The sequence below is a fragment of the Enhydra lutris genome, unplaced genomic scaffold, assembly GCF_002288905.1.
Source record: "Enhydra lutris kenyoni isolate GAN:26980312 unplaced genomic scaffold, ASM228890v2 scaffoldscaffold17, whole genome shotgun sequence".
In the NCBI taxonomy this organism is placed as follows: Eukaryota; Metazoa; Chordata; class Mammalia; order Carnivora; family Mustelidae; genus Enhydra; species Enhydra lutris.
In genome coordinates this window covers 9,085,241-9,143,235 of record NW_019154101.1, presented here as the reverse complement: position 1 = coordinate 9,143,235, position 57,995 = coordinate 9,085,241, and the positions used below count along the sequence as shown (strand labels likewise).

The 57,995-nt window shown below is 53.0% G+C and overlaps 2 protein-coding genes across 2 annotated transcripts; both read right to left on the bottom strand.

The window, feature by feature from the left end:
* Positions 1-29,747: 29,747 nt before the first annotated feature.
* Positions 29,748-43,371, bottom strand: LOC111147861 (potassium two pore domain channel subfamily K member 17). The gene is made up of 8 exons (XM_022504127.1): positions 43,099-43,371; positions 40,051-40,165; positions 35,212-35,372; positions 34,690-34,864; positions 32,279-32,281; positions 30,942-31,001; positions 30,830-30,901; positions 29,748-30,058 (listed from the first exon to the last, which is right to left on the bottom strand). Exons 1-8 carry the CDS (start codon positions 43,369-43,371, stop codon positions 29,748-29,750), a joined length of 1,170 nt encoding a protein of 389 aa, XP_022359835.1.
* A 1,848-nt stretch (positions 43,372-45,219) lies between these two features.
* LOC111147891 (potassium two pore domain channel subfamily K member 16) lies at positions 45,220-51,620 on the bottom strand. Its single transcript, XM_022504155.1, has 5 exons — positions 51,408-51,620; positions 48,223-48,337; positions 46,785-46,951; positions 45,756-45,921; positions 45,220-45,443 (listed from the first exon to the last, which is right to left on the bottom strand). Exons 1-5 carry the CDS (start codon positions 51,618-51,620, stop codon positions 45,220-45,222), a joined length of 885 nt encoding a protein of 294 aa, XP_022359863.1.
* Between the last annotated feature and the right edge of the window lie 6,375 nt (positions 51,621-57,995).

The window sequence follows — 57,995 nt, the reverse complement described above, 5'->3', positions numbered from 1 at the left end:
TTTTGAGGTTTTCCAAGGTAAGTGAGCTTACCACTTAAGGAAAAGCATGCTTTGTCAGACAAATTCAAAATGACAAGTTATAGTGTGTGTCCATTAGGGACTGAATGTATTTAAAAATGACTTTGATAGTATTTTCAATTGCAGAAAACTGTTTTCAGGACATAACGTGTGGAATTCTTGTATTTCACATCATGAAGAATCATCTGGCTCCTCATCATATGTTTCAAGTCTTGGTTTGCACATGATAGATGGGAGAGAAGGTTTCAGGTCACTCCCCCCCCTTTTTTTTAAAGGATTTTGCCTATTTATTTGAGAGAGAGAGAACACAAGCAGGGAGAGTGGCAGAGGGAGAAGCAAGCTCCTGCTGAGCAGAGAGCCGGAGACCTGGGGCTCAATCCCAGGACCCCTGGATCATGACCTGAGCCAAAGGCAGATGATCAACCACCTGAGCCACACAGGCGTCCCTCAGACTGCTTTTCCTAAGTGTGTCTGCACACATAACACAGGGAGGCTATACATAGCCTCCATTTCCAATAAAAACACAGCCAGGTTGGAAAGAATCAGCCCTTTTTTGTTTCATTTTAATATTGTTCAATAATAAGAGCCCAGGACAGCTTGTTGTGCTTTAAAAATAATTTTGATCAGATGAGTGCAAATTACAGATCTGCTGATGAACACTGGGAGGCAAATTGCCAAAGCCCATATTGGGTGCTTATACTCTAGAATCAGTAATTTTTTCTCCTTCCCCTTCCTAACCAACCAGCTGTCTTAGATAGACATAAAAACAATAAACGACAGTATCTGAAAACAGTTTAAGTTTGTTTAATGGTCAAAAAGCAGACATCAACTATCTCCCGTAGCTGAGTAAGAGGCTTCATCCCCACTGAGCCACAAAGACTGTGGGCTCCCCTAGTAGGCTCTCATACCTCCCTAGGGAGAAGTTTTTAATTTGTTCCAATTTACTTTCAAACAGTTAATATGGTCAGGTGGTTTCAAATGCAAAAACTACAAAAGCAAAGTGGAATGGCTGAGTCAAATGAATGTGCATTTATAATTTTGAGGGCTGTAGCCAAATTGTTCTCCAGTGGATTTGTTCCAATTTACATGCTCAGCAGAAAGATCTGAGTGCTGTTTCTACATATCTTTGCCAAATCAGCATACGGACAAATGTTTGATGTTTGTAGGTAGGAACCATATGTTGGTGCTTGTTTAAATATGCAGTTCCCTCATTGCAGGTGAAACTGGGCATCTTTTCAAATGTTTGAGCCATTCAAACTTTTTCTCCCTATGGATTGTCTGTGGATGTCCTTTGCTTACTCTTTTTTTCTATTGAAGATTGTTGGGCTTTTTTCTTATTGATTTGTAGGTGCTCTTTGTATATATTAGGGAAATTAACTATCTGTTTATGATGTTAACCACAAATACTTTTCCAAGTTTGTTGCTTGTCCTTTGGTTTTGTTTATGATAGCATCTGCAACGCAGAAACTTGAAAATAAAACATTTTTGGGGAAGTAAATTTATCAAGCTTCTATTTTATAGTTTTTGTGTCATAATTAGAAAGCCTCAGGGTAAGAAAAGTGATTACTTAATTTGTTGAAGTAATAAGGCACTGACATGGAAAGAGACACCATCATCTCCTTTGACTAGAAGTTCCTGGTTAAGAAGACTTTGGGACACCCTGGGCTTCCATAAGCCTTCGTTGGTATAAGTTGATTTATTCCAACGTCTGCACTGGAAAAGAGTGAAGATGGAAACCCGGAGCAGGAAAGTCCACACAGGGTTGGTATAGAATGAGTCTGCTCACTCTCCCCTTCCTGGGACCTTGCTCTCTCTTCATAAGGCACCTCAGGTGGAGGGAAGCTCCACCCTGTTCCTGACTGCTGGGAAAGCTGGTTGGGGGGGGGGTGCGGGGGCGGGGTGCTCCTGTTGGCTCCAAAGAGGGAGGCAGATTCACTGTGAGCAATGACATCTGTGCTCTAAAGGGTGGGGTGTCTGCCAGGTGGGGGAGGAGCCTTAGCTACCTTCTCTTACCACCATCTTCCCTGGTCCTCCCCCTCCTGGACCCCCACCCCTTTCTTGTCAGAATGCCCATCCTCAGTGCCCAGCACCCTTCCCTTGAGCCATATCCTGAGGACTGGTTCCCTTCATTAATATCTGCACTTCTAAGAGGCAGTGCCTTAGGGGGGCACCTGGGTGGCTCAGTTGGTTAAGCATCTGCCTTCGTCCCAGGTCATCTGGTTCTTGTGCTCTCTCTCACTTTCCCTCAAATAAATAAATAAAATCTTAAAAAAAGAAAGAAAGAAAGGAAGGAAGGAAGGAAGAGGCAGTGCCTTAGCTTACAGTGAGTTGGGTTTACTGAGAGGAGAAGCTCATGGAGCTCAAGCTGCAGGGTCTGTGTTTCACTTTCCAGGCCCCGTGATGGGCCCCAGCAATGTGTTCCCACCAGCACAGGTTTCTGTAAAATTTGTCATTTAGAGGGAAAGCATTATTTAGGGGGGTCCCTCCTGCCCTCTCTAAAATCACGTGGAATCACAGAGCACTGTGTCTTCTTCACCCCTGGGTCCCCAGTCCCTCGTGCCGAACCTGAATCTGGCCCGTAGCATGGAATGAGCCAGCGAGCAAGTGAGGGAAGAAGGTGCCCCACACATGTGCTGGTCACCTTCCCTAGTCAGCCCTTCTCAGAGAAGCAGATGCAGCCAGAGGCCCTGACTCCTTCCCCTAGGCCCGGCTCAGCAGCCACTTCCTCCAGGCTGTGGTCAGAGGTGCAGGTGGGACCTTGATTGAGGGGTGGGAAGAAGGTGGTGTCCTTGGGTGAGGAGTGCTCAGTGTTCTCCGGGTTGGGGTGGAGTGTGAGTTAAAGTGTGAGTGGAAGCTTCTGAGTGGGAAGGGGGAGGGGAGCAATGCCCCACAGTCCACATATGTGCACCTCCCACCTCCTCCCACACTTTTGGGTGGTGTTCCCTTTCTTCCCTTTCCCTTTGTCGCCCTGCCTTTGGAACCCTTCTTAACTGGCAAGTCTTTCCAGATCATCTCCAACCCAGACCACACCTCCCTTCGGTGTCTCCTTGGGAATTTTGGGTGTGATTAGCTCTGTTTGTTCATCCACTTGTATTGTTTGGCCTCCTCTGTCCTCTCCTGGGCTCTGCAATTCCTGCTCCTTATAGCCTGTTGGGTCCTCCTTCCTGGTGGAGATAGCCTCCCTCCTCAGGCTAGGTGCTCTGTTTCCCGGTAGCTCGCCATATTAAGAACAGAGGCATGGGGTAGGGAGGGTCACTTTTAGATGGGGATATAGAGTTGAGTGGAGACCAAGGGGTCTATTACGAAGACCCCAAGAAGGTATTTGAAAAGCACATGGACTTTTTTCCCCTTCCTTGTTCTTTCTTAATTAAAAAAAAAAAATTGGCACTAAGTTTGACTTTAGCTTCAAAATTCCAACTATATAAGGAGTGCTGAGTGAAACTTAAGTATCTTCTATCCACATCTTTTAAACACCCCCTTCCCCTACTTGCAGTCAAATACTATTACCAGCCACCACCGTGTATGAAAGATGTTTATGTAAGCTTAGACTTTCTCTTTAATTAAAAGAAAATGGTTTGCCACCACGTTGGACAACTGGCAATATCTTTAAAGCTGACCACTCGCTTTCCCTAGGACGCGGCAATGCCTTTCGTAGGTTTCTCCCCAAAGAAATGCATGTGTCTGCGCACCATGAGACTTCAAAATATCCATAACAGCCTCATGTATAAAAATCAAACAGCAGAAACCTCCAAAAGGCCCATCAAAGGTAGAATGGGTAAACAGATTATGGACTATTCTTCTAATGGAATATTAGGCAGCAATGAACATGAAGACAGGGTTGTTCCATGTGACAACATGAATTGGTCTCATAAACATGATGTTGAGTGAAAGAAGCCAGATTCAGAAAGGGGTGTGTTGTGTGATTCTGCTTATAGAAACACTGCAACAATACATCGATAGTGTTAGGTGTCAGGCTAGTGGTTACATTTGAGGGAAGAGAGGACAGGTGACAGGGACCTGGGGAGACAGGTAACTAGAGCACTCTGGGTCCCTGCTTGGGCTCAGGACCCGAAGACCATTTTCTGGTCCAGGGGCCATGGCACACTGGAGTTGAGAACCCACAAGAAAGTAAGGATGGGTGTGACATCATGACAGAGGAAAGGCATCCCAGCTTGGGAAATGTGGTGAGCCCCACAAGGGCTGGGCGGACCGGACGACCAGCCCTGCACTTGGTCTTGGCAGCATGTCAGCCTGAGCAGGGCTCGGAGACAAATGAGGTGGTGAGTAAGGCCCAGGATTGGAATCAAAAACCTTCCCATTCAGTTCAGCAGACGCTGAAGCACCCGTCCTCGGCCAGACTCAGGTCTAGGCTCTCTAGGGATCCGAGATAAAGAAGACTTGGTCTCTCCTCTCGTGGAGCTCACAGTCCGGTGGGAGAATGAGGTGGCAGAGAGATGACTAGTTAGCATATCATGTGACACACACAAGGGAGGTATGTGCTACGTCCCAGGGGCCCAGAGAAGGAAGTATGAAACTTGAACCAGGAGATGACACACGAGAGCTGAGTTGTGAAGGGCAAGCAGGAACCGTGAGGCCAGCAAAGGCAATTTTGAAGGGGCACAGCGCGTGTGAAAGCTCAGAGGTAGGGAAGATCATGGTGTGTTGGGAAACTGCACTTTCTCTGGAGTACAAAATCTGTGCAGTGAAGTGAAAAGAGATGAGGAAGCTTCTGGAACAGGGCAGGACCCGGAACTGTGAAGAGCTTGGCTTACCTCACTCAGAAGTTTGGACAGGAATCCACCTTTCATCCATCTTACCGTTCCTCCCTCCCTCCTTCCCTTCCTTTCTCTCTTTCTCTTTCTCCACCCTTCCTGGCTCCCTCCCTCTTTTGCTTCCCTTTCCTTTTCCCAAGATACAACTAACAGTGTCCCCTGGTAACTCTGGGACATGCAAAAACCAGGAGTGGAAGTTCAGTGAAGACAAGAACTTTGCTAATTCCTCATCATTTCCCCAGGGTCTATTGGTGGCACCTGACATTTTGCAGACGCTCGAAAAAATATTTGCTGGTGACACGGGTGCTGGAAGGCACCCTGCAGGCACAGTCCGCGCAAGACAGACAGGGGAACTGTCCCCATTGGAGTTGCTATAATTCGCCAGTAACAGTAACCTGGCAAGTGCCGTGGCAGGGAATTGGGGCAGAAATCCCTAACCCTGGGGTGTGGTAGGGAATCCGGGGAAGGCTTCCTGGAGTGAGCAGTGCAGAAGCTGAGAACTGAAGGTCTGGGCGGGAATTAGTCCGAGGGCGCGTGTTCCAGGCAGAGGGAAGAGCATTTGAGGAAGCCCAGAGGCCAGAAAGCACTGGTCGGGGTGTGTGGGAGGGGGTGTTGACTTTAAGGATGAAAGGGCTACAGTGTAGAGCTATAGGAGGGGAGCAGAAGTGAGGACAAAGTTGAGTGGTGGTCATATCTTGAAGGTCAAAGTAAGAACATGGGGCTTTGTCTTGACGATAACCAGGTTTAAGGAAAAGAGTCCTGTGGTATATTTCATAGCAAAGAGAATAGATCTGAGGGAGCAAGGAGATGGGAGGCAGGCAGACAAGAGACTGTTAACAGCAGGGGACAGTGGTCCTGGTGAGGCCAGAGGCCCTGGCAAGGATAGACCGAAGAGCAGGATTCCAGAAGTCCTTCAAAGGTAGACTGGTCTCAGGGCACCTGGCTGGCTCAGCCGGTGGTGCTTGGTGCTCTTGACCTTGGGGTTGTGAGTTTGAGCCCCACATTGGGTGTAGAGATTACTTGAAAATAAAATCTTTAAAAAAAGAAGAAGAAGAAGAAGAAGGTAGACTGGTGTTGGGGACTGAAGGGCAGAGGGGGCAAAGGCGAGAGGAGTCTCCCATGACACCAGGTTCCTGCTGGGACACTGCACTCAATTCCGGGAGGAGGAGCCCTGATATTATGCAAACGCTAGACAAAGTTCCTGCCACTTCTCCTTCTCATTCAAATGCAGTTTGCTTGTGGTTCTGTGGATGATGACTGACAGAAGTGATGGATGGGCTGCCCTGGAGCTCTGCTGGCTCTCATCCCCCTGCCCTCTTCTTGCCAGGAGGCTCCTCCCTGTCTCCAGGGCTCACCCTGGCTCTGGGTCTCGGTCTTTGGACTTTCTTCAAGGTCCCTTCTCCTCCCTCCACTCCCTAGCTCTTAAGAAAGCAGACATTTTTCCTCCTTGGCGCTGTGCCCAGCTGCTGGCTCAGGAGTGCATGAGCCCTCCCTGCTGTCACCTGCTTCTTGCTCATTCCTACGTGGAAATGCCCCACCAGGGACAGGCTCTGCCACCCCGACTCGCTTTCCCTTTCTTCCGCGGTTTCCAGCTAGCCCGTCAGGCTGACCCTTCCTCCACCTTTGGTGTGCTCTCTCATCCTTCCAGTGAAGCCGCTGCTTCTCTGCAAAATCTTCACCCTTCGAGGACCCCCTTGATTGTGTGTGAGTGTGTGTTCCTCGAGCGTGCACGCACACAGAGCGAAAGGTCTGCTCCAGCACAGGCATGGGCCCAATCTGACCCTGACGCACAGATATGGAGGCCCAGACCTGGGTATGTGCAGGGAGACAGGACAGACTGGAAGCTCTCCAGGGCAGAAACTGGTCTGATTTGTTCATTTCACATCCCCGGAGCCTGGCACCTGGCAGGTGCTCGATAAGCATGTGTCCAATGGAAGAATGTGGCAAATTTGGACATGAGCTGTTGCAGACTTCCTTTTAACTGACTGCCCAATTGCAGCGAGTGTGGTGAGCTGAAGGGTTCTAGGTTTTAGAGTCTTTCAGAAGCCTGGGTCTGGGGCTATAGGATAGGGAGAGGGGGCACCCAGGACACAAAATGTGAGGACATGCTGGCCGTCAAGGTCATGTGAGCACCTCCTGTCAGCGTGTGCTTTAGGCACTGCCTCACCTCTCCGGTTTTGACCTTGAGGACCACTGGCTGAGTATAGCCGTGGTTCTAGGGCCTGGTCATTTTGCCCAATGCCATCAGGGCTCCTCTGCTGGGCAATCTTTGCTCTGCAGTTCCCTGGATGGGCTGGTAGAGAATGGTCAGATCTGCCCAATCCCGCCCTTCACAGAAGTCACTCCCCGGTGACCCTTTCCCATGCCCACCTCCATCTCAGCAGCTGCTTTCTAGAGAAAACGGACTGCTGAACAAGTCCATCCAGGTGACAAAGAAATAGACACCCACACACATACCCATGGGAGTACCTCTCGCTCAGTCCTGAGCCCGGTGCTTGGCATACATTAGGTGCTCAATAAATCACCAGAGAATGGCTGAATGGGGAGGAGATCCCCAGGATGGTGGGAGGCCAGTGACCAGATATGTTGCCCCAGCTAGATGTCCTTAACTTGGGGTTCCCAAGGAAACTTGAAGACAACAGTGAAGGTGAAAGGATTCTTTCCATGGAATCCCAATCTCGTGGACTATGTGCTTCTAGATGAGATAAGGCCATTCGGGCTAACTAAAAGGCCCAACCTTCTGTTTTGGCAGGAATGATATCAGGGTAGTGTGGTAACATGGGGTTATCTTGGGGTGAGCAATAGTTCCCAGTGGCAACTCCATACAAACATGTTTTTCACTGGGCACAGTGGAGGCGGAAGTGAGGACTGGGAAGGCCGATGGCTCTGGAGGGTCATAGGAGGCATCCTCAGGCAAATAAATGATCCCACATCTCTTTCTGAGGCTCAGCATTCTTACCCTTAGAAACTAACAGGCCCCCCCCCCCCCAGTCCAGGGGTTTTGAAAGTCAGATCCCAAGATACTTTCCCCTCCATTATCTCCTTTGATTTTCACAGTAATCCCAGTGGCTCCCTGGACAGGAAGCCCTATTATTCCGATTTGCCTTTCAAAGCCAGCCTAGATAAGCCCTTCTCCAATAAATGCTTCTCCCCCTGCCCATCCCCCTTCCCCCCAACCCTGGGCCCCACCTCCGGGTTAATCATTGCATCTTGGGGGCTGGGCGGCCTCTGAATCTGGCACGGGCTCCGACCCTTCCACTCAAACCCCAACCTCGCGTCAAGGGCATTGACTGCTCATTGTCCCTTGATTTCCCAGGGCCTGGCACACAGTAGGGCCCAAAGGCTGTTGTAAGAACACCAAACGCATCATTCACAGGGCAGATCACCCTCTGGATTCTGTCTTCCACAGTGTTCCTAAGTCCACTCTGCACCAGCTCTCTCTAGAAGCTCAATAGGTGCACAGTTGTGTCTTCTTCCCAGTCGCTAGTAACGATACTGGCCAGGAAGGATCCAAGAGCGGATCCCTGGGCCCCCTCTGTAGAGGGTGTCACCCCCAGGAAACCAGTCTTACAAATAGCTGGTTCCAACACCAAAGAACTTGGAAATTACCGACCTGCCCTGGTCCCAATATCATCTTACAAGCGCCATGCTAAATGCTAGTTCCTGCCTCCTCCCTTCCCTAGTGGGTGAAGGTAGGCAAAAGGGAGACTCCCAATGGGTTTCCAGTTTACGCCTTTATTATGGCCCGAGTGCAGGGGTTCCCCCCACATTCCCCTTTGTACCCACAGCCACTTTGTAATTTATCCAGTCTGTCTCCTGCTCTCAGGGTTCTGGGTGGCCTTCTCCTTGGGAGGAATTTGAGGGGTGAGGCAGCAGCTGGGCCCTGGCCGTGTGGTGGTAAACAGTAAGAATTTGGAGCTGGGCAGCCCCAGCTGAGCTCCCCAGGCAAGTCACTGCCCTCTCTGGGCCCCAGGATCCTCATTCTGGGAAATGGGGCTAATCACAGTATCTTCTCATTGGGTGAGTAAGTGTTGTGGGTGAGAAGATATTTGTGAAGGGACGGGCAGAATAAGTGGGAGTAGTAATTTTTTTTTAAGATTTTATTTATTTTATTTGACAGGCAGAGATCACAAGTAGGCAGAGAGGCAGGCAGAGAGAGAGAGAGAGAGGTGGAAGCAGGCTCCCTGCTGAGCAGAGAGCCCGATGTGGGGTTCCATCCCAGGACCCTGGGATCACGACCTGAGAGGAAGGCAGAGGCTTTAACCCACGAGCCACCCAGGCGCTTCGGGAGTAGTGATTTTTATAATCATCTCCAAACTCAGTTGCCATTGAGGGGCAGTAGGAAAAGCTGGGTAGGAAAAGCTGAGCAGCCTATGCTGTAAACCCCCTAGCCTTGAGGGAGCCCAAGAGCTGACCCCAGGTGAAGGGTACCCGGGCAGCCCTTCACTCCCTGCCGCCAGGGCTGGGATGTCCTGGGTGCTTGCATCAAATTTGGGATGGGGGATCCAAATGGATCCTTGCTGGCAAAGCACTGCTCTCCCTGGGCGCAGAAGCTGCGAGCCTTAACCAGACTTTGCCGGTGATGAAATGTACCCACTGTGGGTGGGGCCCGTCAGCCGCTGGCATGGCCATGCCGCTCCACCCCACCCGGGCGAGGACAGATCAGCGTGTCTCCCTCTGGGTGTCAGCCTGACCCAGAGTCCCGGGTTCAGGTACAAGGGTGGAGAATCAGGCAGAGAGAGCGAGACAGTGGACCCTGGTTCAAGTCTTGGCTCTGTTTCTGGTAAACTGATGTGATTTGGGGTAGGCCCTTACCCTTGCTAAGCCTCAGTTTCAAGACAGTTCTAAAACCCTTTTCAGCTCAAGGAGGGTCTCCCTCCCACGCTCCCAGAGAAAGGCAGCGGGGGCTAGATGTCTCTTGCCCTCTTGCTTCTGTCAAGAAAACTGGGTTTGGGTTCTAGTTTCTTTTATTCATTCATTCATTCATTCATTCATTCACGTTTTCTTAAGGACTGGGCCCATTTGGCCCAACACCCATTATTTTTTTAAAGATTTTTATTTATTTATTTGAGAGAGAGAATGAGAGAGAGAGAGAGAGAAAGTGAGCATGGTGGGGGGTCAGAGGGAGAAGCAGGCTCCCCGCTGAGCAGGAAGCCCAGTGTGGGGCTCCATCCCAGGACCCTGGGATCATGACCTGAGCTGAAGGCAGACGCTTAACCGACTGAGCCACCCAAGTGCCCACCTATTCTTGAGGCTTAAGGTTGAGAGGAGAAGAAAGGTCACAAGCCCCTGTCTACCCCAAATCAGTCAGATGACAGCAGTATGGGCTCAGAGGGTGTGATGGCAGCTCTGACGGGTCAGGTGGGACTGAAGGAGAGTAGGATGGGGCACACCGGAGGGAAAGGGGGTGCATTCTGGCTGAGGGGCAGGGTATGCACCTGAAACGCCAGGAATCAAAGGCCTGGATGGTGAGCAACCTCCCTCAGACCACTCAGACCTTCACTTCTGTGCACTGGACCTAGGCCCAGTCCTGCTGTGAGGGATCCCTGGGGGCTAGGGGCAGCGTGTTGTGGGTCACGCTGGCTCTGTCAGCAGCTTCAGTGGCTGCTCTCGACTGGTCACCAGCAGCCACTGTAGGGACGAGATGGGCCTGCTGTGGAGGCTGTGTCACTAGCTGCCTCCCTCTCATCACTCTCCCTTCCAGTTTTCATTCTTGGTTCTCTGTCTCTCTCTCTCTCTCCCTCTCGGGAGCTGTGATTTTCCTACTGCTGAGTCACCCAGGGAAGGGCAATAAAGGAGGGTGATTAAAAGTGTTTCAGTTCCTGGGATTTCCCACTTCTGTTTACAGGAATTCAAAGCAAAGCCACAGTAGTACCTGTGGCCAGCTAGACAAAAGCCTCTGTGGGGGTACTCCAACCAGGCTGGGGCTCTCTTAGGGCACAGCCAGGGTCTTCTGACAGACCTAGGGCTCCCTGAGGACAGGGGCACTACCTTGTCTTAGATTGAGGCAGGGCTATGTCTCCCCTCAGACTGGGGTCCCTGAGGGCAGGGCTGGGTCTCCCCGCTCAGACTGAGGCTCTCTTGAGGGCAGGACTATGTCTCCCCTCAGACTAGGACTCCCTGAGGTCATGACTGTGTCTCCCCTCGTACTGGGGCTCCCAGAGGGCAAGGCTGTGTCTTTCCCTCAGACTGGGGCTCCCTGAGGCAGGGCTGTGTCTCCCCCGAGACTAGGACTCCCTGAGGGCATGACTATGTCTTCCCTCAGACTGGGGCTCCCTGAGGGCAGGGCTTTGTGTACCCCTCTATCAGGTATTTCCCAGGGGATATATTCAGTTCTCATTTGTCCATATCAAGCCTCCTGTAGCTGAGGGTCACTATGTACCTCTTCAGGGGAACTATTGGACCCACTGTCAGGAACAGACTAGGTGGCCTCCTGGGGAGGAAGATGCCAGGACATAAAGTCTCTCATTGCTCTTCCATGTTCCTTTTTCCTCTTGCCTTTACCCGCTCCCAATCAGACCACAAAGGGTTGTAACCCTTTCTTCATCTTCTCCCACCCATCCCACGTTGAATCTATTGCTACCCAGCCCTTTGGTCCCCTGTGCTAGCCTCGAACCACTCTGCTACTCATCGACCAGGGAGCAAAGGTGACAGAATTGGACACTGCAGGTGAAACCAGTGACCAAACAGACGGTGGAAGGACTGGCCGTCTTCCCTCTTGCCTCCTCCTGCCGATGGCTGACCGAAGTCCAGTTGGGCTCACTCTGGCTCTGTCTTCACTGGGAGCTGAGGGCCAGAGAACCGGCTTGCACTGTGCTCAGGGGGAGATAAGAGGAATGCTTTGCTGATAACTGGCTGGGACCAGGAGAAGCGAACGTCAGCTACCTGTGAGAGAGTCTGCCAACATCTGCCATGCCCTACATTGTTGGCGACTCTGACGTCACTGCCTTAGGGCAGCCCAGGGTGACTCCTGTTTGACCTGGCGGCCCCTTCTACACACAGCTGTCCCTGGAAGCAGCAGCTACTCTTTGCAGAGCCTGTCCTTTGGACCATGGCTGCTAAAGAATGCTGATTTTTCTCAAACTTTTCCACCAGAATGGTGTCCAAAAGGACCAGACCACATTCCCCCCAAGGGCCTTGGCTCAAAACAGCCAGCTCAAAGTCCTAATAGGATCTCAGGGCTTCTGTTTATCTAAAACCCACACATAAATTTTGCATTCTATTCCATCATAACTGTGTTTGATACAAAAATAATATTATTTTCCTCACATTCTTTGAGTCAAATGGATGTTGCAGGAAGATGGGGCACATTTATCCTTTAGCTTTGCGGCCAAAGCAAAATGGTGGCATAATGGTGCCAGTGGTGGGACCCTAGTGCAAGTGGCACAGGGCTCATGTGGCCTTAAATTTAGTCCTGGAGTAAACCTGCCACCCAACCTCAGCTGTGCAAGAAGGCCTCTGTCGGGGCACCCAGGTGGCTCAGTGGGTTAAGCATCTGCCTTCAGCTCAGGTTATGATCTTGGTGTCTTGGGATCAAGCCCCGCATTGGGCTCCCTGCTCAGTAGGGAGTCTGTTTCCTCCTCTTCCTCTGCCCCTCCCCAACTTGTGCACTCTTGCTCTTTCAAATAAAGAAATAAAATCTTAAAAAAAAAATAAAAGGTCTCTGACCTTCCTTACCTCCCTTACCCAGATATTCTAGTTGAAGGTCCACGGTCACTTAGCTACCTAAAGATGTGAACAGGGCTGGGTGACGGGTTGGGGATGTGCTTCCCTGCGTGTAGGGCTCTACGGCTCTTCCTTCCAGGGACGACTTGGCTCTGTTCCCTTGAAGAGACTTGAGAGGAACCCCATTAATGGATTTAGGCAGTTAGTGAATCCAGGGACAGTTGGGGATGTCTGCCATATCTGATTCCAGAAGGCCTTGTCATGCCCACAAGGCTGGCCACTTGACAGGCAGGCGTGTGACACACAGCAGCTCCTGGCGGGGTCTGGAGGTTTCATGCCCTGAGGAGGAGCTTCTTTGAGCTCAGGGAGCTTCCCCTTCTTGCTCCAAACCAGTCCCAAGACCCAAAGTTTCTGTCCTCCAAATGCTTCTCAAATCCATTTCACTTCATTTTCCCCCCAGTTTCATTGTGAAGTCATTGAGATACAGTACAGCGTAAGTTTTAGATGGACAGTATGACAACTGGACTTCTGCATATTGTGAAATGACTTTCACAGTAAGTTTAGTTAACATCCATCGTCTCATATGGATATATAAACAAAGAGAAAAAAGAATGTTTTTTCCTTGTGATGAGAATTTTTGGGATCTACTCTTTTAGGAACTTTCAAACACACCATATGGCAGTATTAACGATGGTCACTGTGCTACACCTTAACTCCCCAGGGCTTAGCTCGCCCCTAACCAGAAGTTTGTACCTTTCAACTACCTACATCTAATTTCCCCTCCCCGACCCCCTGCCTCTGGTAACCACAAATCCATTCTCTTTTTATGAGTTCTTTCCTTTCCTTCCCTCCTCCTTCCCACCCTCCCTCCTTCCTTCCTTCCCCCTTTTCTTCTTCTTCTTTTTTTTTAAGATTTCCAAATGTGAGATCACAGATTGTATCTTTTTGTCCGACTTATCTGACTTAGCATAATGCCCTCCAGCTTCATCTATGTGGTCACAAATGGTAGAATTCCTTTTTTATGGCTGAATAATGTTCCCTTGTATCCATACACCACATTTCCTTTACCCATTCAACTGTCAGTGGACTCTCAGGTTATATTCCATATCTTGGCTCCTGTAAATAATGCTGCAGTGAACATGGAGGTGCAGATATCTCATATGTTCAGATATATTCCCAGAAGTGGACTCGCTTGATCATATGATATTCCTATTTTTAATTTTTTGAGGACCTGTTATACTGTGGAAACAGTGTAGAAACATGGTGGCTGCCCCAGTTTACAATCCTACCATTAGTGGATAAGGGGTCCGGTATTTATCTCTTCCCTTTTCAGTGACAGCCCTTCCAACAGGTGTGACGTGATATCTCATGGTAGTTTTGATTTGCAGGTCCCTGGTGATTAATGACATTGAGTACCTTTTTATGGACCTGTTGGCCATTCATAGGTCTTCTTTGGAAAAATGTCTATTCAGGTCCTTTGCCCATTTTAATTAAAAAAATTATGTGTGCGGGTTTTGTTTTGTTTTTTTTTTTTTTTGCTATCGAAGCACTTGAATTCTTTATACATTTTCGATATTAGCCCACCATGGTCTGCAGGTATTCTTTCCTATTCCCATAGATTGTATTTTCATTTTGTTGACATTTTCTTCAAAATAATCTTTGACTCTTATCTCAAGATCTTATCTTATTTTTTGGTTTAAAACTCTTTAAATCCTCTCTCCCTAGAATCCAGACAAAGTCCAACTGGTCTGGCTATCTCTATCCTCATCTCTTTCCTCTTTCTAGACTCTGACATCCTTTTCTTTCTTCCGTCAGAAGCTTTGCACATGCTGTTCCTCTCAATATAGAACACTTTTCCCCTCATCTCAATCATGTGCCCCATTCTTCTCCCCCAACAGTCTGACTCTTAATCATACGTCCTCTTACTCATCCTGCATATTCCTGTCTCTCACGCTCCAGGCCTGGGGGGAAGTTCTTCCTCAGGCTCCCAGCGTACCTCTCCTCACAGCTGGGTGAGGAGCTTGTGTGGTGTGATGTGGTGTCCTCTTCTCTCAAGGGTGGGCCACAACAAATCAGGAAGCAGGAAAGACTCTGGCCTTTGTGTCTCAACCCCAAGCCCTTAGGGGAACTACAAGGATCGGGGAGTGAAAAATAGGGGAAACATTAAAAAAAAAAAAAGTAAGCCTATGAAAAGATGCTCAACAGCATTAATTATTAGAATCATTAGGGATATGCAAGCCAACACTACAATAAGATATGATTGCATACCCATTAGGATGACTACTATCCAAAACCAAACAAACAATACAAGTACTGACTTAGAGAAGCTGGAACCCTCGTCCACTGTTGGTGGGAGTTTAAAATGGTGTAGTAGTGGGTGGCTACTTTGGGTGGCTCAGTTGGTTAAGGGTCTGCCTTTGGCTTAGGTCATGATCCCAGGGTCCAGGGACGGACTCCCGTATTGGGCTCCCTGCTCAGTGGGGAGTCTTTTTCTCCCTCTCCCTCTGCCTGCCACTCCCCCTGCTTGTGCTTTCTCTCCCTGTGTGTCAATTAAAGAAATAAAATCTTTTTAAAAAGTGGGGTAGTAGCTGTGGAAAACAGTATTGCTGTTCTTCCAAAAATTACAAATAGAATTACTGGAAAGAGCAATTTCATTTCTGGATATCTACCCAAAAGAACTGAAAACAAGATCTCCAATTGAGGTTTGTACACCCATGTTCATGATAGTATTATTTTTTTAAAAGATTATTTATTTATTTGAGAGAGAGAAAGAGAAAAAGAGAACATGAGCAGGGGGAGAAGCATCATGAGATCACGACCTGAGCTGAAAGCAGAGGCTTAACCGACTGAGCCACCCAGGCACTTCTCATAACAGCATTGTTCACAATGGCCACAATAGGGAAGCAATCCAGTGTCCATTAATGGATGAACGGATGAGCAAATGTGGCCTATCCTCACAATGATATATCTGTTAGCCTTAAAAAGGACAGAAATTATGTAGTATACTATAATATGAATGAATCTCGAGGATGCTAAATAAAATAAACCACCAAAAAAAAATAAATACAGTAGGATGACAATTATATGAGGAGCTTAGAATAGTCAAATCAGAGAGACAGGAAGTAGAACAGTGGTTGTCAGGGACAGGGGTGAGGAGGGCATGGGGAATTATTGTCTAATGGGTACAGAGTTTCAGATTTATAAGACAAAGAGTTAGGCGAAGGATAGCAGGGATGGTTGCTCTACAACATGAATTGTACGCTTCAGAATGGTTGAGGTGATACATTTAATGTTATGTGTGTTTTACCACAATAAACAAAATAGTGGGAAAAAATGTAAAGAGTTCCCCTCTCCACCTGCATGGTAGACTGTATTTTCCAAAAATGGTCACAGACCAGTTGCTTCCCCACATGCTCTTCCAGAAGAAGTGGTCTCTATTTCCTCATCCCATGGAAATTGGGTGGGAGCTTGGGACTGCCTGGATGGACAGAAGGCAGCGCGAGTATCCTGTGTGGCTTCCCAGGCTAGGCTGTATGGGGCAGTGCAGCTTCTACCTCCCCTCAGGGCTCACACTTGCCCAGCAGCCAGTATGTCATGAGCAAGCTTAGGTCACATGGAGGTGTGGTAGGTCTCCAGTCAACAGTCCGTTCCAGACACAAGCGAGCCAGTGACTGTAGATGACCCACACAGCCTTCAAGCCACTAAAGGTTGTAGGTGGAGCTCTCTCTTTCTAGACAGAACTGGGATCGCTTGTTGACATTTTTACATCCTTGACCCCATTCCTCATTGACTGGGTTGCCTGTGACTCCTCAGCTCCAGAATCATTCCTGTTACAGACAAGACACTCAATAAATACGTGTCAATGAGTCTATGAAAAAATGGTGAATGAATGAAACCCAAAGCCCTTTGTGGATTTTTCGGAAAGGTCTTGGTCATTTCTTCAGAGAACATTCATCCAAAGTCAGGCTGGGAGACTTACTCCTTTTATGAATGAGGACACTGAAGTCCAGAGAGGTGTAGTCACTGGCTCAAGGTCTCATATCCAGTGGGTGGCAGAGCTGATCCAGGACTCATTCTCCAGGAGCCTGCTCCATGCTCCCCACCCGTCCCTGTCCACTGGCCCTGACTGCCACTAGGCCACCCAGACCCTGGAAAGGATGGACTAGAACACAGTCTTCACTCTCTCAAGTCATGATTTGCCCAAGTCTACTGGCTGGTGTGGTCCCAGTCCCTCAAGGGCAAATAGCAAATTCAGAGAAATTATCTGAAAGGGAGCCCTTGAGGGCTAGTTACTGGGACCAGGAGGAGGTGCTGCATATAATAGGAATTGAATTGAAATAAACACCAAAATAAATATGTAATTACAAACTTCTAAGTACTATGGAAAAAGGTTTTGGGGAGATGTTAGAGCTTTCAAGCGGGGTCATGCCTTCCTTCTGGTAAGGTCTCTGAGGAGATGGCACTGACAGGTAAGGAGTTGAGCATGTGGGACGGAGCGAGGGGAGAGCCTACATGTTGTTCTAGGCAGAGGAAACAGTTTATGCAAAAACTTCAGAGAACCGAGCTTGTCTGAGGAACTAAGAGAGGGTCAGTGTGACCTTTGCTGAGGGAAGAAGGCTCTGTATGACAGCGACACAGAAAACGAGCCTGATGAGGTAGGCAGAGACCAGACCAGTGGTGCCCTGGGCTTCTTGTCGTCTGGCTAAAGCACTATATTTCCCACCTTCCCTTGGAGTGAGATGTGATCTTGTGACAAACTTCTAGCCCATGAAATAGAAGCCCATGGGTTCCTGGATCTTTAAGAAATCTCTTTGAGGGGCGCCTGGGTCGCTCAGTGGGTTAAGCTGCTGCCTTCGGCTTAGGTCATGATCTCAGGGTCCTGGGATCGAGCCCCACATCAGGCTCTCTGCTCAGCAGGGAGCCTGCTTCCTCCTATCTCTCTGCCTGCCTCTCTGCCTACTTGTGATCTCTGTCAAATAAATAAATAAAATCTTAAAAAAAAAAAGAAGAGAAAGAAATCTCCTTGAAAACGTGGGGAGTGTGGAGCAACTCTCTTCCTCTTCCTCCTTCCTGAGCGAACGTGAACAATATGTCTGGAGCTCACGTGGCCCTCCTGACCAGGAGATGATTAGAAGGTGATGATCTCAACTGCTTAGCTTCAGAAACTCAAAGGAGAAATCTGATTTAGAGATGAAAATTTGAGAGAGGTCAAGCTGTGGTTGGTTGTTGAAATCTTGGCAGGCACTGATGGCCTAGAGGGAAAATATGGAATGAGAAAAAAAGATGGCCTAAGGATGAACCTTGGGAAAAACCAACATTTGCAGAAAATAGAGCTGGCCATGAGGTCTGGGGAGGCAGCTAGGACTCCAGTTAAAGTTTCTAGGCTCCAAGGGCCCTACTGCAGGAGCTCCAACATCTCCCTCTGGAATTCTGTTATCTGTAGCTGACAACATTCTCAGGGGGCTTCTCAGTCCTAAGGGGCTGGGGGCTGAGGTTAATAATGGCGTCAGAGAGGACTGAAGCCCTATAGTCTCATCTGCCCGCAAATCTCATGGCCATAGGTCATTGTTGTAACTGGTACGGCACATTCCTCTCTCTGAATATCTCTAAGGATTTCACTAATTGTCCACCTGCTCCCCCAAGCTCAGAACAATGGGTGCTTGGTGGCTCTGCATTTGAGTAGCTAAGTGTTCACCAGAAGCAAACCTTTACCTGACAAAGAAGGTCAGTCATCCTCCATTTCAGAAAGGAAGGAAAGAAAGAGGGAAAGAGGGAAGGAGGGGAGGAAGGTACGAATGTAGGAAGGAAGAGAAAAGAGGGAGGAAGGAAGGAAAAGAGGAAAGTATAAAAGAAGGACAAAAATAAAGAAAAAACGGGGCACCTGGGTGGCTCAGTGGGTTAAGCCTCTGCCTTCAGCTCGGGTCACGATCTCGGGGTTCTGGAATGGAGCCCCACATCGATCTGCTATCTGCTCCGCGGGGAGCCTGCTTCCCCCTCTCTCTCTGCCTGCTCTCTGCCTACTTGTGATCTATCGCTCTCTGTCAGATAAATAAATAAAATCTTAAAAAAAAATAAAGAAAAAAACTACTATCCTGCTATACCTGAGAAGTGTGTCTAGGTGAGCAGCAGGAAATCCAGCAGAGAATAGCCACACACGTGCCAATGTGTTATGAGGGACAAGGAAGATGAGGCTGGAAAGTGTAGCTGAGGCTAACAGCTGATTGTTTCCCCTCAAAATTTGTATGTTGAAACACTGCCTCCAAAGTGATGGTATCAGGAGGTCCGGGCTTGGGAGGTGCTTTGACCATGAGGGTAGAAGTTGTGTGAATGGGATTAGTGCCCTTGCAAAGGATGCTGGAGAAAGCTCCCTGTCCCCACCCACCACATGAGGACACAATGAAAAGATGGCATCTATGAACCAGGAGCGGGCACTCACCACACACCAGCACCTTGATCCCAGACTTCCCAGCCTCCAGAACTGAGAGAAATAAATTTCTGCCGTTTCTAAGTCCCCTAGTCTATGGTATTTTGTTACAATTGCCTGAGCTGACTAATACACTTGACTTAACAGCCTGGAGGTCTGTCCTCAAGGAAAAACACTTTGGGTCTGACTCTGCACTGGGACAAGTTAGGAGAAGCAGGGTCAGGGGCTGTCTCTGGGGACACTCTGGGGCAGCGTGGAGACCCAGGGCTTTAATCCCAGGTGGGCTGAACAGAAGCCTGGCTGGACGGAACCCCTGGTATTACCACCTCGGTGAAATGAACTGATGAGTCCAGGCATATGGCAGGTGTTGAGGACGTTGGCACTTCCTTCCTTCCCGCATTTTATACTAGAGATGCCCATGGGCAGTTCATGTTCTCTGAGCCTTGGTTCTTGTTTCTGAAATAAAATGCCCAGCTCCATTGCCTCTCTTCCTCCAGCAGGTTAGTCTAGAAATGTTCTCGTGGCTATGGCAGACAGAGCCAGAGCCAGACATAGAAAGAGAGAGAGAGGGAGAAGCTCAAACTCTTAAGTACTGTTTGAGCCTTTGTGGGCCTCTTATTTGCTAACACCCCATTGGCCAAAGCAAGTCACACAGAGCGTGGGAAAGCATTGCAGAGTCAGTCTGCAAATGGGAAGGATCTAGGAAAAGATGAAGACTTGGGGCCACTTTTCAGTGATCACAAGCATCACAGGGCCAGGGGTGAGTAAAATATCAGAGTGTCCCATGAGTCCCCCCTTCCCTCCCATTTCCCAGAACATGGGACAGCTGACAATTTGGGGAAGCCGAGCTGGAGTGCTAGGAGAGGAGTAGCTCAGTGCTGGGAAGAAAACCAATAGTTAAGATTAAGTTTAGCTGCCAGGGACAGAAAATCCCAAATAGCAGTGGGTTAAATGAAGTGAAGGCGTATTTCTCTCTCTGGTAAACCAAGCCCAGAGGGAAGCAGCTCAGGGCTGGTGTGGCTGCACCATGGTTAGGGTTGTAGTCCTCCTACGTAGTCAGTCTACTTCCTTAACACAGCTCTCAACTCATGGTCCAAAGGGGCCATTCAAGCTTCTACCATCATGTCTAGAATATTCCAACAACAGGAAGAAGTAAGGACTGAAAAAGGGAATACTCCTTTCCTTTAAGGACAAATCCTAGAGGCTGTGCACACAAAGTGACTCTATCCAGTTGCCACTCACGGTGGCCGTTCACCCCTTCTGACAGAGTAATGGCATTTTTAACTGACTATATACCTGGTTGGCTGACGTGGTCATGTGATATAGTCATGTGACTGACTTCCAAACAATACAGTGTGAATAGAAATTATATTTACAGCTACTAGTTGTGACCTGAAAGGGAACAAGTATGACCTTTTTCCTTTCTCTCCTTCCTACTGACTGGGATGTAGATGTGATGGCAGGAACTGGAACAGCCATGCTGTATGATGAGATGAAGGCCTTATATTGAGAATGATAGAACAAGATAGAAGGGTCATAGAGAACCTAGTAGGCCTTTATATGAAACATAAATACATTTCTCCATTTTGCATCTCTGTTTCAGTAGCAAAACAACACCCCACCTAGTATACAACTCTCAGTTCTTTTTTTTTTTTATGATTTTATTTATTTAGAGAGAAAGAGAGAGAGATCACAAGCAGGGGGAGCAGCAGGCAGAGGGAGAAGCAACACCCCGCTGAGCAGGGAACTATATGTGGGACTCAATCCCAGGACCCAGAGTTCATGACCTGAGCCGAAGGCAGACGCTTAACCTACTGAGCCAAACATCTCTACAACTCTAAGTTCTTATCGTAAGGCTGCACTGCCTCAAAAAAATGAAGTCTTTATTCTGGGCAGCCATTACTGGGAAAGAGCAGATGCTAGAGGAAAGCCACCAGTTCCAGACGCTAGAGGAATAATGACAACAGTCACAGTGTCTATCTACTGGGAGTCAGGCTCTGTGTTGGCCACTTTGTCTCCATGTCCTTCTGGAATCCTCATAGGCTCCTGAGGACAGGTATTAGAGTCCTGGCTTTAGAAATGGGGAGACTGAGACCCAAAAAGTTATGTGACCTGACCAAGGTCACACAGCTCTGGGGAGTAAAACTGTGATTCAGGGTCAAGGTCCTAAACCAGTGGTTCTTAAAGTGTACTTCCTGGACCAGTAGCTTCCACATAGGAACTTGTATGAAAAGCAGATTGTCCTAAAAATCACATAGATCAGGGATTGGGCCAGCAATCTGTGTTCCAACAAGCCCTCCAGGGGCTGTGGGTGCATAGTCAGGTCTGAGCACTACTGCTCTGAGCCGAATCTGGAAACAGCGCCCACTGGCCTTTACCTTCTCTGTCCCCAGACAAACCCCACCACCAACGGAGATTTCACCCTGACCAGATGCAAGCTTTAGTTCGTCTGCCATCCCTTCCCCTGGAACTTAGCTTTGCTGATACAGGCAGGGTCTCTGCCAGATGGGAAATGGCTCTGCCTTCTCCCAAGAGATGCCTGAAGCAGGTTGGTGGGGAGGGGTGTAGCTGTGGTGTCAGGCCCTGGATGTAGTTATGTAGTTTTGGGGTGGAAGAGGGAGGTTTGCACCATCTTGTAACCAAGGATTCCTAGGCATCTGACATTTCCTGTTGAATGCACAGCATCATGCTTTCTCTCTCTGTCCCACCTGGTCTTGGGGCACTATTGGCTAGCATGTGGTCGGTTTTCAGTGGGAAGTTGTGGGGTAGGAGGGCTGCGAGTCTACGGCCTAGGCTTCGAGGAGTTGGGCATTTCGTGGACAGGAGTGATGGTGATAACGATGGCAATGACCATCATGTCTGAAATATTTGTTCTGAGTAAGGCCATTTTCTACGGTCATTTTATGTACTGATGCATTTACTCTTAGAAACGTTTGAGTGAGGTAGTGTCGTTATCCCCATGTTAGATGAAGGAACGGAGAGGTTAAGCAAGGTGTCCGCTGTCACACATCTGGTAAATAGTGGAGCTGGGCTCCGAACTCAGATGCTGTGGCTGCACGTCCAAGCTCTTATCCGCTGGGCTATTCAGCCGCCAAGTGATAGTAAAGATGTTTCTATTCCAGGCCCTGTTGCAAGTGTTGCAAGTGTTTTGCATATAAAAAAGTGGGACGCTCTTACCATGGGGACAACTGAGATATTTCCAGCAGACACTTGGCGTTGGTGGATTAAACATTTGTGGTTTGGGTTATTTTTTATGGCTCTGTATGTGTGGGTGTGTGTATGTGCGCACACGTGTGTGTACGCGCACGCGCGTGCCCATCTGTTTTCATGCGGGTGTGCATGTGTGCCTCTCACCAGAAGTGGGAAAGGCAAGGCCAAGATTGTCGCTCTTCCCCCGGTGTCATGTTCTAAAATGAACCTGTGCATCACACTTGTGGTTCCCAGGGAAAAATAAACCAATCCCCACTACCAGTCAAAACAACAATATTTGTGCAGTTCTGGTACTAACCACTGGAACCCGCCCTCCTTCTGGCTTGCTGGCAGAGCCTTGCTCTCTGCTCTCTCTCACTCTCAGGGCCCCTGCAACTCCTTTTCTTGGGCTCACAGCAGCTGCTGGCTCAGGGCTGGCCTCCTCTGGGAAGCCTTCCCAGATGGCTCATGCCTCTGCTCTGGGCAGGACTCAGTTCCTGAGAACTTGATACTGCCTTGTTCTCACTCTCTTCCTTGGACCTCTGTGAAGCAGAACTCTGTGGTTCCCTCTCTACCCCTGTGATTGAGCTTTTTGCATCTCTGTCTCTTTTTCTCCTCCCCCCAAGTTCAGTTCTTCCTTTCTCTTTCTCCTTTCCTTTCCTTAATTTTTTCTTCCCTTCATTCCCCTTCCTTCCCTTTCCTTGGCATCACTTTCTAGCCCTACCCATTCCTGCTTTTCTGCCTTTGCTCTTGATGTTTTTTCACATGGCCTGCCTTCCCTCCTCCTCACCTGTCAACCGGGGACCTGCTTAAGTCCTTATGCCTTGATCCAGCCTTTCCTGATGCCCACAGGCATCTGACCATGTCAGTTCCTCCACTGACTGGCCATGAATCAGTCCCACTAACTCAAGCATTTGAATCTTTCAGGACTTCTTTGGCATTCATTGAAATATTTATTGTGAGCCCATCCCGGGCGAGGCCTGCTTCCTGCTTTGCCTAGAAAACTTGGATTCATGCTTCAAAGCTCACCCGGGAAATATCTTCTCCTGCCCTGAGCCCCTTTCCCATAGCGGGACAGGTGCCTCCTCTGCTCCCATGTCTCCTGCCCAGTCCGAGTGTAGTTAACATGTACATGTTACGCAACAGCGCCCTGCCTGCTCCTCACTGACCTGTTCCCATGTACTCTGCAGACTTCTGCCACATGTGCCAGGCAGGAAACATCTCCCTCTCAGGTAGCAGCCTCAAGCTGTGAGAAATGGGAGTGAAGGTCATATGCCTCCATTTCCTTGCCCCTAGGGATGGGCAGCTCTGAGGCACGCTCCAGCCAGAGTTCTGCATTGAGCTGGAGCCCCACGGCCCAGCAGCCCTCCCCTGCCTGTCAACTCTTTGGGTCGCTCTCCTTTTCTTCCCATAGTTTTCTTCTTTACTGGTGCTCTTTGGAGCCACGTCCCCAGTCACCTACTTCACACCCAGATCCTACCCCATGATCTGCTCCTGGGAAACTCAGACCAAGAAGGTAAATTGTACAGAGCTGACTTCATGTAGGTGCTTTCTAGGTTCTGGATTTGCATGAACTCATACCCTCTACACCACGGTTTTCCTTCGGAGGCAGACGCTATTGGCACATAGGGGGAAACTGAGGCATGGGGAGGTTAAGTAGAGCGAACAACTGTCCCACTCCTTTACTCAAGGAGTAAAGGGTGCCTTCAGAGATATCACTTTCCTAGGGCAGTGACCAGAGAACTGGGATCCGTTGGCCACCTCAAGTTGAAGGGGCTTGCCCACAGGTATACAGGTGTTGAGTTGGCAAGATGGGATTGAAGCCAGGCAAGAGCTCCAGGGACCAGCTCCGGACCACCTGCAGAGAAGGAGCTTCACTGCATTGTGGGCCTTTTAGAGAGACCCTTTCTCCAGGTGGTGGGGAGGGGGGAGCGGGTGGTGGTGGGTCATGCTTTGCACTTGTCCCTGTCTCTAAGGTTTGCACTGAGGAATTGTTTGTTGTTTGAGATAGATGCTGTGGATAATAAGAAAACAAATGAATGAGACCAGCCCCTGCACTCAGCTAGTCAGATGGGGGAGACATGGAGCTCCCAGTCTGACAAGGAGTTTCCTGTGGGGAACAGGGTCTGTTCCTTCTTCCCCGACTTCTCTGCGCGGCCCAGAACGTGGTTGAGGGGAGCTTTTCCCCCCTTCCTTCATGTTGCTGTCCCCAGCCAGGCAGAGGCAGGCAAGGGTGACAGGGTGTGCCTGGCCCCTGGCCTGGGTTTCCACTCTTGTTACCCAGAGCCAGAGCTGGAGCCTCTCCTGGATCAGGGAGGCTGGGTGGATTCCTCCATGATTTTAATTCAGTGTTTTGAGCTTCCATCTCCCAGCTGGGCTGCAGTCTGGTCCAGGGAGGGGGTGGGGAGTGGCTGATGAACTGGGTGCTCAGATCAGTTGGGTCTTTGCCGGACGCAGATGGTACTTCCTGAGGGTTCATTGCAGAAAGCGTAATGAAGGGAGCATGGAGAGTGTGGGCAGTCCTAGGTGATGGTGCAGCCCTAGGGACTAGAGACCATGGGGAGTCATTACCACCCCGGGTCCTGAAGGGGCGGGGTGGGGGGGCACTCTTACTGGAACCATAGTCAGTGTTGCCACCCTGGGAAGGGCGCCAGCAGAACAGGCGCTGTGCCCTTAGGGAAGGAGCACTGCACTGCCAAAGCCAGGGCCTGCTGGGAGAGGGGTCAGGCACTCTGACTCCTCTCCCCTCTTCCCCTCCCATCACTTGTGCTCTTGGGCCTCAGCAAGGCAGAAGCCAAAGACCAAAGGAGCCTGGGTGACTCAGCCCATGGGGCTCAGACCCTGTCCCCTGCCAGAGAGGTTCAGGGGTTCAGAGAAAGTCTGAGAGTGCATGGGGAGAAGGAGCCAAAACAGATTATCCAGGAGTGCTCACACCCACCCCTCAGGGAAGTGACCTGACCCAAGAGGTCGGCCAGTGGGCGGAGTGGAAGCCGCCCCTCCAATCCACACAGGAACCCTCTCACTTTACATGCTGTCTCCCGCCACACAGAGCTTTGGCTAATGTACTTCCTCCATCCCCACCTCACTTCCTGCCCCTCCCAAGTCCACTGGAGGCCAAAGGGTGGGAGGATCTGGAAGGTCTTCTCAAAGGCAAGGGTGCAGAAGGGCTCCATGAGCTGCCTGATGAAAGAGGGTGGGGCGGGGGAGAGCTTCAGGCCAAGAGGAGAAAGGGAGGGGAACAAATATTTCTGAGCCCTACGATGTAGCAGATCCAACTCGGGTGCTTCCTCATTCATTACTCATTCCCCTACATTCATCCAAACGTTCCTGAGGAGGGTATCAGCATTTCCATTTTAGGCTCAGAGATGTTATGTGACTTCTCAAATGTTGCACAGCAAGCAAGTAATTGACAGAGTCGGGATATAGATTCATGTCTGCCCGAATCCAGGGAAGAGTAAGTGAGATAAAAGTTGGTCTGAAAAGATGTGGAAAGGTTGGAATGTGGGTAAAGGCTGGATAGGATCCCAACCCTAGAACCCGGCAGGGGCAGGGGGCTCAGTGGCTGATGGATAGTGAGTCTGAATGGTTTTGCTTTCACACTCCTGGATAATATGCTGGTGTGGCAGGGGGAATATCCCTAGCTCCCCACAAAAGCCATTACTGGGGCGGGAGGTGTCTAATTCTGGTTGCCCTTCTTGCCTCCAGGTCTTGCCAAGGTTGCCATGGGGATTGGGAGGGGTGTTGTGACTGGAGTCAGGGTGGGCTAGGAATCTTGGGCAAAGACCCTAGGGATGGGCTGAGGTGGCCTTGTGGAAGGGAGATTGCTGTCTCCTTAACCCCAAGGAACAATTTTAACTGGAGATGAGTTTTGGTTAGCAAAGGGTGAGAGGGGTAGGACATAACAGGGTACAGCACAGTATATGGGGGAGAAGGAGGGAGGGTCAGTGGGGCCAGGGCCCAGCACTGAGCATCTAGGGTGTGGGGGTGGGAGGGACAGTAGAGTGGGGGGCCCAGAGACCAGCAGTAAGGGTGGTTTAGGGAGAGCAGAGGGGGGCTGTCAGAGGGTCAACTTCGGGTCAGTGCTCTCTGGGCCTGGAGCCCAGGGGTGGGGAGCCAGTGAGGTAAGGGTAGAGGGAATTGGGGATGGGGAGAGTCTCAGCATAGCTGTTGTCCAGACTGTGGGGGTCCTCTGGTTCCTACTGAGTCTAGCCTTTTCTGGCCCAGCTCCTAAAATGAATGGAGACCCCTCTCACAGCCAGGCTGCCAGTGTTGGAGGGGCCCTGAGGGAAGGACCTGGGGAACTTTGTGTGCCTGTGAGTGTGTGTGTGTGTGTGTATGCATGTGAAGGAGGGAGGGAGAGAGAGATAGAGAAAGAGAGACAGAAACACAGAGTGAGACTTCCTTGGACCTAAATGCTTAAGACAGCCCAGGAGATGGGTGGGCCTGGGAACTGACCTGAGACACAGTCAACTAGAACAATCTAGTCAAAAACTGAGGGACTACAGCCAGTAAGATGCAGACTCCCTGAAGCCAGCCTCATCTTGTACAGATGAGTAAACTAAGGCACAGAAAGGGAAGTGGCTGATCAACACCCCACAGGGCTTAAAGGGAGGGTCTCCCCGCCTGGGGCCAGGCCCTTACTCTCCTGCTCACCCACACGATTGGCGGCTGCCTTTGCTTTGCATCCAGTGAAAATGTCAATTTCCCCCTCTTAAAACTGCATTACAGAGAAGTCCCTTTCTGGGAGTTGATGGGAGAAGTAAATAACTCAGTAGGAGCAAAGTGCTTACAAAAAACAGTGCCTGGCCCATAAAAAGCACCCCATATATGTTAGGAAATCATGATGATGTCCGTGATGATGACGTGGTGATGACGAATATCGCTGGTTTAAAGGAAACCACTATGTGATAGTGAGTCCGATCTTGCCCTGGCCGCGCTGCGGCCACAGAACTGGACAGCATGTCGTGAGCAGAGATAGGGCAGCCACTGGTGCTAGGGGCCCACCTGCCCTTCTGCCTTGTGGGAGCAGCGGGGGCCGGTCCCCCGACCCTGCGTTTACACACTGGGCACCCACTTCCCAGCCTCTGCCAGGAGGATCCTCTATGACTCATGCGTGTCCAGACCCCCTCATGCTGGCCAGCAGCGTGATGGTGTCAGCCTGGAAGCCCACTGGGGCGGGGCTGAGTCCTGCGTCACCGCCTGGCCCAGCCCTAAGCCCCGAGAGGGGTCAGCAGAGGCGCTGCCTGCCGCGTGGCCACTAGCCCGCCCAGCCCTGCCTCCTGCCTTGTCCCCGGGGCCCGCTGTGGGATGCCAGAAGCTGAGAAGCGCACCACGCCGCCGCCTCCTCGGGGATGACGCACACCCTGCTGCTACTTGACACACTCATCGAAGCCCGGGCCGTCAGCACGGCTCTTATCTCCCTTTGCGGAAGAAGAAGAAGCCGATGCAAGATGTGAAGGGATTTGCAGAGGTCAACGAGACGGTGAGCCAGGTAGGCTGGCTCCCAGCTCCGCACCCTGGAACAGCCGGGCTCTGCTGCCCCAAGGGGCCCGCTCCCCCTCTGCTTCAGGGCCCAGGTGGTGCGAGCGAACGAGGGACTTGGTTGCTTGGCCGTAGGCGCAGGACAGCTTTCTCTGGCTGCCACACGCCTCCCTCCCCTCCTTCTCGTCTGCGAGTGCAAGACCTCGCTGCCCGTTCTAGTCTATGGTTTCTGTGCTGAGGTCTGACTCCGTTCTGGCGCCTTTCCCAGATCCAGGCCTCTCCCAGGGGTTCCCAACATGGCTTCTTGCGGCTTCTCCTCCCTCTTCACACGAATCGCTCTTCATCAATGTGACCACCCCACTACTCCTCTCGCTTTCTAGATTTGTGCCTCAGGTTCCAGCGACTCCTCTCATTGGCTGTGGAGTGGACATCCGCAGGCAACTGGCCAATCAGAAGCCTTCCTCTGCAGGCAACTGGCCAATCAGAAGCCTTCCTCTGCCTCACCATGCGTACCACGGGCTTGTTCTTAACCCGCCAAGCGCAGGCCTTGGGAGCATGGGTGTGGGTGTCCGTGGGGTAAAGGGCTTGATGCGCGTGAGAGGGACTCTGTCTAAGAGACCAGGCCTGGGAGGGAGGGGCTCAAGGTGAAGCAGAATTGGCACCGTGGAAACTAACCCAGCCCTGGCCTGTCTCTCCCAATTTTGAGTTAATGGGTCTTCTCTCCCGAGTGTGTTAAGTACAAGGATGCCAGTTCCAAACCGCCAGCAATCTCTTCCTCACCTCCATTTTCCTCTGCCCAGCCTGTGGGCCTTAGGGAGAGGGCATGGACCCTGTTGTTTACTCACTGGTGTTTGCTTCTGGGTCTGGCCTTGGTCCACTTAGGGCCTGGCCAGATGGCGTAAGCTGGATGGTGTAACAGCCCCTCCTACTTTCTTGGCCAAAAGGCTGCCCCTGACCCACTTTCAGGAGGACTCTGAGGCCGAGGTGTTTGTCCACAGGGAGAGGCCCACATGGAGCCCCCAGGGTTCCTGTGCCACCACATGTAGCCCAGTGGAAGGGAGCCAAAGTCACAGGTATCCACAAGGGCAAGAACCCAGCTTCCCAGGGTGACCCTCAGGTGTGGCTAGTACTGCCAGGGGCTCCTGGCTGGGCTCCGGGACCTCGGTGTGATAGAGAGTGTGCCACCTTAGTAGCAATCCTACATGACAGACAGAAATGCTCAGGGTGAGACTATCTACATACTGAATTATGTCCTCAAAGCCTACCTGGCTTCACAAACTGTGATTGGAGTCTCAAATGCAGTGGGGTGGGGTGAGGCAGGAGGAGCCCACTGGCCTGCCCCTGGCTCCCCACCCACCCCGCCCCTTCCTGGTGTGAAAAAGTCCTAGGGCAAGGATTCAGCAGCCAAACTGGGACCAGATGCCTGCTGGTTATTTCAGCCCCGACAATGATCAGCAAATCTAAATTTAGTGAGTTTACCTAGAAGTTCTCTGGAGGTGGAGGAGGACTTGTACTTCTGCCTTCAGTCCATCCCTTCCCCCACGGAGTCCTGGGTGGAAAAAAACTCATCTGGGAAACAAACATCTCGCTGTGTATGTTCCCGGCTCAGATGCCTACCTTTATCTCTGGGTGTGTATGTCAATTAGAATTAGCTGTGGCTATGAGTGACAGAAAAGTCCAAACAATACAATAGTCAGTAAGACTGACATTTATTTCTCTCTCATATAAATGATGTCTGGAGTTATTCAGTCTAGATTTGTTATGGTAGCTCTGCAACCATCCATAGAAAGAACCCGGGCTCTTTCTATCTTACTGTGGTAGGTAGCTCTGCAATCCACCATAGAAAGAACCCAGGTTCTTTCTACCTTACTGTATCACCAATCTCAAACACGGCCTCAACCTCATGGTGCAATGTGGTTGCCAGAGCTCCAGCCATGGTATCAGCATTGCAGCCAACTAGAAAAAGGAAGTAGTGAAGAGGAGCATACCCCCCTGCTGCAAAAAGTCACATTCATTAAGTCACACAGGATACTTCTCTGTGGATTCTATTGGGCAGAATTTAATCATATAGCTGCAAATAGCCTCAAAGGGAGATTAAAAAAAAGAAAACTTAGTCTTTAGTCTGGGTGGTCATGTGCTAAGCTTAAAACCAGGGGTCTTGGTATTGAGGAAGAAGATGAACACATACTGGAGTAGAACTAGCTGTCCTTTCCACAGCATGAGACCTGAGTAGAGGGTTCTGGATGCTGTGTGATTCCTATAGGCTCCTCCAGATGGCAACCTGGCTGTGGTAAACGGGGTTCTGCCTCCCCATCCAGGCTCTGCCTCCAGCTTGGGGGCTGGAAGTTCTCTTTGGAGCTGTGGTGGTAACAGGAATAAGATCTCCCTGGCGTCTCCAGCAGGGAAAGGGTGAGTTTGATGATCAAGGCCAGCCATGCCATCCCAAAGAGGATCCATAGGGACACTGTATTCTTGTACCACAGTGGGTACCTCCGGGAGGGGTCCATCCCTGGGGGGAGAGGCAAGGTCAGAGGATGGAGGCCTTGGAAGGTCATTATCAAACAGAAACAGACACACATGGCTTGATGCATATAAGCAGAATATGGGAAGTTCAAGGTTCAAGTTCGAGATTGCTGGCCTTGTGGCCACCTCTGTAGGCCTCTAAGAAGCCTCCCTGGGTTGACACCTTGGGTTTGGAAGCTCAGTTTCCTCTTTGGCTTTCTGATAGACTCTGTGGTCTATCCCAGTGGTTCTCAAAGTGGATTCACTGGACCAGAAGCATCAGCATCACCTGAGAGTTTGCTAGAAATGCAAATGGTCAAGCCCCACTAGACCTACCAAATGCAAACTCTGGGGGCAGGCCCGGCAATCTGTGTTTTAATAAGTCTTCCAAGAGATTCGAATGCCCTCTCTGTTGTTTGCCTGTCTCTGTGTTTGGTTTCCTCATATCTAAACAGAGGCAACTTGCCAGGAGCCTTAGGAAGAACAGATGGAACCAGTGGAGTTTGTATCCTGCCTCAGTTCTTCCTAGCTGTATGACCTTCATCTGTCTGAATGTTCCTCACCTGGGAAATGGGGAAGATGATTATTCTCCAAGCCACTGGCTTTTGGGATGAAATCAAAAACTCTTCTCCCAATGGCCTTATCGACTCCTCTGACCTTGATTTGCACACCTCTTCCTGCTGAGTGCTGTGCTTGTCACTCTGGAACTTCCCCTCTTTCTCCATCTACCAATCAGTCCTGCCCCAGGGCCTTTGCATATGCTGCCCTCCCTGCTCACAGTGCTCTTCATTTCTGATTCCTCTTGGCCTAGTTGACTCCCCCTCATCTTGCAGATAGATCTCAGCTAGCCCTCACTCCCAGAGGTGAGGCTGAGCCCTTCTTTGTTACACTCTCTCCCAGCCCCTGTGCTCTGCTGAGTAAACTGCTTATTCTCTCTGGGCCTTGGCTTCCTCATGTATAAAATAGAGACAACAAGAGGTCCACCTTCCAGGACTGGGTCCAAATATCTAAGGTTTTCAGCAATGTGCCTGGCATATAACAGGTGACCTGTAGTTGGGTGATTGTTTTACTCACCATTAGACCCTGACACGGGTGCCCCCAACACAGTCAGAACTGGATCAGTAATGGTGGAGGGAAGGGACAGATGGAGGTCATTGGGAGGCTTAGCCTACTCCATAACTTAATTTTTCCCTCTTAGCCAGGGGTCTATCTTGCTTCCCTTATCAGATCGGGTTTGTTCAAAGGGCAAGATCTGTCTTATTTCTTCAATATCTTTTTCTGTCTTGATGTCCTGTTCCACCCACCCCTCTGTCCACCCCCATCTGTCTGGCTGCCCCCAAGACAGCCTTTCGTTCCTGTCATTCAAGCCTGGGTCCCTCTCCTGGGCCCCAGCTCGGGAATGAGCCCGCAGCCCTGGACCCCACCTCACCGCCTGGCAGGAGCCAGGATTGGATTAAGCTGATTGGGTTATGGGGCCAAGATTCCGCTGAGGGTCCCAAATGAGATCAGCAGTGAGCCAGCTCTCCGCCCCTGCCACCTACCAGTTCGGCTTGCTCCTGGCAACCAAGGGGAGGAGGTGTCCTTCTCCCCTTTTATTTCATTGTTTTAGCCGAAATAATAAGTGGCGGGAGATCTGGCAGCTGGCAAGGCGCTCCAATGAATTGCAAATGCAATTGGGGGATGTAGGGGTATGAGGCTGGGGAGGAGCAGGTGGCTGGGACTGGGGTGCTGCTCGGGCCACAGCCTTCGGGGGGAAAAAGGGGTGGCTGTGAAGACAGTACCCCCGTGGTTGCTGACACAGGGACAATGGGCACCCCAAGTCTAGATCATGGACATCAGCATTCCCATCCAAGAAAAGGGTTTGACCTTGTCCGTGGAGGACAGAGAAGACTGAGAGACATAGGGCAGAGGTGGGAATGGGGTTTGTCCCCACTCAGCTGTGTAAGATTCTGCAACACAGGTGTCCTGACTTGGGAGTCTGTCCTCTTGGCTTGCCTGCTCTAGGACCTTTCCCCTCCCTGGGCCTCAGTTTCTCCTTGCAGATGAGGCACTCAACGCTTCTCCATGTGGTCAGTTGCCACAAGGCACTGTCATGCTGCAGAGGGAATCAGAGCAAGTGGCAAATTTCTGGAGATGTGGTGGAGGGGACAGCTCTGCCTGGTGCCCCTCAGTGGAAGTGGTCTGCCCCGGGGGCTTGAAGAGTTCCTCTTGTGGATGGGAACCAGACCTCCTCAGGCAGGATGTCGGGTAGAAGGGTGCTCTGGGAAGTCTTTGCCCCGTACTCCAGCCTCCCTGGCCCTGCCGCTCCCCAGAGGGTGGCTCACAGGCAGCAGTGACCTGATCAGCCCTCCTTGCTCTAGCAGAGAGGGCTTGTGGATGTCACTGGCCCTCCCTTGATGCTGCTAGAGGCCCATTTCCAGGGTGTCCGTGTCTAGAGAGAGCTGCCCCTCCTCCTGCCCACCCTGCCTCAGGGGACTGTGGCACCTGAGGATGTCCTCACAGAGATGCCCCTTCAGCCCCATAGAGGCTTCTCTAGGCAAGATTCCAGGGGAGACTGCTTTCAGCTATCCCCACCCTGGACCAAACTTTGGGGGACCTGCTGATCAGTAGGCATGAAAAGATTGCAGCAAAGAGTCCTGCTCCCACTTTCCCTCCCCTCTCCTTGCACTGGACACCCTCAGAGCAGCAGGCCTCCTGGATTTAGGATTACCACTGGGGCAAATCCCGAGTTTCATGCTCTGAGCTCTGGTAGTGTGGGAGGCAGGACCTGTCACATCTCACAGGCCCGGGCTGAGGCTGTTCCAGCTGAGCCCCTGGTGGCCCCGGTGCAGGGTAGAAGAGGGAGGGCTCAGAGAAGAGAGAGAGGCAGGGCTTAGCCACACAGGGGGTGCTCACAGGCCAAGGCATGGAGTTTGGACTCTATCCTAAGACTATGGGAAAACACTGAAGGTTTTTAGAGGAGCTGGCTAGGTGACATAATAGCACCTGTCAATTTTAAAGGCCTCAAGGGCCAAGGCGGGGGGACAAAGATATAGGCTGCACAAATGCATGGGTGCCATTCCATTGTGCTCTGTGTGAATGGCAACCCCTTAGGGTTGTGCATTGCCCAACCTGCGTAACCAGCCATATATAATAGCCCTGCCTGGACTAAGGAGATGGCAGTGGGAACAGAGAAGAGAGGACAGATCCAAGAATTGCTCTCTGAGCTGTTCGGGTGTAGATGTGGTCCTTGGAGCCAGTGGGCTCAGCTCTCTTCAGACACATCTCTTCACTTTGAGGATAGGAATGGTACTGTACCCAGATGGAGGAAATCTTCTCAAAGATTTCCTTCCAGAGCAACAGGCTTCCTCCCAGGATGGAGGATATCAGGAAGGGACAGCATGTGGCTGGCCCCTGACGCAGGACCCTTCTACCTAAGGAAGGAGAGGTTCAGGGAAGGGGGGCCTACACACACGTGAGGAGGCCATCACCTAGCCAGGTCCCCCATTTTATACATAGGAACACTAAGGCTCAGAGAGGGGATGTGTGAGGTGGTCTGGAAAGAGTATGAGCTTGGGAGTCCACGGATCAGAATTTGAGCTAGCTGCACAGTCTCAGGCAAATGGCTTGGCCTCTCTGAGCTTCTGCTTCCTTCTCAGGAAAATATGTGTAACAACTGTCACTCTAGGTCCCTTGATGAGCTAGCTGCTTGTTACTTTTGTAAGACCTCATTTCAATATTCTAGGCTGGGTTTGGTCTCTAAAGATGGGAAGGAGAACAGGGCCTCCTCCCTAACTGAGGGCCAGGGATCTGAGGGAGGAAGCAGAGTCCCTTGCGACCAGAGTGCTGGTGGTACCAGTGGTCTCTGCTCCTGTGGTGAACCTTGCGGAGGGGTGGGGGGCAGGATGGGGGCAGCAGAGGGGGCCCGATGAGGCTGCGTGGAGGGCCCAGCCCACCCTGCCACCCCACAGAATGTCCCTCCACTGCTACCTGCTGGGCACCTGCCTCAGCTTTATTATGCAAGGCCGCGACCTCTGGGCCACTCACCTTGCGCATTGATTGAACCTCACCTTGGGCCTTCTGGACCACACAGCCCTTCTTTGCTGGGCATTCAGAGTTTGTCTGCTAATTGTATTCCAGTGGAGGCCGGTGGGGGTGGGAGGGTGGTGCTGGCATTTCCCAAGTCTTCTAGACTCTTCCTGCCTAGTAGTCTCTGCAGCCTGTGGTGTGGAACATATGGCCCCTCTCCCTGGGAGAGTGGGAATCTTGGCATTTCATGGGGCAGGGTGAAGTGGGGAGGACAGACCCTGGAACTAGGAAGGGTCAGGGAGGGAGGTCAGGGACTCCCCTAACTTGGTGGGCGCTCATAACAATAGCTGAGCCTCTGACGTTTCCAGTGCTATCAAGAAGGCCGGGTGTGTGACTTACAGCCAGCCCCAAGCCCTGGGGTCAAACTCCAGGTGTCCCTTTTTAGCTGGACCTTGACTCATCGCACAACAGAGCAAGTCGAACTCGCCAAGGACCCAGTCCTCTGGACTTTGAGCCCGTGATCCCCCATGGGGCCTGGCGCACAGCCAGGGCTAGCCGGTGGAGCTGGGAGGGGACGCTGGGCAGCTGAGTGTCCAGGCCGCCCTCCCACCGCCTGCGGGGCTCTCTCACCAATCACGTAGTCGCCGAAGCCAACGGTGCTGAGGGTGATGAAGGCGAAGTAGAAGCTCTCCACGTAGCTCCAGCCCTCCACATGGCAGAAGAGCAGGGGGGGCAGCAGCAGGAACAGCGGGAGGCCAGAGAGGAGGGCGCCGACGCCCACCAGCCACGGAGCTTTGGTTGGGTCCTGTGGATGCATAGAGAGCCCCGGCCCCCGTGTGGCCTCTAGCCAGTGCTGGGGGAACAGACAGCCTGGGGTGGGGGTGGGGGGTGGTCCTGAACTGGAAGCAGGATGAACGGCCCCTGCCAGGAGGAAGGCGCTGCCTTTGGGGGCCCTCCACCTACCCTATGTTCTCCAGGTTCCCGGGCAAGATCATGGCTGGCTCGTACCCTTCTGGGCAGTGGCCTCCAATCCCCCCCACCAGGAACCCTATTTCCCATAAGTAACCCCATCTCCCCTGGGCCCCCGATTCCCAGGACCTAGCTCATCCTGGAAGTAACCCACCCTTCCCCTTACTCCCACAGCTCCTTCACCTGCCAGGCGCCCCCCAGCCTGCGGGCACAGCGCTGTACTCCCCGCTGCATGAGATGCCCCAGTCGGTTGAGCACCACGAGGTTGAGCGGAATCCCCAGGAGAGCAAAGAAGATGCAGAAAAGGCGGGCGGCCATCGTTCGGGGGCTCAGGTTGCCATAGCCTGAGTGAGGCAAGACGGAGGCACCTCAGGGGCCCCTTCCATCCCCAGGGGCCCTCACTCCCACCCCCTCCAGACTCAGCAGCTCGTATTTACTGGCCACGACTGTGCCTGCCTTCCCTCAGTGCCCCATCACAACCAGCCTTCCAAGTGGAGATGACGCCCCATTTTTTATAGACTGGAAAACGGAAGCTCCAGGAGGCTCAGCAGTGTGTGCGAAACTCCCTTCTCTCCCTTCATTTCCCGCTCTGTGGATGGACAGAAGGATGTGGACAGGGGCACAGAATGTTGTGAAGCTTCCAGATGCTGCCCTTCAGGGACAGACACCATTCCAGCCTGGGCCCTGCTGCCTCCAGGCTCCTGCCTCTGGGCGCGGCCCCCAGGCTGGGTGTCCTTGGCTCACGTAGCACCCCCAGCAGGCAGTCTTGCTTGGGGCTCCCACCATCTTTCCCTCTGGCTCCTTCTTCATCCTTCAAAGACCTCCTTCCCTTCCCCCGATATATCTCTTGTACATCGGATTCTGTCTTGACACCTGATTTCCAGAGGGCCCTCACTAACACCTGGGCTTCCCTCCGAGCCCCTCAAGGGTGAGGGGTGGTGGATGGACCACCAGGTGCCCTGGGGGAGGTGGAGGTTGGCTATCTTCTTTGTCATGAAGATAAGGGATGGGGAGGTGTTCCCCAAGGGAGTCCGTCAGTCTGGGCATTCCTTCCCTGTCATTCCTCTCCAGCTCTGTTCCCCACTTCTGGTCAGCACCACTGTTCTATCTTGTTTGAAATGCGAGCCTCATTCTATAGTTTCCCAGGTTATGAGCTGTCATCATTTCTCGAGTCTGCTGAGGAAAGCCCAAAGTCTCATCCAGCCTATCTCCAAGCTCATCTGGTCCCCCACTTTCCCAGTTCCGGCCATTCTCCTGCCCTGCCGAACCCCCAGACTCCTTTGTGCCTCTGTGTTCTGAGCATGACTCTCTCTCTACCAAGAGCGTGCATCCCTCCTTGCCTGTCTGTAGGTGGCGGCCCCCTTGAAGTGGCTCCCCAGCACTCTGGCAGCTTGGAGGGTAACCCGCTGTATGAGAATGACTTGTTTCCAAGCCTGCCATCCTCAAAGTTCATAAGCCCCTCAAAAGCATGGGCTGAGTCATAATCAGCTTTATATTCTCAGCAACTGGCCCAGGATCTGACACCCCATAGGTGCACACGGAATGTGTATTGAATGATTCAGAATGAATCAATGAATGAATGAATGACACAGGAATGAATGAGTAAATAGATGAACAGCTGTCTTGCACCCTGCTCTGCCTCCCCCCACCCCCCGACTGGGTCAGCACTCTCACATGCCTCATGCTCACTTGCATTGGTGGTTTACCCCACCCTCACCTTACTGAGGGGTCTCAGATGTCATAGTCTCAAGAGTAGCCAAAGCATGCACTCGTCTAGGACACGGGCTTTGGAATCAGAGGTGCTTCCTGGGTTTGAAACCCAGCTCTAGCCCTTGAAGGCTGTGGGAACCTGGGCAAGCAGCTTGACCTTTCTGAGCTTCTGTGTCCTTGTCTGTAAGGTGGGGAGGTGGACATGTGCCTCGCAGTGTGCTATGGGACAAAAGGAGGCAATGGAGGTGTGTCAGATAAGAAGGGGTCCCCTTAAGCATCTAGCATACAGATGGTGCTAAACGGATGTTAGCTTTGTGAATGAATGGATAGTGACCCAATTCCACTGGTCTGAGGACATCACCAGCCACCTCTAGAGCCCCAAGCATCCTCCATCTCTTGGCCTTTCTAGGATCCCTCTCCTAAAGGAGGGAACTCTCTTCTGGGCATCCAGGGAGAGGTAAGTGTCTCAGTAAACCTCCCTGCCTGATTCCTTCCTGACCCCCCTCCTCTAACTGTGGGTCCTCCCCAAGTACCCTCTGTCCCTTGGGGGTCTTTCTAACCCATGGAATGGTGGCACTTAGATTCTAAATCTAAGGAGGACCCTCCCCACTCCCATGAAGCTCCCCCCTTTCTCAGATGGACATTAAGTGAATTTTCTCCTTCCCATCATTCTCAGCCAGCCCTAGGTCAGCACAATCAGCGGACACCACTGAAGCTGCACTTGCCTGTTCCATGCTTGGTGACCACCACTCCAGCTAAGCCACATCTCACTTCAGCAGGCCTCCCACCTGTCACCTCTTTCCCATTGCTAGTCCAGCCCCAGGACATCCTGAGAAGGCCTTGTGTGGCTGCCCTGCACCTTGTCCAAAGTTAGCCTTCATTTCCAACACCTTCCAGTCACCTCGTCCTCCTTCCTATTGTCCAAGCCCACCAGCCACACTCCTACCTCAGGGCTCTTGCATTTGCTTCCCCAGATATTCACATGGCTTTCTCCCGTATTTTGTTCATGTCTCTGCTTCAAGTTTACTGTCCCAGCAAGGCCTTTAATAGCCACTCCATATACAATAGCCCCTATCACTATCAGACCCCCTTACCTGGCATTATTTTTCTTGAAGCACCTCTCACCCCTTGAATATTGTCTATGTATCTGTTTGTTTCTTGGGTGTCCTCTTGCACTAGAATGTCCATCCCCCAAGGGCGGGAACTTGCCAGTTTCCTCTCATCATTGTTTCCCCAGAAATGTCGGGCTCCCACAGCTACTGCATGGCTGGATGAGTGAATGGATGAGCAAGCCAGGGATGCAGTTCATAGGCGATGGACAGTGTGAGGGCTCAGGCCTGTCTGGCTGGTCTAGAAGTGTTCAAGGCCCTGTCAGACCCTATTTCATTTTGGGTCTTGGAAAGTACAGCCCTTACTGGGCACTGGACTCAGGGCCCGAGGGACCCCAAGGAGGCAGTCCTCTGCTGTATCTCTCGGATTATTCCTTCCTTTTCCTGTGGAGGGTTCCATAGGTACCTGTTTCCTGTCTCTGCCCTCCTCCTCCTCTCTCTGTATCCCCTCCGTGTGCTCGTGCGTGCGTGGTCAGAATCACAGGGTCATGAGCTTCCCTACTGTCCATCCCAGAATAGTCTTCTCTTTCTTCCTGTTGTTTAGAATTCCCACTCTATCTTGTAAACCTTCTAAAGGTTTACAGTACTGAAAAGAGCAATATTGTCCTCCAGCTGGGTTTCAAATTCCACCTCTGCTGTTCACTGTTATGTGACCTTGGAGAAATTGAGCAAATTCTGCGTTCTTCAGTTTCCTCCTCTGTGACATGAAAATAATAAGCCCTGTCCTTGGAGGTGAGATCATATGGACAAAATGAAATCTCAGTTGTAAAAGAGCCCCCACAACAAGTAGACTGTATGTACAGTGTGGGGTGGGCTCCCCCTTCCCCTGCCCTCCTTCCCTTCAGAGAGAGCTGGCTCAGGCTGAGTCAAGAGGAAGGGACAGGCTGCCAAACTCGGAATTTGGAATTCGGAATTCAGTGGGACAAAGTCCCAGGCCTCGGGCAAAGGATGTAGGAGGTGCAGGGTTTAGAGAATAAAGACCCCCATACAATTGGGAGGGCTTCCCACAGAGCCCCCAAATCCCCTGGGACTCAAGGAGTCCCCTCCAGCCCTGGGACTCAAGGAATGCAGGTGGAATGGCTATTTTTGGAATTCATTAACGTGTCAGTGTTTGTTGAGTGCCCATTGTATGCAGGGCCTTGTATTAGGCCCAGGGGTTGTAAAGAGGAATAAATGCCATCTTGGCTAGTCCTTCCAGAGTCACAGGGTCAGTGGAGTCTGAGAGGTCCCCTACCAAGCATGTTTGCCTCAAGGTGGAGAAGAGCCCTGAGACCTGCTTCCAAGTAGTATTTGCTGGTTTAAACTAGATGGAGAGTCGTCTGGGTTCTCCTGCCTGGCTCCAGTCTGGTCTGGGGAGGACAGAAGTTGGGACACTGGTTGCTGGGGAGAGGATCCTGGCTGGCCCCGAGCTGGTGGAGGTGGCCCTGGCCAGCAGTGGTGTTAGCCTGCCACTTGGTGGTATGTCCAGGGTCATGCATGGCAAGGTGACCCCCCCCCCGCCCCCAGGACAGAGGCATGGAACTCTTGGACTTGAGTTATTTCCTGGGTTTCAGAGCTGGAGGGACCTAGGCTGCTTTTCTCCTTCCCTATCTAACATCCCCCAGGCACCTTCCCAGGACAAGTTCTACCTTTGCCCTCCTGAAGGCAGGGCTAGGGCAACGGGAGAGAGAGAGGGAGAAAGAGGGCTTGGAGATGGTTGGGGGTGCTGGTGAGGAGCTGGGGTGAGGCCCCCAGGAATGGCCACATTTTCCCAATGCCGAGAACAGGGTGTGGAAAGGCTCTTTATGGATTTCTACCCCTCCTTCCTTCCCAATTTTCCCTTGCCCCCCCCGCCTCCACCCCTGGGCTCAGTGTTGGGTGGGCTTGGCTTGGGACACTTACAAAGCCAAGAGGCAACTTTACTGCTGCACAGCAGTGACCCTCATCTTCCTGAGAGGTTGTGTGAGGCAGAACCCTCTAGGGCAGCGCCTCTCAAACTTGAGTGTTGTGCACAAGCCTCGTGGAGACCATGGTGAAATGCAGAAAGAATCGGATTCTGCAGATCCAAGGGGACCCCGGGATTCTGCCCATAGGCAGTGGCCACACTGCAAGGGCCAGCTACACTTGGAGTCATGGGGCCCTAGGGACCCCTCCAAAAGGCACTGGTCCCCTGTCCCCCATCCTCTAAGGGGAGGCCAGCCTCCCCAGCCCCACCCACTCTTACCAATGGTGGTGATGGTGGACACGGAAAAGAAGAAGGAGCCCATGAACTCCCAGCGCCCCATGCTGGTGGTGTTGTCAAGGACAATGTCCCCATTTTGGTATGCTTGGATGATGCCCTGGGGGAGAGGCTACAGTGACCACTAGGCTCTGGGGGGCAACTGGGCCCCTGCCCCCAAACATATACACGTGTGTGCATGAATACATGTGCGTGCGTGTGCACACACACCCACACCCACACTCACAAACAATCCTCACAACCACTCTTCGATCTCAGCCCTTCCAGGGCAAGGAGGCTGTTTCCCTCCACCCAGGGCCTCCCCAGGGGCAGGGGCCATGGGGACAGCTTCTTCCCTTCTTTGCCCTTAGAGCCCAGGTCAGCTCAGGGAGTCTCATCAGCTTGAAGAACGCCATTTGTTCCCCCCTCCCCTGCTTGCCCATCCTTGCAACAAGCAGTGCCAGGCAGGACACCTGGTGTCTTAGGGGACCCGGAGATGTAAGAACCAGGCCCTCAGTCCTCAGGGGAACAGGGACAGACTTAACTAATACAGAGCAGATTCCCATTAATGCTTTGGGCATTAAGGCAGTAAAGCTGCATGATCCTGGACAAGATACCCAACTTCTCCGGGCCTCAGTTTACTTATCTGTAAAATGGGAATGCTAATATCACCTCCTTCACAGAGTTGTGTGGGGGTCAAATGAGGTATTCGGTGTATGGTAAGTGTTGCCATCATCGTCATGGTTACAAATATAATAATAGGAATATAGGAATGCAGAGAGGAAAGGTGTTCATTCTGATGGGGGTAGGGGCAGAAGACTTCATGGAATGGGTGATGTTTTAGTTGGGCCTTCTTCGAGGGTCAAAAGGGACTGTTCCTGATGGAAGGACATTCAGGGAGATGGGACAGCAGGGGCAGAGCCTGTGAGGCAGGACTGTAGCTGGGATCTAGTACAGGGAGACGGAAAGGCCATTGGGAACCAGGACATGCTTGGCTATGCCACGCCAGGGATGGGGCAGTAGGCCTCTCCCAAGTTCACCCAGCAAAGAGGAAGCAAGATCTGGTTTGTGTGTTCCCTGGCAGCTGGCAGCAAAGGTGTGAGCAGGCCAGAAGCGGAGAGACACTTGCAGGAGCAAGTTGCCTGCACCCTGGCCCCGGGTGGCCCAGGAGGAACAGAGAAGAGATACTCAAAAGCCTGGGACGCTGGCCCCATTTGGTGTGGGTAGTGAGGAAAGCCTTTAGGACCACTGTGAGAGTGTGTGGATGTGGGGCCAAAGACAGAGATTTGGAATAGATGGAGGCGCAGGGCTGGGAGGAGGCAGGCTGCTTGCTCTTGACGTTGGGGGAATCTGGGGAAGCTGCATGTATCTGTCAGTACTCAGGGGGAGGTCTGGGCTGGAGATGCCCGATCCTTATCTTGGGGATGATGGAAGTCACGGGATGCTTGAGGCAGGGGTGAAGTAGCAGAGGGGAGCAGAGGGGCTGAAGGGGAAGGTAAGGAGATGAAGGCCCTGTGGGAGCTTTGGGGAACCCCTCGCACAGATCTGCACTGAGCCCCATCTTGGTGGTTAACAGGCCCAGCTCCGTGGCTATGTGGCCATATAGTTGTATTTAATCTCTTTGAGCCTCAGTTTCTTCATCTTGAAAATGGGATGATGAAATGGTACCTACTGGTTAGGTAGGTGAGGATGGAAGGAGTAAATAGGAATTAATCGCCTGAAACAATGCTTGGCACACAGCCAGTGCTCCACAGAAGCACTCCCTGCTATCATTGCCATCACCGTCAGCTTCCCTGGGTCCATGCGGCAGGTAAGGGAGGCCCTCCACCTCTGCTAAGGGGGTGCTGCCCAGCATAGGGGACCAGGCAGTGCCGCTGTATTTGTGAAAGTGTAGAGGTTGGGGGATAGAGGTGCAACAACAGGTCCTTAGCAGAGACAGTCCTTCCGCTGCCCAGTCAGCCTCAGGACTCTACCACTGCTCCAACGCCTGGTAACTTCCCACCTAGAAACGTTTCCCTGCGACCTTCTGGGAACTGGCTTTGGATTGGCAGCTCTGGGACTCAGACCCTGCCCGCCTGGATGGAGGCGGCGCTGAGACTGCGGGAAAACGGGCGGGCTTTTGGGGCTAGGGACACGTTTGTGTCCCCGGACCAAGGGAGGTCCCGGGACGTTAAAGCACCCAATTCTAGGCGGGTCCCAGTCGGGTGTGGCCTGCCCGGAATGGAAGGGGACCTCCATCCATCTGCGATGCCCCTCTTTCTCAGGAACCCTCCTCTGCCTTCCCCCTCGCCCACGCCCCGCTGGGTCCCCCAGCCCCTCAGCAGTGCGTGGCCCAGACACGTCCAGTCCCTGAGTCCGAAGACGCGGAATAGAGCGGGATCAGTCAGAGAGCGCCCCCGTGTCTGTCTCTGCTTATTTCAGAGCGGGTCTGCGCACTTCCGGCTCCCGCCCCCATCCCACTCACCCGCTGGGACAAGCGCGCCCTGAACCTTTCCCACCCCGACTCCCACTCAGCGCATCCTCAGACAGTGCCCGTCGCCCCCTGCCCTCCTCGCCCCCAGTTCGCATGTTTGCACTCTGCGCAAGGGCTCAGGCCTGCTCTTCCATCCTTGGCCTGCGGTGCGACCCCTGCGGTGCGGGCCTGCTGGGACCCTAGCCCCGCCACCTCCCCCGCCCTTCGAGCACCCGGCCCCGCTGCGGACGCACGGGGCAGGCCCCGCCAGCCCCGGCCCCGGCCCCGAGTTGGCGCGTCCCCTGCGGTCCCCACGCTCAAATTCCGGTGTTGGGCCTGGCAACCCTCTCCGCGGGACAGGTCGTGCCCTCTCGGCCCCAGAGGGGGACTGACTGTGCGCCGCGCCCGCTTCCCGCCGCCGCAGCCGTCCGTTTCGCCGCGCTCCAGCCCGACCCTCCTGGCCCCGCCCGCCCCCGGCTGCCCGCCTCGACCCCGTCCGCCTCTCTGCGCCCTCAGTGCTCCCGGCCGGGCCCGGGCCGCAGCCAGGGCTTGTCCCCTCGCCCCCGCCGTGCCCCCGCTCGCCCGCCCCGCCCGCCCCTGACCCGGATCAGCGAGTCCAGCGCCGGGCCGTCTAGGCATGTGAAGTTCTGCAGTAGCGCCCACTTGTCGCGCTGGAACCTCGCGCTGGAATCGCGCGCCGCGGGGCTCTCCAACACCCAGAACACGCCGGCGCCCAGCGCCAGGTAAGCCAGGTAGGCGAGCAGCAGGACAACCGTGCCCGGTACCGCGCACTCCGGCGCCCTCTCGCCAGCCCCCACCGGGGCGCGGGGTCTGCACAGATCCAGAGAGGCAGGGAGCCCTGGGCCTGGAGCCATGGGCCGGGACTGAGGTGGAAAGAAAAGGCTAGGGGCTTCTCGGCTGGTCCTCTGCTCAGTCGACGCCTGCCTGTGGCCAGTTTTCTCAGCAGAGAAGGCTTGCTGGGGAATGGGACAGCCCGGCCCCGCCCCTGCCAGGGATCCAATCCCAGGGACAAAATGAGGCCGGAGATGTGGGGCATCTGGCCCCGCCTTGAGTGTGCGTGGAGTGCTCCCCACCCAGGTCTAGCTCAGGGAGAAGGGGAGGGCTTGGGGTGACCACTGGCGCTGAGAATGAGGGGGCCCGGAGGCCCCAGCCTGTCCTACTGTAGGGAGCTGCGGGAGAGACTCCCGGAGACTGCAAGTTGGAGGAAGAGAAAGTAGAAGCCAAGTTTATTGCCTTAGGGCCCCAGCCCAAGTTCTTGGACCCTGGACTATCACCAAGGACTTGCCGCCTGTGGAGTCTCCCTGGATCTCTTGTAACACTCTTCTTTCTGTTGTGTACACAAAGGTGAGGGACCCCAGTTGATCCCCATTTGTCTATGAACTTGGGAGGCAAGAGGATCCCTCACCAGTACGCTTGTCCGTTCCCTAATTCTGAAGAGGCCCCCTTACTCCCTTCCTGGAGGAAGGGTGCAGGGTATGTAAGGAGTCCCCTGCGGGGTCTTCTGTTTCCCAAGCCTCTTCTCCATATTAGGAAGTCCTGCCATATAACCTGGGTCTCTCTTGCTGCTGTAGATCCTTCCCTGTGTGTCCCACCTGGAGCCTTCTCTGTGTCACAGTCTTGCCTCAGTCCTGTCCAGAGCCCCTGGACACTTACGGACCTTCCTTGATGGCAGATGTGGGGCAGAGGTTGGAGTCCTTGATGAAGTTGGGCTTTAGATGGACTGGTCTCAATCTCTCCTCTCCTTCTGGCCAGAGATGTCACAGTCTGGCAGGAGAAAGGTCAGGGCTGCAGAGCACATTCCCGAAGGAGGCCAGTCCTCCACGGAGCTCGTTTCCTGGGGATCTCTTGGGATCTGCTGGCTCCCTGTTTTCCCAGGCTGTGTTTGGAAAGGCTCTTATGACAGGCACTCAGAGGGGGTGATGAGGCCAAGGGGTGCCCTGAGGAGTCAGGGGAGGCCACACTCCGGAAGGTAGGTGGGACATCCAAGAGCTCCTCCTTGTTGAAGGATGGCTGGCTCCAGACCTCTAGGCAAGGGTTGCTGGCAGGTTGGAGAAGCAGCTGCTGGCTTCCCGAGGGCAGATACTGCATTTGCAGAAGGTGCTCCAAAGTCCCTGCCCCGCCTCTCTCCTTGATGGTCCCTGCCAGCCATTCCTTTGGGCTCTTGTCATAGCCCCCTACCCCATTTGGGGCACTGGGTTGGGGCATCTCTGCTTGTCTAGTCCTTCCAGTGGATGAAACGCACACAGAGAGCAATATCTTTTACTGTTGTGCCCCCAGAGCCTGGCACTCTGCTGGACGCACAGGCAAATGCTCATTGTGCATGTATCACGTGAGGTGAAAATAAAGTCACCCTTTGTATGCTGTACTGGATTAAGTCTCCTGGGTGGGGAGGGGGGATGCAGGGAGGGCATGATGGGGACTTGGCCAGAGTGACCCATATCTGGATTTGACTTTGCCAGGTCATGTTTGGGGGAGGAGCTTTGGGACAACGATGCACGTCTCACTCCACACACATCTGTCCTTCATCCTGTCCTACAACTCCTTGCAGTGACTTGCTTGGGCAACCCATCTCCTTTGCTCTCTGGAGAGCTCCTGAGACCAGCTCTGGCTAGGAAGAGAGTGGGAAAGGACACAGAACAGGAAGTCCGGAAGGCATACAAGGGTCGGGGAAGTAGGAAGGGCTCCTGAGGCCCCTGGAGATCTCACGCAGAGATGGGGATCTTCTGAGGTCTGGGGAGCCCATCTATCTTGGGGGCTCCCCGGTCCTTGAGGCTGAGTCCCCTGCTGAGCAGCCAGAGCTGGGAGCACCTGTGCAGAAGCAGAGGGCCTAGTGGGAGGATCAGCGCCAGCCATGCCAGGCCCAGGAGGATCCAGAGGGCGGCCAGGCTCCGGTACACGGAGATGTAATGCTTGCTGGGGTCTGTGCCTGGCAGGGAACGAGACATGATACATGCCAGGGATCCGAGGGCAGAATCCCCATCGCCCCAGGTTCCATAGGGGTCCCCGCCGGTCTCTCCATAACAAGGATCTATAGTGGGGGTCCCCAGGGGAAAGGGCCATGTGTCCCAGGCCGCAGATGTCTAAGGCTGTTAGAATCCTCAGCAGCCTCACAAACCGCTGGTCTCCCCCGGATACCCAGGGACGATCTGATGCTCAAGGGTTACCACCTGCAGACATCTCCCCATCCCCCGAATCCCCGTGGCCCCCACCCTGAGCTATGTGACTGCCTTGTTCTCACCGACAACATAGTCCCCGAAGCCAATGGTGCTGAGAGTGATGAAGGCGAAGTAGAAGCCTTCCCCAAAGCTCCAGCCCTCCACATGGCTGAAGACCATGGGCGGGAAGATGAGAATGACCAGCGTCCCCAGGGTCAGGAACAGAGCCAGGCCAAGGATCTGCAGCAGCTGGGAGAGAGAGAGTCTGCCTCTCAGTCTACTTAGAAGGCCCCAGGACTGTGTATGTGTGTATGTGGGGGGGGGGGGACACAAATCTGGGAGTGGAGCTAGACCATAGCTATGTTCCTTCCTTGCCTGCAGACCTTTGGGGTAGGGGTTGTATTGTGTGTGTGCGCTCTTGCCCAGGCCGGGGAAATATTTGGTCAGAGGGATTTCATTAGTGGGTCAGGCTGGAATCTGGAGACTCCTCTGGGCCTGGAGATCACACTTGGATAGGCCCACGGGGACTCTGATCTGAACTATCCCAGGTTCCTCTGCACCTTGGCTCTCCTTCATGCGCCTGGCTTTGCAAGCTGGCCAAGCTGGTGGGCACTGGGGGTGTGCTGGGTGGCCTAGAGCTTATTTTCAACCACAAGGGGAGGTGCTGGAGCTCTGTGATGACCGCAAGGCTGTGCCACCCAGATCCCCCTGCAAAGAAAACCTTGTTGACCAGCCTTCAGCCAGTGGCCTCCAGTTCTCAGCTCTCTGGAGGTGGCCCTTGGCTACAGAGGACTGTCTGGCTTAAGGGCACACCCTTCCCAGGAAGGCCACCCTGTGCCTGATGGACACCAGGGAATAAACCTCTGGCCAATTCAGCCCTCCTGTGGGGCCAACTCCGATGGCCACACATACAATGCCGAACTCCAGGAAGGGCTGTCCAAGTCTTCATTCCAGCCCAATCACAATTCACCTTCTCCCTCTGCAGGGCCCTTTCTTCCACAGGCATCGACCCTTAAGACCTTGCCAGTCAAACTGCGTCTTGGTGTCAATCTCCGTTCTCACCCTGCAACTGATCCCATTGCGGCAGGGCTGGAAGTGGGAAGGGGCCCTACCTGGGAGCGCCTGGGCTGCTCCTCCCACCTCTCCAGGGTAGCCAGGTGGCCATGCAGGCCTGCGCCCAGGTGGTTGAGGAAGACCACGTTGAGTGGGATGCCCACCAGGGCGTAGAAGACGCAGAAGACCTGGCCTGCCTCCGTGCTGGGTGCCAGGTTACCATATCCTGCAGGGGGAGGAGGAGTGTGCAAATATGGAGGAGAGTTCAGAATGGCCTCCCCCACAGAATGGAGCAGAGGTGGTGTTCCACTACCTCTGGGGGTGGAGGGGAAGCTCCTCTGTTCCCAAGAACATTTTCTCTGCCGCCACCCACCCCCCGCCCCACTAGAATGATCTCTCTTCGTAAGAATTCTGCTTGTGGGGGCGCCTGGGTGGCTCAGTGGGTTAAAGCCTCTGCCTTCGGCTCAGGTCATAATCCCAGGGTCCTGGGATGGAGCCCCGCATCGGACTTTCTGCTCAGCAGGGAGCCTGCTTCCCTTCCTCTCTCTCTGCCTGCCTGTGATATCTGTCTGTCAAATAAATAAATAAAATCTTAAAAAAAAATCCTGCTGTGTTTGAAAGGCACATCTCCAAGGACACTGTCTCTAGGGAAGCCCTCTTGACTGCCACCCTCTTCCTACCTACTAGGAGTGTTCCTTATAGTGCTTTGTGTCATTCCTGTCTAATTATCTACTTTGCCTTGTACTATTGTTTTTTGTGTGCTTATCTCATTCCTCTTCATTGGATTAGAAGCTCCTTGAGGGCTGAGCCTGGATCTGATTCAAGTCTGTACCCTCCCTACCCACCCACCACTCCTTCTGCTACAGTTGTCCCCTGAGGTCAAGGAAGGTGAGTGGAATCGAACTTAATTGAATGGATGGGGAGGCCAAGGATATGGGAGGTCTGGAGTTTCCTTGGGAGAGGTGGTGTCGGTTTTCTAGGTGAGGGGGTATAGCAGGTGCTGTTGGGTGCCTATCCCCTCGGAACACCTGGGGCATCCCCTGCAGCTGGGGGGGTGGGGCGGTTTCTATATACACAGGTGGTTCTGAATCCCGAGTCCCTGCATCTCTCTCTACCTGAGAGTATGCTGGGTGTATGGGCAAGTTCCAAATCCTGGAGCGCTGATCTGGGATCAGCTCTCATCCAGCGAGGGCAGGAGCTGGTAGGTAAATAGCCCTGCTTCCTCTCCTCTCACGGGCACCATTCTGAGGCAGAGCTCTGCCTAGCCTCTGAGAGGGTCCAGGTAGGAGCAAGGCCAGTGCCCCTCCCTGGGACCCTCCTCCTCAACGCGAACTTTGCTGCATTTTCTCCTCTCTTGCCCGGCCTTCCCACCTCTCTGCTCATGCTTCCTGGCATCATCTCTTAGACAAACCATGTCCTGGTCTCAGCCTCTGCTCTGGGGAACCCAAACCAAGACAGGGGTTTTTGGGGAAGCCCTTCCCCACCCCAGCCCTTTACCTATGGTGGTGACAACTGTGCCTGCGAAGAAGAAGCTGCTGCCAAAGTCCCAGTTGCTGGGGTTGGTGGAGTTGCCCTTGGGGTTCACACCCTTCACCCAGGCTTCCATGATGACCTGTTGGGGCGGGGGAGGGGAGGTTGGGATGGGGTCGGAGGTGGAGGCAGCAGAGGCATCAGCTGATGGACAGGCAGGGTGCTTTCCTGTTATCTCATTTAATGATATTCTTAGAGGCTCTTGCTTCCATTTTGTAGGAAAGGAAACCAGGGCTCCGCCTGAGTAGCTAAATAAATGACTTGTCCAGGGCCGTTGGATTCCAAATCCACTGCTTGTTCCATGGGCCAGGGCTGACTGCCACGTGAGCTGTAAACATGGGCTGGGGAAGGGGAGACGAGGCCTAAGGAGGCAGAGGGTGCTTATGGGGTGGGCCACGTGGGAGACGCTGCCATTGGCCAAGAGGGTGAGGTGTAGGTGTGTTGTGAGGACAATGGGACGACTTCAGGTCAGATGCTTCCAGAAGGGATTACTGGGGAATGTGGGGTTTGGGGGACCACAGGAAAGCCATGGGTCTGCCCTCCCAACAGGGTGTATGGTGGAGACCTAGAATCTTGTGTTCTCCAAACTTCCAGGTGAGCTGGCGGCTTTGCTCTTTGCTGCCCCCTAGTGACTCCCAGCCTGGGACTACGGGTAAGGGAAATTCCATCAGAGGCCTGGGCAAAGGTCAGGTGTGTAGCAGTGTTTCTGGGTGGTGTGTTGGATGCCTGCGACGTGCATGGGTTCTCCAAGTTGCATGTGTGTGCATGTGTGTTGAGTGTGTTTACACAAACTGAACGCTTGTGGGCTCAACCAAAGCCCCTGCATCCCTAAGCCCAGGCCTCTTGGAGGTGGTTACGGGTCCCTCTCCAGTCTGCCCCCCAGTCCCATCCTGTCACCGTGCATTGTCCCAGGCAGCAGCACTGTCTTGCCACTTGATAGAGCCCCCCAAGCAGGAGGAGGCAGTGGGGGAAGGGCAACTCCAGCCTCTAGTTCCCGTGAGAACCTTTTCCCCATTGGCTGCATGAGCGTGCTCCCTGCCAGGGTGGGGTGGCCCTGGTAGGCTGGGCCAATCTGGGAGTCATGACACAGGCTGTCTGCTTTTCTTCACTTTGGCAGAACTGGTCTCTTCGAATGTGGACTTTGGTCTCCCTTCCTTTCCCACACACCCCGAGAGGCCTGGAAGGAACATTCTGGAACACGCTGGCTCCCTGGAGACCCTCCCCCTTGGGAGCAGCACTTACCCTGGGCCCAGCTGTCTCCCACAGCCAACCTGAAGATCTCCATCCTGCTAAGGAAGCGGCCTTGATTCGGTGAGGGTACTGAGGGTGGGGCCCCTAGTGCAACCTTCCATTTTTCTCTAAGAATCCACATGTAGTTGGGAAAGTCAGACATGAGTCCTGTGACCCCAGGCAAGGCCTTTTCCCTATGGAGGAGTCTCTAATACAGCTTCTGGTGCTGCTAACAGCTTTTTCCTCTTGTGATTGTACCAGTAATATGTGTTCTGGAATTCTAGACCAGAGTTCTTCCTGTCAGCTGGGCATCCCTGGCAACTGACGGTCCCTCCCCAGGAGGCTAAGGACAGGGGTATCCTGGCTCCCCTGAGGAGGCCAGGGCAGAGTGTCATTAATCAGCAGCTGGGGCTCCCATCAAGCCTGTTGTCTCCCGCCTCTGTTTACAGAGCTAGTTAGATCCCAGCTTCCAATCCTTCTAGCACCCTCTGGCTCCTGGGTTTTGCCTCTAACCCTAGGCTGAGGGAGGAGGAGGTGTCATGGACTCCGGGGCTTCTGCCTTATTCCCCGAGGTCTTGGGAGGCTCCAGAGCCCTTCTCAGCCCCACAGGGTTGCCATGACCCCAGGTCTGTACTGCAGGAGAGCAAAGAATCCTCATTTCCTGGGAGCAAGATGTGGACAGGGGTCTCACATCTCCAGAAAGTTCTCTCTGAACACTCAGCCCACCCATCATTTTCTATGTCATCTCACCTCCATCTTGAGGGTATGGGCATGGTCTGGAGGACTGATGAAGGACAGGTTGCTGGGCTGCCCCCAGAGCTGCTGATTCCAAGGGTCTGGGGCTGGGTGCCATTGCTGGCATTCCCAAAGGACTCTCCCATGTGATGCAGTCATATCTGGTCCACACTTGAGGAACCGCTGCTCTAGGCCCTATTTTACCGGCCCCCAACCCCGCTCTTATGCTAATTTGTATGGTGAAGAGCATCTGGCCTGGGGTGAGTTCTGTCTCTATCACTCACCCTGCAGTCTTGCCAACACTCCACCCCTCTGTGCCTCAGTTTCCACCTGCCCACTGGAGACAGTGATGGTAATAGGTTGTTATGAGGAAACACATACAAAATGCTCAGCTCCAGAAGATGCAGCTGACTGCTCTGACCCCATCAGGATGCGCGGATTCCCCACTGTTTTAGGCAAGCCCACTAAGTGTCATTTGTCTTTGTGATGACTCCGCACTCGGCTTGTTCCTTCCTGGTGGGTATTGTCATTCACGGGGCCCCCTGGTCTCCAAGGCGTTCACAACACTGTGGTTTTGCCTTGCTTCTTGATGAGAGGGTGCTGGGGCCCCAGAGTTTGTGCAGGGAAGCAGAAGGGGCCCAGGTCAGGCGGAGGGAACAGCTCTGCCACCAGAGACCTCCCCCTAAGGACACCTTGCTGGGGCTGTCTCCCCGGCCCTGGCTCCCCATCTATCTTTGTGTCTTCCGCCCCCACAGCCCTCACGTGTGGTCAGCCCTCATGGGTGTGAGCAGGGAGAGGACAGCAGGATTTGCAGCCGTGCCGTTGGGAGAGGGGAGGCAGAGTGTGGGAGAAGGACATTTGCGATGTTGATAATACTGACACGCAGTTCATGTTTACGCCGTGAGTGTCAGCTTGAAAAGGTGCTTTTGATTTGCTGTAAATGTCTGCAGCTCACATGAGGTTATTCTCCTTACCTTGTAGAGGAGGACGTTTGGGGCCAGCGGGTGGAAGCGGCTGGCTCAATGCGGCACGGCAATCTGGTTCTGGATCCCGGGGCCAGAACCCAGCCCAGGGCTCAGCCAGCATGCGCGGTGTCCGAACAGGGCACCGGCCCCTGGGGGGCAGCTCTGGACCTTCCGTGAGAACCGCACTCCGCCCGCCATCCCACACCAGCCTCTCCCCTTCACCTGTACAAACTGCTCCAGGGCCCGCTGGTCCAGGCAGGTGTAGTTCTCCAGGAAGCGCAGCTTCTCAAACTGGAACTGGTCTCTGGACTGAGCCTCCGCCTGCTTCTCCAGCAGCTGGAAGACAGTGGCACCGAGCAGCAGGTAGCAGACATAGGCCAGCAGCAGGGGCAGAACCCGGCCTCCCCAGCAGCTGCAGAGCCCAGCTCGGGGCATGATATGTGGCCAGGACGCTGCCGGGGCCTGGGGGACTGCCTGTGGGAGGAGAGGTGGAACGTGCGCAGGGACCCGAGCCCAGCCTCCTGCCTGCTTCGCTCTTCTCGTCCTCCTCAGCACAGGTGTCTGGAGGCCGGGGAGTCTGTTTGAACAGTGCGGCTCAGCTTGGCTGCGCTAAGTGCCTCTAGTGCAAACAGGCCTGCCACCCCCAACCAGCCTTTTTTTTTTTTTTCCACCATGGAGAGCACAAGTCAGTGGCATGGACCCCTCAAAGAGACCTATAGGGTCCTCCTGAGGTCATCTTGCCTTGTCCTTGGCCTCTAGGTTGGAGGGGTACTTCTGGACCAAATCAGATGCTTCCCCCTTGCTCTGCTCTGGTCTGAAGGGGCGCCCTCCGCAGCCCCCAGTCTTTCATCCATAATGCTTCAGGCCCCAAGCTGGGAAGAAATCAGGATGTTGGTGGGGGGAGGGCACCTGGATTGCTCAGTCATTTGAGCATCTGACTCTTGGTTTCAGCTCAGGTCATGCTCTCAGGGTCCTGGGATCGAGCCCCCACATCGGGCTCCCTCTTCAGCGTGGAATCTGCTTGAGATTCTATTTCTCCCTCCTCCTTTACCCCTCCCACTCATGCTATCTCTCTTTCTCAGATAACTAACTAACTAAATAAATAAATAAAACCTTACAAAAAAAATAAATCGGGATGGGTGTGACTCTGCCTTGTGCTCAGTTGCCTTGGCTACAGAATGGGGCTGGGAGGATTGACCTGCCTATTGGGGAAACCCGAGGGTAAGTAAACTTGGTGACAAATCAGGGCAAAGCAAATAGACATATAACAGCCTCGATCAGGAGCGGTTTTAGGGTTGATGTTCCTAAGCAGTTGGACACACTTGCTTCATAGCTTTTGCTGATGGTTTTCCGTGCCTGAAGTTCTTCAGCAGGTTGCCTTCAGAGCATACCACAACGACAAGATACATGCATGAACAAAAAAGAAGCTCGAAGTATCTCCTGACCTGAGATGTTCACAGGGTTCTCTCAGGGGAGTGGAATTGAGGGTGTTTTCCTCTTCTTTGCTTGTGTGTGTATTTGCAATAGCTTTATTGAGATATAATTCACATACCGTATCATTCACACATTTATTATTTTTTAAAAAGATTTCATTATTTATTTGAGAGAGAGAGAGCGAGTATGAGGAGGGGGAAGGGCAGATGAAGAGGGAGAAGCAGTCTCTCCACTGAGCAAGGAGCCGGATGTGAGACTTGATTCCAGGACCCTGGGATCATGACTCGAGCCGAAGCCAGACACTTAACAGTTTTAAAGTATACAGTTGAATGGCTTTTAGTATGTTCAGAATCATGCTATGTCCCCAATCCCCTATCCCCTCTTAGCTATCCTCCCCAACCACCCAGCTTGTCCCTCAGCCTCAGGCAGCCGTCCATCTGCTTTCTATCTGGGTTTCTTTCTTGTGGACATTTCATAGACGTGCTATGATACCATATGCGGCTTCTTGTGCCTGGCCCCTTGGTTTGGTGTTTTCAAGGTTCATCCGTACCATGGCACGCATCTCAGTACTTCGTCCTTCTTTAGAGCTGTGTCCTTTTCCGTAGGACAGAGAAGAGAATTTTATTTATCCATGCGTCAGCTGATAGATATTTGAGTTGTTTCTACTTCTCGGCTCTTATGAATGATGCTGCCACGAATATTCGTGGACAAGTGTTTGTGAGGATGTATGTTTTCATGTCTCCAGGAGTGGAGTACTGGTCGTGTGGTCACTCGAACTTTCTGAGAAGTGCCAGACTATTTTCCCCAAGCAGCCACACCGCTGTACCTTCGTACTGGCCCTGTGTGAGAATCAAGTTCCCTGCTCACGTTTTGTCTGATGAGCTGGGGCAGTGGACAACACGAGCCTCTGCCCACACCCTTTCCCTCCCTCCCAGCTAACAGAGCCCCACGTGTGTGTGTAGATGTCGGCTCCAGGCAGTGGAGCGTGATCCGTCCAACCCATCATGATAAACCTGCTCCCCAGGCTCTTCATCGGGGTCTCTGGGAGCAGTCCTGAGAGCGGGATTTGTGTGTGAACAGCAGACTAGGGGAGGGTCGATAAGAATGTAGGACAGGTGGGGCCACACAAGGGACCGTAGTCCCAGCTCCGCCTGGTTCCCGGAGAGCCCTAGTGGGGAATGCACACCCTGCGAGTCCCAGGTGGAGGCAGGGGAGCTGGGCTTTCATAATCCCACACCCGCCAGTTGCAGCAGGCAGAACGGCTCTGGTAGCCTGAGGATGGTCCATGGAGGCCCAGGTGATAGGCAGGCCACATCATTAGAAGCAAAAAACACATTAAAGAGGGGGAAGAGGGGCACAGAAATGGGGAGGGGGTCGGAGGATGGATGGTGCCCCTGGCACACACTTTCAGGGCTCCCTAGCAGCCGGGGCAGCCATGTGACCCAGTTCTGGCCAATTGGATGAGTGTGGAGCCTGCTGTGGAGGTGTGGGGTAAAGCCGCTCTGTCCCCACAGAGGCCTCAGCTGCAGCGGGCCCCACTGCCCCGCTCACACAGAGGACTGGCCCTGCCGAGCCACCTCGTGTCCTTGAGGGAATGGCCAAGGGTGTTGCAAAGACGCTCTGCCCGTTCCTGGGCACGCCCATCTCTAGGTTTCAAAAATGTTAGAAACATAACCCCTCTTTGTTCAAGTCACTATTAGGTGTCCTGTGAGTCCCCAGTGGCTACACAAGTTTTTGCCATTGTTGTTGTTGTTTTCATAGTTCAAGGCTTATTTGAGCTGGAAGGAATAGGAACACACTCCAGTTATCTTAATTGAAACAATTTGTGGTCGGAAACCAGGAGCCGCCAGGGTTCTGGAACAACCCAGCCCGTGTCTTCACTCCTGACCGTTCATGGACTCCGTCCCCTCTCCTCGCAGGGTGGCCCCTCTGCTTGTCCCAGCCTCCCTCTGCTGGGACAGAATTCTGCTCCAGGCCGCCCCCGGCATCCCGTCAGTGTCAGCTACTGTGTCCCCTGTTCTTCCTCTTGCTACTCTTTGCCTCAGGTCCTCTGTGGTGAGAGTCCAAGGGTCTGAGGGAGCCTTTTCACGTGGGCCACTTCACAGGTGTCTGGCCATCCTTGTGTCAGCACTACCTTTAGCCTCTCTGGCTCAACCAGGGGCGTGGGGGCCGCACACGGACATGTGTCCCTTGGAAGGGGTTATGGGGAGGCAGAGACGGTGGCCATGTATGTCTAGGGCGAGGGAGGGGAAGAGAGAGATGGTAGGAAGTAAAAGCCAGGGGGAGAATTTTACCATCCCAAGTACGGGGATATCCAATCAGGAGAGTGGGAGCGTCATAGGGTCTTAATCTGCTCTGAGGCCCGAACGGGAACAATAAATCCCAGGGAGCCGAGGTGAGGGCAGGATGTGGAGGCTAAACATGGGGACATCTCAGCACCGTAACTGGTGTGGAGGGCAGGCCACGGTGTCCTCTGTGTCCTCTGAAGCACCTCATCCATCCCGGGGTTTAGGTGGGGCCTGGCCCAGCCTGGCAGCTGCCTTCTCTGCCATCCTACATGTTCTGGGTTCCCCAAAGCCACCTGGGGATCTCAAGCTCTCCTGTACAACGCTCCTCTGCACCCAGGGCTTTCCCAGACAGCACCATGCCGGGACGTGGACTCGTCTTAGAGGAGGAAGGAAGTGTCAAGACTTTTCTTTCTGGTCCGGAGAGATGGGATGACAAGGTGTTGGCCACCATCCCATCACTACAGACTTGCTAATTCCTGACGTTAAGCTAGGGTTGTAGTTACACCTGCAAGACCACGTAATAATCAAATCCTATTTTATTGCCCTAGAGAAGCTCAACGTGTGACGCGTTCTCTCCTGTATCATTCAGAAAGCTCATCTGTGGATGTCTGGGGGATCTCAGGCAGGTCTTAGCATCCCCTGTAGCCTGAGTGGCCTTGACGGTCCTGGACATGGTCCACGGGGAATGTTGGTGGTTCTCGGGTGGAAGGAAATGAAGGGGAAGAGCGTGGACTACCTGTGTGGGAGAAAAGGGTGAGTGCAGGGGGCCAGAGGTAGGTCTCTGATGTGTTGGGCTGGAAGGAGGGCTGGATCAGTCCTCCCTGGAGCGCCCGCTCCCCTCCTCCTGCCGCCTCTGGTCCTGGGAAGGTTCATCAGGAGCAAGACAGTCCATTCACTTGCGGCCTACTTACCGGGGACCTCCTGTGCGCTGGCAATGTTGTCTCCCCTTGCCCGGCCACTTGCCCTTCCCTTCTGGTGTTCTCCTTTCCTCGCACCTGCACCCTGGGTCCTGTCTTCATGTTCACTTTTCGCACATCCAGAGACCTGACGGGAATTTAGATAGAATCCTTCCCAGGAGCACTGCCAGTTTACTGGGTCCTTAGGAAAACCCCAAGGCCACAGAGCCAAAGGGTGGTTAATGGAATGGCAGAACTGGTGGGTGTGGATCAAATCAAGAGGCCTTCAAGGCCCCTTTCTCTGTCCCTGTACTCAGTCAGCACACACTTGTTGCTCGTTGAGCCCTCTGTGCTGGGACCTTTTTCAGGCACTCCTTCTGTCGGCTGAGGCCTCCCTCCATCTGGTTTAGGGGAGAAGCTGCATGACTGTGGGGACCTGCCCTGGCCCTCAAGCACTCCGTCTCCCTGCCTGACACTTCCCCACGTGGGCACACAGCGCTGTGAGGGATGGGTGGACGCAGGGCCTGATTTATAATTCCTTTCAGGGAATTGTTTCTGCTAATGGGCAGAGCCAATTTGTGCTCCCCAAGTGGGGAGGGCAAAATCAATTAATGGAGAGCCGAACCTGGCCAGGCCTGGTGGCAGAGTGTGGCCTGACATCCGGCAGTGATAAGGGACTTTCTGAGGCTGAACTAATAAGGAGATTGGAGGAAAAAGAAGAAAAACAAAACCCCTCTCAGATCAATTTTGTGTACAATGGGCAGAGAATGCAGAGTAAACAGAGCAGCTGGGCCTGGGGCCCCTTTCCATCTGAATGAGCCCCGAGATAAGGAAAAGGACAGGCCACCACCCCGCCAACCAACATCGGCATTCGCTCGAGGAGTCACTCGATAGGCACATATCCGCACGAGTGAGACAGGGCCAGGGCACGTTCCAAACCGGAACTGGAGGGAGAAGATAAGGCCCACCTGCTCCAGGGACGTCCCCTGTGGGGAAAAGGGCAAGGGGAGGAAAGGAGCGCTGGTTTCCTCCCTGTGCCCACCGGATGGGCAGCACCATGGGGCCAGAGTGGCAGGTCAGGTCTCCTTGGATGTCCCCCACAGTGAGGGTGCGGGAGAGCATCATGTTTGGGGGCAGGGGCAGGTTGGTTTGTGTGGGGCTCTGCTCTCATGGCCAGAGAGTGGGATTGTAGGGAGGCCCAGCCCAGCTCTGTGGCCAGCAGAGAGGAGGGAGAAAGCTGAGGGCTGATTTGAGGGAAAGGATTAAAACAAACAAACACACCTGGTACTGACCTTGTTCAGATTTTCCATTGTGTTTTTTCGGAGCAGCAGGACTCCTTTGCCACATGAACTCTTTCCCTGTGGCCCAGTATGTGGCACCATGAAGAGCAGGGCTTTGGTTGAAGTTGGGGACTGGACTCCAACTTTACCAGCCCGAGGGCTTGGTTGCAAGAGCGCCCCCTACCGTGACTTTGAAATAGATGCCCTTGTTCACCTTGGGCTTGCCTCAGAGCAGACCCTGAGGCAAAATCTGGGTGTGAGTGGTTCATGGGGGAAGTGATCCCAGGAGGTGATCCCAAGAGACTGGGGAGGAGAGACAGGGGCAGTCAATGTAAGGTGAGTTATTGAACAGGTGACCGCGGTGTGACGCTGGGGAGCTCTGGGACATTGTGTGGGACACACTTCAGAGTTGTCCCACAGGGAGGCAAGGAAGATGGGGGTGTTTATCCACCAGCCCCTCCCCCACTCATTAGTTTAGGATTATTCTAGGAGAGACTAACTCTTGGGCTGCTGGTCTGCCCTGCACGTGGGCCGAGAGTGCCCTTGTGGCCAAAGAGAACCTTCGGGTAGAGACAGATGGGTACTTGAGACGGAAAGCCGTTGGTGTGGATGGGGACTGTTCACATGGGACCTCCTGGGGGACTGAGGGACACTGCCAGGGTCTGTTAGACTCTTGGCTCTCTGCCTCTTTTCCTGAGTCATTATAGTTGTCAGTTCTGCAGGGCAATAGCTCATCCGTGGAACTGAACTGGAGTCGTTCAGCTTGTCAGACAATGCCCTTGGGAGATGACAGGAGTGGGAAGATCATGCCTCTCTCTTGACGGCCACTAAATTTTCACAAGGCAAAGGGATTGGTAAGGGCTCCATCAGATACTCCATATGAAAGAAGCCCTCCCACACCCCCAAAGAAAC

Coding starts and splice junctions, on each gene's coding strand:
- LOC111147861 (XM_022504127.1), bottom strand. CDS start 43,371: ATGGCTCCAGGCCCAGGGCTCCCTGCCTCTCTGGATCTGTGCAGACCC. Junction 35,373..40,050: donor GTCCACCATCACCACCATTG/GTAAGAGTGGGT, acceptor TGCCTCACTCAG/GCTATGGCAACCTGAGCCCC. Junction 30,902..30,941: donor AGCACAGGGGCTGGGAGAGA/GTGTAACAAAGA, acceptor TCTGGGAGTGAG/GGCTAGCTGAGATCTATCTG.
- LOC111147891 (XM_022504155.1), bottom strand. CDS start 51,620: ATGCCCCGAGCTGGGCTCTGCAGCTGCTGGGGAGGCCGGGTTCTGCCC. Junction 46,952..48,222: donor CACAGTTGTCACCACCATAG/GTAAAGGGCTGG, acceptor CTCCCCCTGCAG/GATATGGTAACCTGGCACCC. Junction 45,922..46,784: donor AGCAGCCCAGGCGCTCCCAG/GTAGGGCCCCTT, acceptor TCTCTCTCCCAG/CTGCTGCAGATCCTTGGCCT.